The following is a 65,163-nucleotide window of genomic DNA, read 5'->3' on the forward strand; positions in this document are numbered from 1 at the left end:
TATTGCATGGATCTTTTATTGAATATCGTAACCATTGTGATTTGGCATAAGGAGTGGTGCTATTGATGCTTCGTTAATTGAGTTTTGAAATATTATGGTATGACGGTGATTGGAGTTTTGAGCTTCAATTATCATTGCTTATTGCAACTCAAAATGCTTTTTTCAACATTATTCCTCAATCTTTACTTTCATCTGCTGATGTTTATTTATTTAATAGAAGATTTACATACATACGACTCAATTCTGATGTATTTACATATCTAGCACTTACACTTCAACTTTAACATATATTGAACCTTACTCATGAGTTAAAATTGTATTTTGCTTTTTAAAAAGTTACAGTAGTTGTATTTTTTATGTGATATGAAAATTTTGGGTGGTATAAATGTAAATAAAAAAGTGTAGGTGTTAGATATGTAAATATTTAGGAAATCGGTGGGATGTGTGTAATTTTCCATTATTTATTTAGTTTTTTCCATTTTACACAACCCATGATACATATTTAAACTTTATAGAATATGTTTATATATCTTGAGGTACATAAATATGGTTCTAAGGTGCATATTTCTAGTTATTTAAGATTTTGTTTGCTTTTGAACTTTTTTGTAATATAGGTCTGCTGCATGGGATAAGAATGAATTCTACGATTATCTTGTTGAGTTCTAATGAGCACATTTTAACAAAAACAAACTTCTAATTTGTCTTGAATAAGATTTAAGTTGAGTAAAAATTTTCAGTTTAAGATTATTTTCCAGCTGATTGAAGCGCGTTTGTTGAATATTCTTCGTCATCATTATATTTGTCCTAGCTACAAAGACTATTGATGCACGTTAGAAGATTCACAACAGCAGAGTAATAGATTGTTTTAGTGTTGCACGAAGATTCAACACACAATCAGATAGAAGAAAAACAATTAGTAGAAACACTAGAATTTTTTTCTTGGAAAACTCAAAAAGTGAAAAAACCACGGAGTTTGGCTTAATTATAAAACTTCACTATAAGTTGATGATTATAAAGTCATCCCTTGTTCCGAATTACAACGTCGATGTGCGGATAAGCTTATTGCAAGGGACAAGCGGTAACCGATGGTGATTGGTGATAATCGACCAAAGATGGTCGGCGGCAGTTGACGACCTATGGTTGGCGATTGTCGGAGGTGATTGATGGGGGCGACGAGGTGATGTCATAGTTCAGCTCCTTTATCCAGTATCAAAGTCTCCTCCTCCCTCATGAGAGGGATGATGATCTATTTATAAAGTTCTGGGTGCAATGAATGTTTGAATATGAACCACTTTGATCGGATGGCTCAGAGAGCTTCCCTCGATTAGGCGTCGTTTGAAGTACATTTGAGTCGATGTTGAAATTGAGTGATTTTTGGCTCATTGGATTTGTCTCGTTGAGATATTTAATTTGACTATGAACTCGTCGTATTCAAATTTATTTAACCTTTCAAATGTGTCCGGAAAATTTCTGAAACATGATTTAATTGTTTGATTATGACTTGATTTGGTTTAGATTGGATCAATGTTCGTACCATTGGGTTCGTTTTATCGAGCCGGTTAGTTTGACTGTAAGTTTGTTGAAATCAGACCTATGGATGACTTTTTATCTATATTTGAATATTTCTTGTTCAAAGGAGTCTTGAGATCCGTGTCATGCCTTGAGATTCGTGCCGGATGATGAGGAATTGTTGGAGTCGGATCAACAATGAATTATTTGGCATTAATTATATTTAAGCACCCCATTGGGTTTTTACTCTAATGGATCAGTATTTCTGCAAAATGTTCAGTTATCTTTGGTTTATTCTTTTTCTATTACTTTCATGTTATCTATATGTTATCTTTATCACTGTGTTTCTCACGTTTATTTGACATGCCTAATTCGTAAGTTTATTTTGTCTTACCATCAATGCATAGTATTCTCATTTTCCTATACACCAGTTTATCACTCAATTTTTTTAGTTTTTTGCCCATCCTTATACTCATTAATGCCTAATTGTCTAACATCTTAAGTTTCATTTGGCATTAATGTCTCACGTTTTTTATTCTCAATGCTATATGGTACTATTTTGCGCTGAGTTATTGATAAAATCTTTGTTAAAAATGTTCTTTGAAGTGCTGTAAGAGTTGTGGGGGCAGCTTGTAAAAAATTGTTGGGCATTGTTATGAGTCAACAAAATGATTGAAATTGATATTTTATGAATCTTATATAATTTTAATATAATAGCCTATTCTTTGTTTATTATTAAATAAATCAAATAATGAATTAACAAATAAGGTAGAATGCTTAAAATTTGTAGAATGCCATCTTTTTCTGAAAACCAAGTAAACTATTATTATGAGAAATTTATACTTCCAATGTTTAAATTTGTGCAGTTGGATATTAAGGTGGTTTTGTGCGTGAGGCCAGGCTTAAGACTAAATTGTCTTATAAGTATGCCCCATTGTTATTAAATAAATCAAATAAAGAATTAAATAATAAGATAGAATGCTAAACATTTGTAGAATGGCGTGTTTTTTTGGAAACCATGTAAAATATGCTTATGAGAAATATATAATTCCAATGTTTAAATTTGCGTAATTAGGTATTACTGCAGTTTTGCTCGTGAGGCCAGCCTTAAGATTCAAGATTGTCTTAGGTGTAAGCCCCATTATTTACTAGAAGTCAAAATAAAGGGTAATATATATATATATATATATATATATATATGTTTGTGTGTGACGTTGGGAGGCTTGACTTGGGAGAGGGGAGCTCTTTTGTATGATAGTGTGACTTTATTTCATACTCGAACCATTTAATAAGGGAGAAAATATGAAGTGCGAGAGGTGCATTCCTCAGTGGAATTGAAGCGAGGGGTGCGTCAAGCAATGTGTGGCGTACACCTAGCCCAGATTGTTGCCTCAAAGCTCTTTTATTCAGAATTTTGCTATAGTGGGCTTCAAGTCATGCATCAAATTGCGCAATTTAGACCGTGTATAGTTAGACTAATTGTTGAACTTCTTCTCATTGTTGTTATGCCTTACATTTTAGAATTAACTCTAATGTCAAAGCTATGAGTGTAAACAAGCTGAACACGAGTGTGCCTAGACTCAGTTTGCGTTCGGCTTATTCGGCTTATTTATATTTCGAACACAAAAAATGTGTTCGTGTTCGAATTATTTGCTTAGCGAGCCGAACATGAGCTACTTGCGAACAAGCAGTTATTTTGACAACCCTAGTCACATAAGCGTAGATATATAGATTTATGAAAACATAATTTAAATATAATTTAATATATTACTATTCTATTCTTTTAATTAATAATTTTAATTGATTATATCTATATATAGATATATAGATATATGAGTAGTATTTTGAGCTAAAATGAGCTGAATACAAACAAACAAATCTTTGTTCTTGTTAGGCTCATTTGTAAATAAGCACAAAGATTTGTTTTTGTTAGGCTCATTTATAAATAAGGGCAAAAATAATGCTTGTGTTTGGTTCGGTAACTTAGCGAAGAATCAAACACGAGCTTCTTAACAAGCCTGACACTAGATGTTCGCGAACAAAGAGGTGTTTTGACAGCCCTAGTTAAAGCAAGTAAAACCAGGAAAAAATATTTTGGAGCCTTAGTTATCCACAGTTTATATGCATAAAGTATAATTATTCTAATTGCTGCTATGTGATATTTTTTTTCTTTAAATCCATTTAATATAAATCCATTAAAATTATGTAATCTACATAAAATTATGTATTTATTTCTCATTATTTTCTATAATAAATGCAATCTATATAAACCTTACACAGTTTGATATCACTCAATTTCATAATCATTAAAATTCTCCTAATGTAATTTATCTTCGTTCTATTACTTCTAAACCTTTATTTTGTGCTGTATCCTGCATTATTATAATTATTCTTCTACATTTTTTAATGTCCTAACTATTGGAAACATCAGTTCTAAGCTGACTTCGAATACTTTTTTTTTTTTTTTTGTAAACACTCAATGACCTTGCATGTGTATGAAATTCAATTTGGATCTATTCATGATCCTATTGTGAAACATTAAATTAATAAGAGCATGAAACCGAAACCCCATTTTGGACATTTTGCTAAAATATGCCTAAATCATTGTCATGTTGAATTTTGGAAATTTTGGAAGAGGAATCACCAGTTAAGAATATTTACTGCAGCCAGAGCAAAAAATGTTAGTTCAGTATATGAAAAACATTCTTGTTCTTCAGAGAACATCAACTTATTAATGTATGAAAACCAAAACAAACTCTTTTTTATTATTAAACAATGCAATATTAGATTAAAGACAATATTGAGCCATACAACTCTGATTTTCATGTCTGCTAATTCAGTAAATCCAATTTAAGCTTAGTGATAGGTTTGTTATATTTGAAATATTTTGATGTAAATCTCTACTTTGTAATTCTCTATTTTTAGTCCATTCAAATGGTAGATGTATCGCCTTTATAGTTAAATTTTATTGTTTTTCACCTTCTCATAGGCCCCTTTAAGATCAATGGTGTACCCCTTAGACGTGTAAACCAGGCTTACGTCATTGGCACGTCAACAAAGGTTGATATTTCTGGGATCAATGTCGACAAATTCACTGACAAGTTATTCAGCAAAGAAAAGGAAAGGAAGAAGAAGAAAACTGAGGGAGAATTCTTTGAAGCTGATAAAGAGGTATTTTTGTGAACTGATGACATACATACACATCACCCAATTCTTATATATTTACATATCTACCCCTAAACTTTGCTCTTCCTTGTTATCTAACTCTGTTTTATGTCGAAAATATAGGAGAAGAAATCTCTACCGCAAGACAGGAAAGATGATCAGAAAGCTGTGGACGAGCCATTGTTGAAAGCCATAGACGCAGTACCAGATCTTCGCTCTTATTTAGGTGCGAGATTTTCTCTTAAAGATGGCATGAAGCCTCATGAACTTAAGTTCTAGATTGAATTGTCAGTTTATTTTTGGCTGTACCTTTTCTTCTCTAGTGATGAAATCTTTTTCTGAACTTATTTTTTTAACTGCTGAGCTGAACTTTGTTTGGGACATGTTTTTCTATATTTGGATATCATTTTGTTTGTTTAGTGAACTTTGCATATTTATTCATGCGCAGTTTTTATTGAATTATTTTTTGAAGTGTGTTTTCTTCATGAGTGGTGATGGCATAGAATTAAGACTTGGGTCTGTTCAGGGATAAAATGTTCCATCCGGACACCGCATGTCCGTACGAGCCAACCATCGGCGACCACGCTGTCATATATGTCAGCGGTGGATGAAGTGACCCTGGCAGGCGACGTGGGCACCGGTGATTGGACGTCCGCACGTTCGGACAGATCATTTGTTTTTCAGAATGTAATAATAATTTTGTTTGGGAAATCATTTTTGTTCTTTCTTTTTATAAAGTTTTATGATGTGAATTATTTTGTAATCACATCTACTAGTGTTGATTTTAAAAAAAGGTTTTTTGTTTAATTAAAAAAAATAAAGATTTATAATTCTCATATATTTTTTAAATAAATTATTTTATTTAAAAGATTTAAGTGCTTCTCAAGATCCAAGTATCTCATCGCCGTGCAAAAAGACATGTTGGTTCACTTGGCATGGAAAAATTTGAAAAGCATGATGATGAACCTAAAACCCTCAACAGATTATTTAAGCTTTTTTTTTCTTTCAATCAATTGCCAAAAAATTTAAAATTCTTGCAATTGGTATATTATACTTATTTTACAGCTAAACGAACAGGCCCTTAAAATCTTATATTGATTTAGAGGTGATATAAGATACAATCAAAAAATATCTCTGGTTTAAGTATGTTATAGATAAATAAAATATTCTAATAAAAATTAAATCTTTCAATTGAAATAAGGCTGTCCTTTCTGCTGAAAAGTATAGGCCTAGTTTTGAATTATGATTAGCTCGTGAATCACGCCAAGGAATATAACGTGAGTGAGAGAGAGAGAGAGAGAGAGAGAGAGAGAGAGAGAGAGAGAGCAAACAATAATGAATAGTAATAGTTTGTCTTAATCATAAAATGATTCCTCTATGGTACAATATCATCATGTTATAATTTTGTCTCATCTTTTATGTGGCTTCTATTATGATTTTGTTGGTATTTTACATGTATGAGTCAATTGTCGTTAATCGGCTTTAGATCGACAATATCAACTCAATTGGTTGAGATCCTCTCGACTAGATTGGATCAGCTCAACAGGTTGATTTTGACATTTATGGGTTTGCCAGTTACCCACCTGTCAATCCTGTACTCCCTAATGAGGGATCTTTGGATGCCTCTGGGATGGTTGATGATGTTAGGGAACTAGATTTTCCTTGAATTGCTCTCTTGTGACTATTAACGTGAATGACCTTTTTGTCTAGTTTCTATCTAAGTCTCGTTCTTGTATCTTCCGAGCGTCTTCGGTCTGTCTGGTGGTTCGATCGGCTTTGGTCTACAACTTTTGGCTTAAACAGGTTCACTCAGTTGAACGATTGGACCTCATAGTTTTCTATAGATGAGCACTCCTTCGTCGTACTTTTTTCTTTTGTATCGTTAAATCTCTTGAGTATCAGCGCTGAAACATTTTTTATGTGCATATTTAAGCTCTTTGATCTTCTTCTTGAAAGCGATGTTGAGCTAAGAATAAGATAAGTTAATGCAAAAGCATATCACAATTAATGATTTAATAACTAAAACCATTGTTTTCTTCACCTCTGAATCTTATAAATAAGGAGTGAAGGGACTCTTCTCATTCCTTATTTGATACTTAAACCCACTCACTTGAATTGATTGGCTTCCTACTGTTATGATGAAAAACAAGTCAAATCTCCCAGGCGATATCCCAAGCGAAGATCAACTTCGTGTTGCTTCAAGAGATTGAATGCGTGGTACTGCCCAAAATGTGAAATCAAAAACAAAACCATCATTAAGAAAAGAAAACCAATTGCACTAGCAGATTAGTTGGGTTCGTCCGATTCTTGCCTCGACACTAAGTGGAGGAATGTTCAAGCTGCTGACATGACCATCGATTAGTCAGCTCAACCTTCTACTATGGCATAAGACCTATTGATCGAACGAGCCACACAAGAAGCTACTTGTGATATATCGCTGCATGGTGAGGGTTGTATGTCGATTTTAACATTTGAGCTAAATCGAATATTTGGTATGAGGAGCCTCGGTCTTACTTGTTAGATTTTGATTTTTTTTTAAGTACTTTTTCCTTTACGTTGTCTCTTGGTGTAGTTGGCGTGACTCTAAAAATTCTGGATGATGACTACCTCCGACGAACGCGGGCAAGAATCCAACCATGGTGTCAGCGATGGCTGCCCAGGCGCCAGCCGAGTGTGATTGCCTCTCGAGCAAGGATGGTTGGGTTGACCGCCCAGACAATCCTGTCGAGACTCGCAGGGAAGTAGCTAATGGGTGCCAGATCTCCCAGATCGTTGGCTAGCTGCCTAGACATGATCAAGAACTTCTTAGCATGGTTTGCAGGGATCTAATAAGGCGATGAGTGCGAGAGATACTGGCTCATGTGGAGAAAATGGGGAGAATGGAGAAAATGGTGGCTACTCTTTACCAAGAATTATCAGATGTTCAAGAGAGATTCTAGATACTCCGGACTAGATTTGGGTGTGTGTGGGCGGGGTTTGGCGTGGGCCGTGCTTATTTAGGCTTTGACTAGTCAAATCGGGCTCGGGTCGGGCTTGAGCCCGTATTCTATTTATAATTTCATAGTCAGAACTGCCCACTAAATGGTCGAGGCAGCTTGCAGGCCGCTATGGACTTTAAAAGAAAAGTGATTTTTTTCTACCAGAAAATAAATAAATAATAAAATCTTTAACATTTTCTCTAGAAACATGCTATTGATTTAAAATATTAAAAAAAAATTGTAATATGAACATTTGAAATACGAAATGATGTGCAGCAGAGATTTAAATTGATTTTATATGTACTATTTTTTCTTATATGTTTAAATGAATTTAATAGCAAATGCATACACAAAATACATAAGATTTTAAACTGAGAACATCTCAATATGTAATACGAAGGAATTAAGTAAAATACCACAAAAAAAAATTTACATACATACTACTCAATTTTTGTCAAATTACCTGGACTTCAATTTTTACATATTTGTCATCTTGTATATGGATGAAAATTGCATGTCATTTAAAAAAAAAATAAAAGTGATAATTTTTATGTGATATAATAGATTTTGTTGGTATTAATATAAAAATTAAAATTTGTGGTTAGATAAAGATGAGAAAGGATGAGGAAATTAATCGCCTAAAAAACTTGCAATCACGAAATATATTTATGAGCCCAGTCCATTGGGCGGGTCGGGCTTGGGGTATGGCCAAGCCTGCAAGTGTTATTTTTTTCATAGCCAAGCCCACAAAAGTTTAATTTTTTCATAGGCAATCACTAAACATACTTATGAGATCGAACCCGCAAAAATTTATTTTTTTTCATAATCAAGCCCGCCCATTCTAAGCGGGCTTATGGTCGTTGGGCTGCCATAAGCCCAATGCTCAGGTCTACTCCAAACTCAAGCCAAGACATACCAATTGAACCAGTTTAGTTAGCAGAGAATTTTGTATAAAGGCTGCTTCAGATGTATGTCTCGGTTGAAACAACGACCACCCCTCTTGTAAAGTATTTTATCTCGAGCTAGTTTTTTAGTGCTTTCTTTTTTGTAATTTTTAATATACCTTTTTGGAATAAAATTTATTTTTTATCTCATTTTCTATGTTGATTTACCCATGTACAACAGTTCATCTTCTTGTATTTCTCTATATATAAGGGGTGTGAGGTAGGTGATGTTACACTTTACTCTACATTTTTCTTCTCTCTTCTCTTAGTTCTCTCAACTTTTCTTTTTCTTTGTTCTGCTTGTTGACTCTGAAATATTCGCCAAAGGTCTTCGGGTCGGTCATAGCGAATGATTTTATCGTAGATGACTTTGAGGAAGGTGGATCGATTGCAGGAGACCTGTGTCTTTGATCCCACCCTTAGGCTTCAGATCCTTGTGTGATTTGAGCGAGTGTCTTCGCTTCAATCCACTTAGAGAAGTAATACATAATAACAAGCATAAATTTTTGCAACTTTGGAGCCGCAGTGGTGCATATTTTTTTATACTATTCACATCTTAAGAATCCCTTGGTATACTTTTAAAGTTTTCAACATTAATATCTCTGTCGTTCCACTCTGTGTGCCAAAGTTTTGTCCGAAGTGGCTCACGTACTCCCCTAAACGGACCTCCTAGAGGACATATTTTGCCTCGTCTTTTTTGGTACACCATAGATACAATGATGTGATTAATTTCCAGAAAAGTGTTCCCTTGATCAAAAGGTATTGGTCAACCTTGATTTTGATGTGTTTCATATCGGTTACTTCTTCTGAGACCTTCCCAGTCTCAAAATAGAAAATATACGGGTCCATCATACTCTTTAGCCCTTGTGCTCCCAGCTTCATCAATTGAGCTTCTTCAATGATTGGTCGAAAGAGCCTTTGGGGTGTCCCCTCTTCCAAGCGAATGCACTTGGATAGAAGGTCTGCAACTTGGTTGTTCACTTGAGAAATATGCTCTATTATGAAGCCTTCGAATTTCTCTATCTCTGTTTTAGCTTTACCGGGGTACTTGATCATCATTTCATCTATGGCTTTGAATTGCCAGTTCACTGATTCACCACCAATTGTAAATCATATTTCTTTGGAAGGAGTCAAAAGGACATCTCATAGTTGAACCGTAGCCTAGCAAGAAAAGCTTTGTACTCATCTCAGTTGTTGGTAAATTTGAATCCCACTTCTATCAAGTGGTGTGGATTCCAGTCAGATTGAAATCGAGACACGTTGTTGTTTGATTGGACACTTTGTTGATGTGTAGGTTGAAGGCATGGTTTTCGGTCGTCATTTCTATGCTCACCACACATTTTAGGATATTTAATCATAATTTGTCAATGAATCACACCCAAGAAATATAGCGTAAGAGAAGGAAAAGAGTGAGATGAGTGAGCCATAATGAATAGTAATAATTCATGTCATATTCATAAAATGATTCCCCTATTTATTTAGGAGAGAGTACAATATCACAAAGTTACATTTTTGCCCCCTATTTATTGAGGTTCGTACTATAATATTTATGATATTTTACATGTATGATTTTATCATTTATATGCTCTCTGGGTCGGCTGGTTAAGCTTAATTGGCTTTAGGCAAGATTCATTCAGCTAGATCGGATAACCTCGCTCAGTTGAGTTTGGTCGATATAGGTCAATCGATTAATATGGTCTGATCGTCGATCATGACCCCTGATAAGGGGCATCTGGATGTCTTTGAGATTGTTGAAGATGTAATGGAATCAAATCTTCCTTGGATCGACTATCCTGTGACAATTAGCTCAGATGTCCTTTCATTGTTTCTATCTTAATGACATATTTTTATATCATCTAGTCGTCTTTGATCAGTCTTTTGGTTAGTTTGGTCTTGATCTTATTAAATTTGGCTCTGACAACTTCACTCAGTAGGATAATTCAACCTCACAGCCTTTTGTTTGTGGATCTTCCTTCATCGTACTCTTTTCTTCTAGACTATTAGATCTCATTAGGATAAATATTGGCACATTTTTTTATGTGCAACTACATTTGATATTTAGCTATGATAACATTGTGTTAAGTGTTTCATAAGGACAAGATTAAGGTTGATAATGTGTTGAGTTTGTTTGAATCTCACTAGCCACTATATAATGTTGAAGTGGGGGTTTAAATTAAAATCACTAGAATTATCAAACAAAATAATATCTATTTTTAGTAGTATTGTATCAAATACACTTTGGTATAACTCATTCAAATGTTGTATCACTCTAATCTCATTTGAACTAATTTGGCTGTTTATGTGATTGGCATTAAGAATCAAAGTTTCATTGTTTGTGATCGTCTCTAGTTGTCGTTCAAATAGGTTTGATCGTGGTGGCCTATAAGACGACCCATCAAATTATTATTATTTATTCAAATGAGGGCCTATTATCAATCAGAATTAAGAATATTTAAAAATGATTTTTTAAGGATTTAATTACACATTAAAATAAATATGAAGAGAGCAATTTTCATTATTTTTATTTGTTAAACTCTATGAATTTGGAGCTATAGAAAATTCTAATAATTGTCCCCATCCAGCTTTGTATGCTGCTGGTTCCTGGCAGTTGCTTCCAGTTGTACATATATAATACTAATGCTTAAAAGTATTTACATACATGCCAACCCAATTCCTATCTGTTTACATATCTAACTCCTAAAGTTTACTTTTTTACATTCATACCATCCAAATCTGTCCCATAACATTAAAAATACCACCATTTAAACTTTTCAAAAGGTAAAATATACTTTTCATATGTAGATAAAGTGGCATATATATATAAAAATTGAAGTATAGGTGTTATATATGTAAATACATAGGAGTGTGGTATGCATATAAATATTCCAAGTATTAATTGCAATTGGTTACCTATAACTAATCACGGTTACTTATCAGCTGCAATTTAATTAATTCTTATGTCTAGTCAACAAACCCATCAATTAATTCTTATGTATACATACTACCTAATTTTATGTATTTACATATCTAGCTCCTAAACTTTGGATTTTTTATTTATACCGCCCAAAATTGTTATATTACATCAAAATATCATTATTTTAACTTTTAAAAAGGGAATCAAGCATTTAATGCGTAGAAAAGGTGATATAAAAATTTTTAAGTTTAGGTGTTCGATATATAATTACTTAAAAATTGAGCAATATGTATGTAAATATGGATAAAATGAGTAGAAAAATTAAAAAAATTGCTTTCGCATTTGTTGTTCGGATACAGCTTGAATACAGACTTCGAACTCATTGTCCGAATACAGCTTGAGCACGAACTCCAAACATAATATTTTTTGCTCGTTCAAAAGGTTAACAATTGCCAAGGATTAATGAGCAAATCAGAGAATAGCAGTTTTTCTTAACACCTAACTTACTTTAGCAAGCTGTCTCCAAACCAAAATAAGCAAAAAAAAAAAGGAAAATCGCCATAATCTTCCTATTTTCATGATTCCCCATGTAAAAAGCCACCATTAAACCTCAATCAAATCGCCTACAAAAGGATAAAAATGCAACATAAGACAAGCAGAAACAAATACTAATCTGTTTTCTTCATTGTTTTCTTACATAAGGAAAGACAACAAAAAAAAGAAAATCAGGGTAAATGAGGGAAAAGAGGAGCTTGATTATGGTGAATAGGGTCCGGGCCTGTCGGAACTTGCCTTGCTGACTCCCTGTCCGGGGATGAAATCCATGGCTATGTAAAATATCAAAAAATAATAAACTTCAATACAACGAAAATGTTCAGAATAATAAGAAAACAAACTCCATATTGCTTATCTACCTCATGTTTGCTCTGCTCTGAACACACCATGTCCTGTCTTCGCAAACCTGAAACATTAAACTTCCCACAGTGTAGCTTCAAACAGATAATAAATGATAAACAATAAAAATGGTAGTTTTGATTGAGCGCACCATGAGGAGAAGAAGAAGGAGAAGAAGAGAGGGAGAATAGAGTAAGCTGTAAAAAGGCCATTGTAACAGTGAGAATCGCCATTAAAAGCCACCAACTTCTCCCCATCAGAAGACGAAGAAGAAGAAGAAGTGTGGGTGCGTTTTCACTTTAGAGGCGCATGCTCGACGCAGGTGCTAGAAAGCTGACGGCGGTGTGTGTTGACACGTGGCAAGCGAAGGAGAATCCGTGAACCGTACACTTGTTTGCCGATTGTGCCATCAGGATAGTTGGGTAGCGAGTTGAGCTCATTTGAGCTTGAGCTGAAATTTTAAATCTATAAATTTGAGTCATTTCATAAGTCCATTAATAATGAAATCATAAATAGAATGATTAATTAAATATAAAGTATTAAGAAATTATTTAATATAAAATATAAATATTATTTTTAAAATATTTTTAATAGTTTAAAATTATGTTTTTAAATTTAATATACTGTGAGAATATTTTATATTAATATTTGTTTAAAATGAGCCAACTCATCAGCTAATGAGTCAGTCGGATCTAGCTTGAGCTTGGTTTTGTTAGCTCATTGAATTTAGTTGACGAGCCACTTATCGAGTCGAATTTGAACCAACTCATGAGTTGGCTTGACCCAGTTAGACATGTGAGTGATGGTGTTGTTGGCTATTTCGAAGTGGGATGAGATGCTTGTATCGGGATATTTTGGGAATTACGAGCACAATAAACCAGTTTTTCCTGAGAATGAAAATGGCTGTCAGGAACAGAAGCTCCAGAACAATAATGGGACATCTAAATTACTAAAAGGCCCTTCAGTAACCACGTGGCAATCCACCAACCGTGTGATCTGATAAGTTCATGTGTTTTTTTTTTCTGCTAATTTTATAAAATTATAAATGAGCCGCCATTATTATCTATTATATTAAATCCATAGAGTTATGTTCTTCAATGCCTTTTCATCATTTATAAAATGTGTGCTAAAGAATACCATTTGTATTTTGTAGCGATGTAAAACACCTCTATTTTCACGTTTTGAATCGCTGATTCGAGCTGGAATTTTAAACTGGCTTTGAGGACTATATTTAAATCAAGCCATTGTCCCCATCCTCTCACCGAAAGCAAAAATCCCCAAATATTATCTTTGCCACTCTCGCATGTTTTTGATAACCAGCTCTCGATACCATTAAAAGACTCATCATTAAAGTGAAAAATCTCGAGAAAGGAAAAAAATCTCAGTGCCACCGAATAATACAGAATTAAACCACTCAGATCCACTCTTTGTACCACTGGATCTTACAACAATTCACGCTTATTCCTTTCTTGATCCCATGAACATAATACACTCGCCGAAATCCAATATTGATTAGCTCTAGCAACTTCGCACCCATTACATATCGTCAAGAATACAACGTGCAAGAATATGATCCTTCATGAAATGATGGCTTAAATATGTAACTATGTGCAAACTGCTTATAGGATCGTAGCGCCACTCCCGGGCGTTGTCTTTCTGCTCGCTCCGGTTGAAGTCACAAAACTGTCTGGGTGCTGGAAATACAAGTTCTCGGTGTGCTGAAGGAAGATTGGCGCTAAGGCTGTAAATGAACCAATGCACTACATGAACAGCTTGAACTTGACTTGATTAAGGTTCGTTCATGTTCGTTCAAATTATTACATAAAACAAGCTTGAACAATTTTTAAATGCTCGAAGCTTAAACAAAATGAACATGAACATAGTAGAATTTGTTTGTTTATATTCACAAACAAGCTCGTTTATCGCTTAACAAGTATCTTATTAAATAATTGATTTTAAGCCCGATAATAGCTCGCATTATATATGTGATATATTATTTAAATTAAATTTAATTAGTTAATATTTATTTAATTATAGATTTAATAGTAATATATTCTATATCAATAATATTTTTAGTTTAATTATTAATTATATATATTTTTTATTAATAAGTGAATGATAGATGAGATATTTAAAATAAAGTGAGTGTTATAAAAATTTTTTTTTTGTAGAGTTTTCATAACTTTGAATATAATGAATTTATTTCTTATGATCATCACACTGCAATTACCAACAACATTAATGTGGATTGCCTTAATACTATTATTTTTTATTAATAAGATTAAGTAAATGATCATCTTTATAAATTTGAGGATCAATTTAGTTCTTTTACTTACAAAATTTGAACTAGTGTAGTCCTATCAATAAGAATTATGTAACTAACAACAAATTAATAACTACGCTCAAAATTGTAAAATTAGTTATTAAATTTTATATATGAAAAACTTGATTCTCGTTTGAATTTTTAGCCCGTTTAAATACTCACTCACTTGTCATAAATAAATCAAGTACAAATCAAGTTCAAACATTGAAAAAGTTAAACAAATCGAGCTTGAACAATGTATGAAAGCTCAAAGCGAGCTCAAGTCGAGCATGAACAACTTATAATTATATGGAACCAAGTACGAACAATGATGTACTCGACTCGGCTTGGCTCGATTACAACCCTAATGACGCCTGGGCACCCCATATGCCATAGGGGCGCTGCCCCCTTCGGATCCAGACATTGGGGCACCCACAACCCAAGCACAGAGGCATCCATTGTGAGGCTCAAGGGCCCCCATTCTACTAATGTTGGGCACTAGCGGGCAAGCTGACTCCACACTCAATAATCTACCACTTGGAGATTGATCCGTACGTCTGTACCAACTTCATAATCATGCACATGTAAAGTGGCTCACCTCACGTCTCAATCTTCTTGTACTCCAACTAAAGCCAAGCATAGATTTCGTTTCTTAATAGTCACTATCTTAGTCAACATATCTGTAGGATTTTGAAATTTGTGTATCTTCTCCAAGCATAATTGACATCTTCTAAAAGAGAACAAATAAAGTAATACCCAAGCTGAATATGTTTTGTCATAGCATGAAAAATGACATTTTTAGCTATATGAATAACACATATATTGTCACTATGAAGATTTTCAATCTCTTAGTTCTTCCCTAGCTCTACCATAACGCTCTGCGGCCAAATCAACTCTTTGTAGCCTTAGTGATAACAATGTATTCAACTTTCATGATTGAAAGTGCAACGATCTTCTGCAGTCTGAAAACTTAACTTATTGTTGTGTTTTCCAAACGAAGATATATTATGTTGTACATTTTCTACCAATTTTATCCTGCCCGATTTGAATCTATATTCTTTGTAGATTAATGCATGCAGTTCTGAAGCAAAGTGCTTTGTTAATTGTTCCCTTGAAATATTTAAGAATCCTCTTCGCTGCTTCTCAATGATGCTTGTGCGGATTGCATATGTACCTGTTGATTATATCTGGTCTCATAAATGTTATAAAATACATCAAACTTTCAATAGTTGAAGCATATGGAGTTCTTCTCATTTTTAATTGCTCTGCTTCAAACTTGGGTGATTGTTCCTTAAATAGCTTGAAGTGATTACCTAAGAGGGTGCAAAATGATTTTGCCTCACCCATGTTAAACATGTGTAAGATCTTCTTAAAACACTCTGCCTAAGGCAATTTTAGTGTACTTGCACTCCTATGCCCGCTAATTCTCATCCTGAGAATCTTCTTGGTCAGAGCAAAATCATTCTTCTCAAACTTTCTTAATAATTGGTCCTTTAAGTTTGTAATTTTTCCATATCTGCTTCTACGATTAGCATGTCATCTACTACAAAAGAAGCAATATATAACTTTTATTAAAAATTTTAATTAAGCAACAGTGTTCTATCTGATACTTCATGTACTTACTACTTGACATGAAACCATAAAACCTCTTGTACCACTATCTCGGGGTCTGCATTAAATTATAAAGGTTATTCAAAATTTTAATAAATTAAGAAAAAGATTTGCATACATGCTACTTTCGACACCTTCATTTATGTATCTCATATCTAAATCTTCCTGTTATTTATTTACATCACAACTACAAATACTTTTGTATACAAAATATTAGAATGGAGGGAAGCTCATTCGTAAGGAGCTGAGTTCACCTGTCAAAGCCACTTGCTAAAGTGGTTGAACTAAGCCCGCCAGCTGAAATGTCTGAACTAAGTCCAGCGAAGAGGGTGGTAAGAATGAAGCTACATCAACAAAGCCAACCATAAGAAGAAACCAGAATGACTGCTGTAGACACCTATAAATCTTTCATTAAAGACCTCGTCAGACAATTAGAACAAAAGTCTTTTGAAGGTGTAAGAGACCATATTTGACAACCTTCATTAAGGGTGTCGTCAAGCATTTAGAACCCAAGTATTTTCAAGGTGCCAGAGATGGTGTTTGTATGGTTTAATTATGATAGCTTGATGATTACGATGGCTGCGAATCTATTTCACATTAAAATTTTCACTAGAGAACACCAGGGAAAGGTGGGAACAAACGATATGACATCAATTATTTTTTTATGTGCGGGTTCCATGCATGAATGGAGTGGGACCTCTTTAGAAGGGGTCTCTCTCTCTCTCTCTCTCTCTCTCATCTCCTTTTGGCTCGCGAAGAACCTTTTTTTCTAAGGGGATGTTTGGTCGAGTGAATTAGCGGTATGCTGTAATTTTTTTTGCAGAGTTTTGAGAAAATTCTATATTTGGTATGCAAATTTACAAAAATGATGTAAAGTGTTAATGAATGTGATTTTTACACAGTAGCTCATTTTGGCTGAAGTTAAACTTCGACTGATTTGGCCAAATTTGAATTGCATTGTTCATATAAAATGTTATAGGCAAGTTGCCGCTAACGCCATCACCTGCCGGCGCCTCCGTCCGCCGACAGCTGCTCGCCCGCCTGCGGTTCGTTGTTGTTGTCCGCCACCACCGTGATCGTCCACTATCGCTGCCTGCCCGCCCGCCGCTGTCGTGTTGTTGCTATTTATCCCCTTTCTCCCAAGTAAATAAATTATTTTGAATCTACTTCAACCAAACAAAAAAAAATATAGTCCTACATTTATTTTACAGTTAACAAAACAACACAAAGTATTTCAAATGTATTGTAATCATAGTACTCTGCAAACCTTTTACATTGCATTATGTTTCATTTTTAGCAAACCAAAAGACCCCTAAAGATTGGTAATTAAACAAAAGCGGGGAAAATGTCATTCTTTTAGCAATCAGTGGTACAAGAATTACTCTGGGTCCATTTGGGGAAATTTCATCCATCTCCCTTTTCTCTCTTCCATCACCTCCTTTACCTTACGAGTTCTTTTTCGTATCGTATGTATCCACAAACAACATGGGACGCTACATCCCAAAAAGATTCAACAATTTTAGAAGCTTTAAAATATCACACAATTAATGTAGCCAATTGGTATAGATTTTAATAGCTTTAAAATGTCACACTATCAGCACTAATTCAATATTTTTTTAAAATAGAGCTAATTTCAAAATAAATTATTTATTTTATTTTAAAATAACATTTTCTCGAAAGTTTTACATGCATATCACTCAATTCTTACTTACATGCATACCAACTTATTTATGCATTAGAACTTAGAAGCTTTATTTCCCTTTTTAAAAATTATAATTGTGATATATTTGTGATATGAATGATTTGGGTGATATAAATATAAGAAAAAAATATAAATTTTAGATGTCAAATATGTAGAAACATAAGAATTGAGTTTTATGAACGTAAATACCCCTTTTTTCTATTAAGTATCCATACAAATTGTACTAAATTTAAATATTTTCACTCACGGTTCAGATCGGGCCTGACCACATATCCAGAAAGCTGACCCGTTGATCAAGCTCTACCAATTGCTCAATTAAGAAATATTATGTACGGATAATATTCATGATATTGAGATAATAATAATATTATTGTGATGTGATATTGTCTTGAATATAATGACAATATTATCACACCTTCATAAGATAACATGCCTCTGATGCCCACAGCGTTCGGAAGCCAACCGTTGACCATACCCATCAAGCATCAGCCCTCCGTGCTTCGAAAAAATATTACATTTTTATATATATAATTACGTGGAGAATCTAATAAAATTATGTCATTTATGTGAATGTGAGAAAAAAAATTGATTCGGTAACATAAAAAAATATTCCTCTCATGTTATTCAAAAGTTATCGCGCATTATTCAAGTGTTATTGATATATTATTATATTATTATAATATTAAGAATATTTTCAGAACACAATAATATATGAATAACATATGATAACATCTAAATAACACCTGAATTACTGTGTTATATTCTCACAAACTCAAATGAAATATTTTTTCCCTGCTTCGCGGAACACCTCCCCGCACCTCCCCGCACATCCCGCTCATCTACCGCTTCCCCTCCTCCCTCCTGATCCGGCACCTACTACCAAGAAATCCATTCACCTCCGCCATGACCGAAAGTCTCAACTTCGAAACCTCCGCTCGAAAAAGCTCGCCGGCTGAACCATCCGGCGAAGAAGACAGCGGAGGACACTCCCATCCCCTTTTGCAGCCGAGGCGCGAGCTTTTCGAGTACGGTCTCCTTCCCATTCCGAAGCTAATCTTTACAGATGGAATCGTAACCCTAATATACGTTAAGGAGAAGCTTCTCCAGCGTCATGCCACGGCTCTACACCGTGTCGACGCGCTTGGCCTCGCCGATGGTCTCCAGATCTCGCTTGTCGATGCTGGGATTGTTCTGGATACTCTCGTTTCTGTCCTTCCGTATGAGCCGGAGGATCTGAATTCCGTCGATGTTCGTGATCTCGTTCTGTTTTTATACATCCAGTCGTATAGAAGACTGGTATCCAAGACGCATAAGGATTCTGCAGCGGTTGCAGATGTTTGGCCGTCGACTTCTGCGTTTGATGGATACCTATCGGCTCTCACGCCTATTCAGGTTGGGGAATTTCTATGTCGTTGCAAATGTGATGTATTCGCGGATTGGAAAATGTTTTAGTTTGGAATGCAGAGTATATGGTTGAGATTATTGGTGGTTTGATTACGAATAAGATATTGTATTGATGCACTTCGGTGAGTATTTGTGAGCAAGCTACAGGTTTGGCTTTGGAGAGAATTTTGTAGAATTTTGAATAGATAGTTTTATTTTCATTACTCTGATTAACTGCTTACAAGAAACTGAAATTTTTGTTCGTTATGAGGATTGCTTTTTTGGTGTATTATTTTTTCACAGGCTTATGCTTGGTTTTTGTTGAATTGCAGCTCAAACGCTGTAGTAGTCGCCGATCTATGCCTTCGCCTGCTGATGAAGAAGCCCATCAGTTGTCATATCTTGAGAAGCACATGGAAAACATAGTTTCTGTTTTGGCTGACTCAGTTGAGGGCGAAGGGGCTGAATCACTGGTTAGTTTGGTTGCATTATGGTTTATTCTTTACCATTCATCGCTGAGTAACGTTTCATATTTATCTCTTTCGTTGGCTCAATTTATCATTTTTGCATCTTTGCCTTGTTCTTCATCATCTTTTCTTTCTTTATTCTGTCTCCCTTTTTTTTTTCATAGCTTGCTGCTGTCCATGGTGGACAAGATCTGGCATTATGTTTGTGTCTTACTCCTGTTAATGTTAACAGGTTTTAACTTTGGACAGTTTTCAGCGCCTTGGGCTTCTGATTCAATTCTTTGACGATGGCCACGAGGGAATACCGCTTAGCCAAGCTTGTCCTTTCTTTGCAAACTGTGATGACAATGCCTCTAATATTTCTGTGTCTGCTAGCAAAGTTCTTGACTGGCTTTTGCGAAGTGTAGCAATTTCTTTGGAGCACATTGTTGCTGCTGATAAATCACCTACAAGAGGAACTGGAATGGGGGGCATTAATGATGTGGATGTAACAATGATGGATGCCTCCGCAAACAAAGCAAAGCTGCAAAGCAGTGGTTTGCAGAGTGGATTATTTCAACCTAGTACTGTACAGTCGAGGAGTCAGACTATAGTAGACGGTATTTCTAAAGCTTCTGTAGTGAAGCAAGTTTCTGACACGATAAGACATCCTGTCAAGGTGAGGGCCTCTAAAAAATATTACTGGAGTTTTTGTACATTTAATTTAGTAATCTATAGCATGTGGATACGACTATTTCACTGATGGAATGGATTTCTTCACTTCAGGTTTTGAATTGCCATGATTCAGTGATATATATATTGGCTCCGCTGAGTTATGCCACTGTTTATGGTTGTTCTGATGCAACGGTTGTTGTTGGTGCTGTTGGCAAGGTACGCAGGATGCTATGATGATTTATTTTTGCTATCAAGTCTCATGAGTGACTGGTTTAATAGAGCTTATAAAATTGCTTTCTCCTTTAGTTTTTTGCTTAAATTTATAAATTATATATAAACTGCCTGGATTATATCTTATAAAAACGTAAATGCCAAATCCTTTTTGTTATAAAGTGTTGACCACATGAAGTATAAACTTCTTTAATCTTCTGATGCTGCAATTAATTCAAATTGCAAATCACTTGCTATTTCGCAACACGAAGAATTGGGTTTCAATCTACTTGTATTAAAAGAATTGTTTCATATCTTTTGATGGTGTGATTATGTTGCAAATTAATTGATATTTGGCAATATGGTGAACTTCTACATACTTGTATTAAAATAATTGTTCATATTGATCTAAGTAAATAGAGTTTGCTTGCATGACATTGTTGTTGAGAGAGTTTGCATACGTAGCACACAATTCTTATATATTTACATATCTTACACCTCAACTTTCCTATTTACGCACATAGAACTTTGGTGCTTTAAACCTATACATAAAAAGGTGTTTTCGACTTTTAAAAAATGGTAACAGTGTTATTTTTATGTGATATTAAAGATTGGAATGCAATGTGTGTAACTATGAAAGATTAGGTGTGAGATGGTAAATACATAAGAATTGTGTGTTATGTATGCAGATGTTCCTTTTTTTTTTAATTGCTCAAAAGGCTACTAGTAGTTGTTGTGAGCTGTTTTTGTGTTGTTGTTTATTTTAACATTTCATTTGGTATTCATTGGTGCATAGTTAGATCATATTGTTTGATTTAAGGTGATGAATGTAATGTCTTGTCAAATTTACAGGCTTTGAGAGTGGAGCATTGTGAGAGGGTGCAAATTATAGCTGCTGCAAAGCGCATATGCATTGTGAATTGCCGTGAATGTGTTTTTTACCTGGGGATTAATCATAGTCCCCTTGTACTGGGAGATAATCATAAACTACAAGTAAGCTTATGATTGTTTTATGTTTCATCTTTTGTGGATGGTAATCTACTCAAAGAGGAAATAAGAACCAGGACTTCATTTCTGTGATTTTATTCTATAGGTGGCCCCTTACAACACATTTTATCCCCAACTGTTGGAACACATGTCTCAAGTTGGTATAAATGCAATTATCAATAGATGGAATGAACCCATTGTGCTGGGAATGGTGGATCCTCATGACTCATTACCTCATCCTGCCGGGTTATCTGATACTCAGTCCGAGTCAGCAACATGTCTTGATCCTGACCAGTTTACTAACTTTTTGGTATACATTATTTTTTGAGGCGTGTATGATTTGCTGTTTTGTTTTTCCATGTAATATGGATGATATTTCCATGTCTTTCTGCCTCTCTCTGCTTTCCCATTTTCAGCTACATCGCTGTCACATGAATTTTGTTTTGAAAAACTTGACAAACTTGCCCATACTTGAAAGCAGTCTGTAAAAAAAAAAAAATGTTGGTGGCCATTTATTTCATATTTACTATTTATAGGTTATACCATTTTTGTTTCCTAATGACTGTGCTCAAGTTTTATAAACTGGAATAACACTTATGCAGGATTTCATGCATATCCAGCCAAGGAGAACTTGAAGCAATGAATTTGAATAAAGAGATTCAAAGCCATATAGGGTTTGTCTGGTAACAAATTTAGTAAATCCTGTAAATCCAGATTTATTAAATCCTGCCAACACCAGGATTTAGTAAATTCAGAATTTAAGACCTTGGAGGAAATGAGAAGAAACTGGATTTACTAAATCTAGGATTTAAAATTTACCCATTTATTTTTTTCTGGCATATTTAAGTTAAATCCTTTACCAGACGGCACCATAAACTTATCTTAATTATCTTGGGTTCAGAAAGAATACAAAAACAAATTCAATAAGCAGTAGCTAAAAAAAAACTCATTGTCTGATTAGTTTCTTCAGGCCTTTTGCACGCCCAACGTGGAATAGATAACTACTTTGGAATTTGCTCAAACTCGATTTTATATCTCTTTACAAAGAGGAAATCTTGCTGCTTCTCAAACAAGAAAACCATAAATAAAAGAAATATCTAAAATGTAAAATTAAATCAAATCTACATCATGTGAAAGAATATGCAGAAATAATTTGTTTTGAGAAGTTTTAAAGTTTGCCCCTTTTTCTTTAGGATCTCTTATGAATGTAGACGGATTATCATTTTTCTAATCCCTTTCCTTGCTTTCAATCTCAAAATATTAATACTGCTGTGACTTCACATCACTCTTTTCTACATTCTTCTTGTATGCAGATTCCCAAGTGGTATGGAGCTAATTTAGTAGAAAGTACAAAAGGTAACCCATTTCCATTGCCCGAGGCTTATGTTGCGGCGCAAAAGAAAACTGTATGATTCTAATAATTAATAATCTCAAATGCATGTCTACCCTGCTTTGGGCCTTACTCTATATCTTTTCATTTATGTTCATCTTTTTAAGTGTTCTGCATTTCATGGCTTCAATTTTTGAAAAACAATGGAGCTTTTTTCTGATTTTAATTTGTGGAAGGCCTTATACATTAAAAAATTATCTGGCAGCACTCTGTTCTGAATGAGATCCAGGAAACTATTAGGAGCGCGCAGCTTGATGAGAACAAGAAGCGTGATATTGCTTCTGCCCTTCATGCACATTTTAAAGATTGGCTATATGGTAAAGTTTATATTTGGTCCTTCTTCAACGAAATTGTTAGGAAATAGTAAGATTCTTTATAAATATCGAGAGCAAAAAGAACAAAAATGTAAAGAAGATCAGCGATATCATTTTGTAGATTTCGCTTTGAATTGATAGAAATTTATGTTATCCAAAAGAATACAACAAAAAATCCCAAAATTCTTTTAATAGAATTACTGTAAATATTAGATGACCGCTGGGTGCTCGCCTGTAATTTGGTCTGCATAATTTTTTTTTTTGTTTTCTTCATGTAACAAAATAGGCTCCACAATTTAACAGTGATATTTTGTTTTTAACCAATGAGTTATGTGTTTGAGATTCATAAATGGGTGAATTTTGGCTTACTATGAGCATAAAAATCAAGCATTTATTAGACTATAAGAAACCCAACTTCTTGTAGATGACCTTCATTTTACCAATATGCATCTTTCGTCCTCACGGGCTTATCTCGCATCTTTTCATTGGCTCATATGCTTTGAATGGGGCTCACTTGGCCAATAACAGTGAGCACTATTGTTTTATACTATGATTCTCTTGCTGAACTCTTCAATCTCTGCTATTATTTTGCAGCTTCAGGAAATATACGGCTACTATATTGCCTCTAAGGTGACTAAACTAATGGCGAATTTTAGTTGACGCTATCTGCGCCATTTTCTAAATATCTATTTTTCTGTGCTGGAGCCAATTTTCTTCAGTGTTCTCGCTCGTCTCGAATGCAAATCACAGATTTCTTCCTAACACGCAGCTGAGTGTATGGAGACTGGAAGATTACAGGAGTTTTTTTAGGATTTTTTTTTTTTTTGTAGATTTAATAGAGATGATTTTATTATTGTAAGTTTTATTTTTCACCCACCTATCTTTTAGCTGGCTGTGGTGGTGGTGATTCTTCTTTTGATACAGTTGTATTCTGTTTTCATTCGGAAACGGGAAATCTTATTCAGAATTTAATGTTTATAGAAAAATCATAGTGCAATCATTATTAATGTTATTATTGACTTCTGTGTGTGTGTGTGTGTGTGTAACCTTCTGCAAGGAATTGAAAGGATGGTAATGAATTTTTATTCTCTTTTTTTTTTAACATACAATCACATTCATGAATTCATTAGTTCATGCATTTTGCTTGAAAGATGAACTTGGGGAATGTGTAGGTGTTTCATTTTTTTTAGTGGTAAATTGAAGACAATTAATGGAGAGAATAATTTCACTAACGTGTAATGTGAGAATCATTCGCAGTATATTCAATGTTTTTGTGCTAGATATGCAGGGAGGTTGTGGCGGTTGATGGGAATCTCAAGATAAGGTATGGACATGGTTTGGCTCTTCATACTTGAGTGACATCACACCCTCTAGTATATGTGGTGGAAGAGAGACTAATCACCATCATCCCTATGTTAGTAAAATTGGTCAATAAATGTTTTTTTTTTCTCATAATAATTTGAACCAAGTTACTCACTGTTATAGTTATATTTCACTATTTTCTTATCTTTATTGACCATATAATGATGAATATTTTAGCCAAGGACCTCTATGATGCCTTTATGCTTCCTCGCCCTATATGGTCCTACATCCCTTCGCTGTTTTGATGATGTTTTGGGAGCAACTAGTGGTAAATTTCAAGTTATTTCATATAAATTAATGAAGCAATTAGCATAGGCTTATATGTGGTTTTTTTTTTTTTTTGGATATTTTAAGCATGTTTTTCTGGGCACCAAGGAGGAAAAATGCTTGAGAGAGAACAATAGCAGGACATCTTACTAGAATATAAAAATGCCTTTAAGCAAATACATAGAACATTGACAATACAAAGGATTGTGTCAATAACAAATTGGTTGTCGTGATGAACAATGAAAAGATCATCTAGACCAATCCTTGTATTAGTGAGAAACCAATGAAGTCAAACTTCTCTTTGTGCTGGCAATGGTATGTCTCATTGTTCTTCATACTTGGAAAGGACTCTTAGAACACCTGACTCGGAGTGGTCCCTCGATATAAAATCAAATTTTATATTATACCAAATAATGTCATTTAAGTATGCCTCAAATGAATTCTTACTCGAGGCGCTCTCTCTAGATTCTTTTTTTACTTTGTCATACACAAGCTCATCATGAGCTATTTGAACGCACTTCTAGATTTCACAGATTTATGTCTTATCTTTAAAGTCCTCCAAATTTTTCACTGATGTGGCTTTAATATTAACTTTGTTTTCATTCAGCTCCCCCTTCTTCTCTCCTAGATGATGTCATAGTACCATTCCTCCCTAGAGCATTATGAAATACTTTGTGTACTCGGAAATCCTAGCATGCGCCTCCACCAATTCATCATGCAATGATAGCTAATTTTATGTTGAATGAAAAAAAGGTTTGCATCTCCTGAATTCTCATCTCTTTCATATGCTTACATTCTTCCCACCAATATTTTATCCTTAAAAATTGGAATTTCGTCTCATCCATCATGATATCCTTCTCATCCCTAGCTCCCCATTAATTAAAATAGTAGGTTGAAATACTGATAATCTTTTTAAGACAATAAAGAGGAAATTGAGGAGTGAAGATTTATGAGTTTTTTCATCTATTGTTGGCTGAATGTAATACTTTAATTCACATTCCATCAAAATGATAATGTGTCAATAAATTTGAAGTTTAATTAAGTTGATTTGCATTCAAGCTAATTTGATTATGATTGTGTTTAGAAGAATCCTTTGAGCTAGAACCATTCAGCCTTTAGAAAATGCCAACTAAAAGGAGGTACTTTCAACAAGTCAAATATTTAGAAGACTTGCCGCCAAGTTTCAAACGATTGATTACTTCATAGACTGAATATTAACCAAATTATATCCTGGCATATATGTTGGTTTTTTCCTAAATTGCAGATCAAATTTTTGTAATCCTAAAAGACTTCATCTTTTTTGCCCTAGTATGTTAGTTGTTGCTACTTAAATTATCCACTCCAACAATACAATATGGCCAAATAAAATATGAAATAACAATCGTGTCATACCCTTTTGACACAAATCATGATGCCCTTGCTAGAAAATCATATTATTTAATAAGCCCATTTTGTGGGAGAATATCGACCCACTGCTTTTTAGCCATCAATAAGCCTTTGCTATGTTGGTCATATCAGTAGTTAATCATCCAATTATCAATTGGTACATGATGCTTGCTTGATTGCCTCTTATCTCACCATATGTGGACCATATTTCTAATCAGGCATACCCACACATTGCATTTCACCTCAACATTGTCTAATGCTTCAGATGTAAGTACTCCTTTTCTTACTTTTAGGATGGCCTTCTTGGCTTTTATTTGTTGAGAATGCATCTCTCATTATAATCAAGAAAGAATGAGAGTGAAGGGGCTCAGGGAGCATTTAATCTTTTTATTTTTCATACGATATATTAAATCCTTTTTTTTTTATTCTTTATAATTAATGTGGGTAAAGTGGATGAATGATTTTAAATTCTTATTTTGTCTATTTGATGCTAAATATGAAGGACATGACAAAATTTTACTTTTTTACAACAAATATATAATTTGTTAGTATGATAACAGTTTGAGATATTTTACATAATCTAAAAAATAAGTTTCACACTATATGCCAAACAATTCATTGAATTAAGATAATCATATAGATCATCATCAAGCCTTTCATTTCTTACATTTAGATCATTGTAAGCATGTATATTATTCAGTGGACTTGAGAGCCCATTTGGCGTGATTTTTTTTGGTTTTGTGGCGTGAAAACGTGAATTAATATGTTTGTTTTTCGCGTTGAAGTTGTGTTTAATTAAACACATTTTTATTTTTACGCTGTGGTCACTGACCTAGGGCCCACGGTTTCGCTCTGTTAAAATGACAGGTGTCTCTGTGAGAGTAATATTGAGCGCTCGAAAGTCTGTATTATATAAGATGCCCTAAAAATTTTTTTGAGGCAAGGGTTTGATTGATAGTGTTTTCCTTTATATTCCATCGATCTTAAATTTTTTTATTGTTCTAAATTTTCTTCTACCTCTACTTGTTTCTTTGTGGGTTTATTCATTGTGGGCTCTGTCTTTGTTAATTCATGAAGATTTGGTAAGATTCAATACATATGTCTATGCATTGTTGCTTAGAGTTAAAAGATGTTTGGAGGAATATATTTTTTGTTTAACTTGAGCATTGCTCTATTCTTTTGATTTCTTTTTTATGAGAAAGAGTTTGCATTGACACAGCGTATACTAGTTTGTTGGATTTCTGATGTTTATTTTATATTAAGCTGCTATCTATGGGTTTTACTTAAACTAAGTTGGTTATGTGTAAGTTTTTTTCATGCTGGAATATATGAATTTTGATCCTTTTTCATGTATAAGTGGTTTTAAGTTATGTGAGGGTTTTTTCAGGGACTGGTTTCAGCTGTGAAATTAGGAATGCTTGTGGGTTTTAAACCCTCTTCCTATATCTACATATTTCTTTGTGGGTTTGTTCTTTGTCCAATCTGTCTTTATCATCTTTGTCCTTGCAATCATTGTTTTTTTAAGATATAAGAAGGCATAAAAAAAATTCATCATTTGGTATGAATCTTGAGATAATTTTTTGAGCAATAAATGTTCACACTACAATCAAAAGTCATTTAGAACTCTGATTTTAACAAATTTATAGTCAAATTTGGTTGGTGTATCAAATTTGGGTTGTTGGGTCACTTTTGAGTTAATTTTTGGTTCAGAGGCCAACCCAAACCCCACCAAAAAAACTTTAAACAAATTAGGATTTTAGACTTAAATCTGACCAAAAAATTAAATGGTTCAAACCATCCCGAATTATTTAAGCTAGGTTTGAGTCAAGCTGGTGTCAGGTCAATTTTTTATAACCTTAATAGTAACATATAAAAAATTATTGGATCTAAGATTGTCTAATTGGATTGAGACTATATCTTAATGACTATATCATTAAGGAGTCTTAAGAGAATTAAACCAACCAATTTTTTTTTTTAATTTAGTCCAAAGAAAAATATCGTAGGGCTTGAATTCCATAAAACTAAAATGCGAACCAACAACTATCTGAACAAGACTAAACTATATGATTTATTTTCTAGTTTCTAGTATTTTTTTATAGCTATAGTGATAAAGAGTAGGAAGAAAGTTAATCTAACACTAATTAATAGCCAACATGTTGATATTTTGAATTAACTCTAACATTGTGCAGTCAATAATCCCAATAAGTATAGATTTACGTATGCTCGAACGATGTTAAGTTAAATGTTGGTTGATTGTGCTAGTAAGAAGACCTAAAAGGCATACTCCTAACCTAGATTCACAAGTTTAGTTTAAATGAGTCATATGGATTTTATTTCCCTAAACTAATGATGATTTATGATTGTCTAAACTGGGTTATATTAAATCTAAAAGTTTTCCATTTTCTAGGATTTTGATTACTAAGATCTAAAAGTTTTTCCTTTTATAGGGTTTAATAATTGCAATAGGAAAGGGAATATGAGAATTAAATCTAAAGTAGGTTTAATGACCAAGGTGTGCTTACTTGATTAACAATGATATAGTAAAATCAACAAACTCAAAGGATGGATCTATAGATGTCTAAGTAAGGCTAGAATAAATTGTATTGAGTTATACTGAGAAGAGGGCTTAAAAGACGATATTTCTTCAAATTTACTAATATGATCTACTAAAAAGGTTATATGGTGATTTAACCTTATTTAAGTTAACTCAAAAAATTAGTTCATTATATTAATTATGGCATAGTAAGACCAAATGATCGTGGCATAGTGAGATCAAGAGATCAAATGCCTGAAAGGAATATAAAGAAAATCCTAAATGAGAAATAAAGAAAATTTGAATTTAGAAAAAAAAAATTATGGAGTGTTATTTTTTTATTTATCCCTAAAGCTTATCAAATAATAATTATATAATAGGCAATTAAGTCATTGACCTTAACCAACAAAAAAATGATGTCCTCATTGCATAAAAAATAACACTAGTGTGCTATTAAATATATATGTAACAATACATTTGTCAATGGCTCTAATATTATTAAGACCAAAAAGTGCTATATTGTAGCAATATATTTTAATTAGGAAGCAAAAGTATGCTAATTTATTTATCATTATAGGCCATCCAAACCAATTATATCCATATGTGCCATCCATAAAGTAAAACATATTATAGGAAGATATTATAAACTCAAGAGCAAGTAAAAGGAAGTCATCCTTACAATACGCCTTACTCAAATTACAAAAGTGCCTCATGCTTGATGGAAATCTTACAGAATGCTAATCTTGACGTGTGATCATCTTAGTATTAAGCTAAACAAAATAATCTAGAAAATCACCCAAAAGCATTATCAAACATAAGTGTTAAGCTCAAAGGAAGATACCACAAGAGTTCATCGATGAGATATAGAATATTATTCTAAAATTTGTGTAAGGTTTCTTAGGACACATTTTCTGCACCATTGTCTGAAATTTTTTTGGTCTACAATGATACCAATCTAAAGGGAGTTAATAATGATGTGAATGAAGATATTAAATGCATGTGTTGGCATGACATACCTTATGCCTTGCTTGCACTGGGAATGTTGATGTGCCACAACCCATGACACTAGAAAGCATGCATAATTAACCAAGGATAGTAAACCATAATCAAAATGAGAGATAAAAAAAAATAAAAAAGTAGAGAGAAATAGAGATTTTTTTAGTATAACCAATGCTAAATCTCATATGAGCTACATAACTTGAACTCTATAATAAGCTTTCATTATAAAATAAAATATCAAATTCCTCAACTTGATCTAAGGTTGGCACTAGAAATGTATGCAACACTATAATGGAAATCAATATAATCAGGGTTAACTCATGTATTCCATTTATAGGTACGTGATGCATAAATACATTAGAATAAACATTATTGACATCAAACATTTGGGATGTAAGTGCACAATTAATTGGAGTTGGACTAGTCTAACATCAAATTTAACATTATAATCTAAAATATCAATAATGTGGTCTCATCAAGCAATATTTAATCTTGATGAATACCTCCATAAGGTATTGTATTAGTTTCCCACTACGGCACTTATGCTATATCCTCATCCTATGTATCTAAACTCATGTATCCTAGTGTAAGGTAAATCATATAATATGTGGGGATCTTGGCATCATGGTTTCTTGGTCCTTAATCTCATTCCGCTTGGCTTTTCTTCATCCATGGAGAGAAATAAGATGGATTTAAGACTTTCATCATTGGACCTTATGCATACAATTTAGAAGTGCAAAATGCTAACTATTCTTACCTTGATTTTGGTTTTGACATCATAGACAATCAAGGCATACAACTTTTTGCATCATCATATATGTTGACCTCATGTACATAGAAATAGTTTTATGAAAACAATTTCATCATAAATTACTGTATAAATATAGATTTTAAGGTAGTTTAATATATAATTAATAAATTAATTATAATGCATTGAAGTGTGTATAATGTTTAATTAATTATTTATTTAAATTTAAGTTGTCTTAAAATTAACTCGATGCAAAAGAAAAAATCAATATACCTTGGTCAAACATTGACAAGATGTGTTTTGAAGCTCTTGCATCAATTTTAAAATTAGCGTAATTTATAATTATTTATCTATTTCACTCATTCTGAAAATATATCTAGACGCTTTAGACTCATTTGACCAAAATATTGATAAGATATCCTAACATAATTTGTTTCTTTTCATAAATACATTAAATTATAGAAAAGTGTTGGGGACATGGGAGCAAAATATTTGTTCCATGTTCCCACTTGCTCACTCCCATCTTTAAAAATCATGATAAAGCTTTGTAGGTCATTTAGAAGTGTATTCATTCAGCCCTCTAATGTTCACTTTCAATGGGATTAAAATAACAATAGAATATTTTTTAAAATTTAATCATTATATGAATTATCCGATAAAATTATAAAAAAAAAATTAGTTGGGATATTTTTTATAGCAACATGTAATTATTTTTCAAAAGTGCATCTTTAATTTTTTTGCACACCTAATATAATTTAAAATACAATTAAGTTATTAGATGATATAATTAAATCATTAGATGCTTAATATTTTTATATAGTGATTTTAAGGGCTATTTGCATAAATATCACATAATTCTTATATATTTAACTATCTAACCCCTAAATTTTTTATTTTTGCATATATAACATTTAAATCTTTAACATCACATTAAAATTATCGGCATTACTTAAATTTTAAAAGTGAAATACATCACTTCATGAATATATTTATGACACTCAAATGTCATAATTATAAATATTACGAGTTAACCAATTTTAAATTATTTACATTTTTAACTTCTAAATTTTAATTATTGCATTTATGTCATCTAAATCTTGTAGATCATATAAATAATATCATTATTTTAATTTTTAAAAAGTGAAATATATAATTCCATGCATAGAAAATGTGGCATGTATGTAAATTTGAAGTTAAAGTGTTGGAAATGCAAATAGAGAAGATATAAAGGAGCTGTATAACAAAGAATGAGATTTAAGTTAGTAGGATTTAGTAAATATGTGAAAGAGGGTTAAATCTTAAAATTTGTTTGGCAATTTGTTTAATAAATCCTATTAAATTTTATGAAACTGTTTAACAACTTCTATTAGGATTTAAAAATTTGTTATGGTTGTTGGACCTTAACAATAAATCATAATAGGATTTAGTAAATCATGTAAATTCTATTTCTTAAAATATTCCAAAATAACCAAAATAGCTTTTTAAATTCAATTAATATTTTATTTCAAAATATGATAATTAATAAATATATATTTACTAACCTAATTAATTTTTAATAAATTTTTATTAAATTAATTGTTAAATAGAAGTTTAACATTTATAAAAGAATAAATAATTAGTTAATACTTATATTTATTAATAATTTGTTATAAATTTATTGAATGAATAAATAAATTATATTTGTTTTTTATTAGATAATAATTAATTAATAAATAAATATAGTTAAGCGTAATTAATCTGATAATATTTTAACTAATTATTAATAATCAAGCAATTAAATTAATAAATCAACTTAAATACAATTAAATTAAGAAAATTAACTTCAATAAAATTAATAAGAACGACTGCATTGCTTTCTCCTCTCTACACGAAACCCTCGCCTACACTGCTCAACCAAAAACACTCGCGTGTCCATCCCACCCCTCTGTGTCGTCCTAAACCATCGCCTTTAGTTACCGAAACCTCGCGATACAGTCGCAATTGGAGCTAGTTGGGAACTCAAAGACGGGGTCCCGGATTACAGAGACCCGAAACTCCGATTCTTTTCCTCCTTCTGTTCTTCTCCTACCCGAAACCATTGGGAAGGTAATTTCACGTTTTTTTTCGAGCGAAAGCGCCCATCTCGGATTTGCTAAATCCTCCGATGCACGGGATTTAAGGCTGAAATCCGTGAAATGCGGATTTATCAAATCCGAGGCTTTGTTTTGTCCAAAATGACGGTCTGGCAAGATTTAGGTTAAATCCAGCTTAAATTCTGCTCTAAATCCGTTACCAGACAGGCCCTAAGTGGAATGCATCAATAAATGAAGTTTACTGCGCTGACGTGAGGGCAAGGGATTTCGCCGGAGAACGAGAACAAGAAAGCGCTCCGTTAATTCATCTTGAGCAATGAGCGACGGTCATTTCTTCAACAATATCCTCCTCGGAGGCCGCGGCGGATCCGTAATCCTCGTCTTTACCCATCTCCCAACTCTCAAATTAGGGTTTATTTATGAATTTGTCGTTTTTGCAGAACCCTGGGCAGCTTAGGGTTTATTCTGGTGGAATCGCATGGAGAAAGCTGGGCGGTGGGAAGGTTGTCGAGGTGGACAAGGCTGATATAGCTGGTGTGAGTTGGATGAAGGTTCCCAGGGCTTATCAGTTCGGAGTCCGGGTTAAAGATGGGTTGTCTTACAAGTTCACTGGATTTCGTGAACAGGTGTGTATTTTCTTGTTTTGCTAGTTTTAATAGTATTATTGAACAAGATTGGATGGCGATTACATGTTCGTTTTGTTTGGTTAAACATATTCGATGCCATGTTTGTACCGCATGCAATTTTTATTGATTCTTTCCATGTTCTTTGTTGAGTTGGAAAACTTGTGATACTTGTGATTTTGGTCAACTGTTGAATATCGTTTGGGATGAACTATAGTGTTTGCTTTGCATACACTTGAAATGATAAGTTTATAAAAGTTACAAATTAGTAACCTTAGTATTGTGATTTTTTATGTTTTTAAATATTGCATCCCATTCTACTTCACATTAGAAATCCAAGTCCCTTCATTGTTTATATCAAATTGGTATCAAACTTATGTTTGTTTTAGCATGTCGCTTATAAGTGGGTAAAATTATTAGTATCAGTTGATAGATGATCATATGGAAGATGTTCTACAAAACTTGTTAAAAGAATTGTTAACTATACAAGATCAACGAATCACCTGATTGTCTAGATTCATGATGAATTCATTGTTAGCCATTGATTGACATTCTTTGGTTTTTTCTTTCTTGCCTATTTCTTGACTTCCAATGTTTCTCTATGATAATAAGTACGGCACTCTCTGACCTTTGTGTCCCTTGTTCATCTGTACTTTGTACCATGGTTTAATGCTTTGATACCAACTTTGTAGATCAACTTTGCTTAATTTAATTTAATTTAATTTTTGTTTTAATAAGATTTTCCATTTTCGTTTTGTTTGAAAAAACAAATACGAGTATTTTTCTTTAGGGGTGTTAGGAAAACACTTGATTTGTAACAACAACAACACAAGTAGAGCAGGAAGAATCACAGCACAAAAACTATTAGAAAACACATAGAAGCTAGGCAATGCAAGAAAGCAACAACTACAAAGTGGGTGAAGAACAAAAATATGATACACACATAGAGGATTATTGGTTATTGACAAAAAAACTATAATATGTGAATCCAAAACTTGATGGGCCGAGGAAAACACATAGAAGGAGATGAAAAGGAAATCATTATTTGAGGTTTTAATCAATTTCTTCAGAATTTCAACTCTTTAAATTGGAAATTACAATAGGATTTTTTATTCCACTTTTTTAACAATTTCCACAAAGAAAGGAGAACATTTTCCACACACAATTAATTAGGTCAATTTAAATTAAATGATAATTCTACAAGAATTATCGATATTTGAGTTTAATACTCAATAAAATAAGTTAAAAATGCAAATTCATCTTTATTTTTTTTGTAATTGGAAAGTTGAGTTGCTGGAGTACGTTAGATTGGCACCTAAGGACAAATTTATTTTTTATTAACCTATAGGTAATTTAGTCTTTTGTTATTTATTATGGTTTAGTGTAAATAAGGCTGATATGTTTAGGGTTAGGGTTATGCGTGAGATTATAGCTGTGAGTCTTAGGTTATGGGTTTGAGAAAAATTTCCTATCTCTCAAATTATAGGAATTGGGAGAGATCGCTCATCTTTCGAATTGTAGGAGTTTATCCTATAATTTATTTGTTCGTGGTTGTATTATTATTTTGAGAGAAATAAAATATTTGTTTTGCTCTTCTTTTTACGGAGAATCCAAACAAATTGATATCAAAGCAGGATTTGTGGGAAACAAGACATCTCAGCACAGTACAAGATGTGGGATCATCATATAGTCGCGATTAAAGCTTCCGGAGAAGCAACAACAAGATTGCGGCTTACAAAGACCCGAAACTTCTTTCTTTGTAGAGAAGGCAACTACGAGATCATGTTGCTTGATTTGGCAGGGAAGGAATGACAAGATCACTTCTTAGGAAAACCCGAAGCTGCTATGCAGAGAAGGCAACTACCAAATCTTGCTACATGATTTTGCGAAGAAGGCAATGATGGAATCATGACTTATATAGGCTCAAAACTTTCTTCTTTCTCCTCCTTCCGCTCTGTGATTGTTATCTAGTTGAATAGAGCTAGTTGCGAAGCAACAGGGACATCGTGACATACAGGGCAAAGGTTCGTGGTTGTGTACAAACACATAGTCACTATTTTTTCTTTGTTGGGATGCCAACAACGAGATTGCAAGGTATAAACACACTTAGGGAAGTGAACGATTGCGCGATATTGGAGTTATCGTTCTTGATCGAAAATAGAGATCGGGATCACGACGCAACGTGTCTTCTGCGCTGCTCGCACAATCAAGATTTGTTGCGGGCTGGAATTTTGATTGAGAGAGACATCAGGATCACTATGTCCAGAGTCTCACGCCGAAACTACGTACATAAATGTCAAACCTTGCGATTTCAGCGTAAAGGAGTTTCAAAGTTGTACAAGGAGTAATGGGGGCCCCAAAAGTAGATTCCTTTGAGAAAGAAATGTGGAAAGAGATTGGTTAAATCAGATTTGGAATGGATGAACATTTCTTGGCTATGTAGGAGAGGTTCACAACTCTAGAAGAAATGATAAAGAAGATTGTCGAGTCTCATTGAAATCTCTGCCGCATGCCACAGGATTGAGCGAAAGAATTAGAAGCGCACTCGAACAATAACACTTGGAAGGAATAACGCGATATCCGGACGGCTGTAACAAGTGTCAGCAGGCGGAATGTCAGTAGGCGGAATGGGACGATGTGCGATTCAGGGCTAGAGAAGATTGATTTGAAGGATTATGGCCTTAAACACGACCCAAGGTGGATAGGACCTCGACCCAGGGTTACATCTAGCAAGGTCAATGCCTTTTGTTACAACGCCTTTTTGGGTGGAAGGAGATTCAAGAGCTTATGAAGGAGAGCGAGCTAATTTTGGCGCTAGCCATACTTATGGAATAAGAGAAATCAATTTGGGTTGAGAAAGGGAACCCAATTTATGCTTTATGGGTGGATTGAACTTTGGTTAAGAAAATTGGGGAGGAGACACACTTATAAGGAAGTTGAAGATACTGATCTATAAACGAGATCATGCTTACGTTTGGGTCTATCGGGGGGAGAGATACTTTGTTGTTAATGGATTGACAGAGGAAGAAAAATTGATGACGGTGACCCTGTGTGTGGAAGATAAGGCTCTAACATGGTATTAATGGAGAAAATATCAACCAATTAGAACTTTTAAGGATCGCTAATTAGAACATTTCCGAGCCATTTATGAAGGAGACTTACACGAGCAATTCTTTGCATTGACTCAAGAGGAAACTATTATGAAGTATATGAAGGGATTCGAGCTTTTGTCGAGACAACTAAGAGGGATTTCTGAAGCAGTATTTAAGGGGAACTTTATGAAGAGTACCCACAAACATGCAACACTTTGTCCGTTGGGACCACGAGAGTTAGGAGAAACTATGGAATTAGGGCGGTTGGTTGAAGACCATAATACAATAGAACGGGCTAATAAGAGCAGCACAAGTAGTGCGCTTTACCAAATTGCAATAACCACAATGACACCAAAAGCTCGAATAGTAGAATTCTGCACAGGACAAGAATCACGGGCTGCAATCGGGGGCCACAATCAAAGCTCCTTACGAGACAAAGATCTAGGAGAAGCGAGCCCCAGTAAACCATTGCAAAAATCAATTCTTACCGGTTTTCACAATATATGACAAGGAGGCAGGGGATGAAAAAACAAAGATGTGGTGGAGGAAGAACATCATTATTTTTTTCCACCTTGAGGAGAAGATGTCTTTTTGGGAAGGGAGTAATGTTAGATCAGCACCTAAGGACAAATTTGTTTTTATTAGCTTACGAGGGCAATTTAGTCTTTTATCATTTAGTATTGTTTATTATAAATCGGGTTAATTTGCTTTAAAATTGGGTTGTGCATGAGATTATTGTTGTGAGTCTTAGGTTTAGGGTTTGGGAAATATTTCCCGCCTCTCATAGTATAGGAACTGGGAGAGATCGCCTACCTCTCGAATAATAGGTGTTTGTTTATCCTTATTTTATTTGTTTGAGAGAAAGAAAACATTTGTTTTGACCTGATTTCTATGGAAAATCTTAACAGGGTCATGTTCTTCTTCATATTTTGTCTGATAGACTATCCAATGACACCTATGGAGCCCTGACGACTTCCTCTTTGATCTCAATAGTTTATTTGAGAATCGCTGTCAACAATTTTTATGGAGAAATCAGATTGTTAATACTTCAATGAACTTCGGTATCTTCTATCTTATACAATACAATTCCCAAATTGCAGACAATCTGCATGATCCTTTACAAGATCTGATCTTTGTTTTAGTTCAAATTATATTAAAAGATGCAACAATAGTGATAGTAGCATATATAAGCAAACCACTCAATTTTGAAAGAGTTATGGGTAGTTTGTAGTATGTGATAACCTCGTGAACGTGGTGTGAGTGAAGTACGCTTTTGTTAACATTACTTGTGTTAAACTTATGATTAAGCATGTGCTAAAAAGGGCGTAAATTGTTAAATTATTAGATTTACATAGGTTACTTTAACATTTGGACACATCCGCAACCCATGAAAACATTTTTCAAGACCTTTGTTCTTATAATCCTTTAGTATTCATGTTGTATTTCTTCTAAAATTAGAAGTAATATGAGAGTTATGTGCATATTGATGTGATGCCTATATGCACATCTTCTACTGCAAAACACAGTAAATTCAAACTTTTCTTGAATTTTCTTTTGATATTTCTTATAATACTGCTACATAAGAAGTTTTGTGTTTTTAAATTTTATTTTAATTTTTCTTTGACTACTCACAAAATTTTTGCTTATGGTGCAACTCTTTGAAATTTCTTTCTTCTCTTGCAGCTGGAGTTATAGAAGTTGTTGACTGAATATTATCTTTTAACATGTATCTATTTTGTTGGGGTGCCATTATACTAAATTCAATCGATCTGTGATGTATTCTAAAAAATGGAAGTGCAGTTATTCCTGCTTAAATTGTTACTTTTGTGTTATTTTTGACCATTTGGCATAAATTGCTACTGTCTCAGCATGGACTTAGTTGAGTAATAACGAGACCTTGCTGATAGGAACGTGTTTCTGCTAAAATAGAAGCGCTCATATATGTAGACATAATTAATTTTTTGAGCTTCTTTGGTTAGTATTGTTGTTTAATGAGTTGAAATGACTAGTTCACTAGCTTTAGTCATGTAGCAAAACAAATTGTGCTTGCAATATGACATGATGGGAGTTTCCACTCGATTCTACTCATTTTTGCATTGTATATGAGTTTGTAATTTATTGCTTTTAAATGCTACAATTATTATTGGTGTATTTAACATCCTTAACCTTAGTTAATTTATATACTATTTGTTCTACAGGATGTTAGTAATTTGACAACCTTCATAGAGAAAAATATTGGGGTAAAGCCAGAAGAGAAGCAGCTTTCAGTCAGTGGCCGGAATTGGGGAGAAGTTGAAATAGATGGTACAAAGGCTTCTTTTGCGAATGAGGAAATTTTAACAAAAAAATATTGTAATTAACATTTCATGTTTCATGTTGATATAATTTGTTTATTTACAAGCATGGCTTATAAACTTAGGTTCCTCTCTTTAGTCTGTTAGCGAATGCATTATAAAAATAAATTTTGGCTGTGTGGTTTTTTTTTCGACTCACCATCATCATTCATGGCCTTTTTCTCCCCCGTTCATATTTCCTTCACGAACATGCCACAAGATCACATGGTTCATACCAACAAATCAACTATTTGTTGTTAAAAACATTTAGGTGTGCTTTTTTGCATATTCTTGTTGCTATGTTTTTAGATGGCTAATGCAATTTGAAAATTTCTTGTTCTAGATTGTGTTGAACAAAATGTAGAATAATCGAACTATTAAGCTTTAAGTGCAGTCCTTTTTGAAATTTTATTCTACCTAAAATGGTAATATTTTGATTGTTTTTAGTTTTTTCTTCTCAATTTCTGACTTCACTACATATTGATATCCTTTATTTAGACGATAGTTATTTCATGATGTGCCGGTTGTACTTTTTTTTTCTTTTATTTGGCATTTCTATTCAATAAATTTAGAATATATATCTCTGGGTATATTTTTCTTCCTGTGCATTTTTCTTTTCAAAATAAAACGTCTGGCTTTTTTGTACACTTCATGTCATCTTTATGTGATCATATCTTTACCCAGGCAAAATTTTTCTTAAGGCTCCTTTATTTATAGCACTTTAATTAGCTCAGTGTTGCTGCCTTCCGCTCATTCTTATCACGTCCTTGGATATTTGTGATGGATGTTTTTTTTTTCTATTTGTATGTACGTTCTTGTTTATCTGGAACTTTGTTTATGCTTTTCGAACGTAAATCTATGCTGACTTGTTTTCACTTGTTGCAGGAAACATGCTTACATTTCTAGTTGGTTCTAAGCAAGCATTTGAAATTTCACTTGCTGACGTTGCTCAATCACATATGCAAGGGAAAAATGATGTTTACTTGGAGTTTCATGTGGATGACACAACTGGTGCAAACGAGGTAATTTATTAAAATATTTGACAGGCAGCATGCCTGCAGTCATTCTGTGTCATGCCATTTTTGTTTACTTATTATGTCATTTTTTTGCTGTAAATTTCCTTGTTTACAAGCATATTATCATATAGCCAAGGGGGCGTGTTTTACATTCATCAGTATGAACTGCAATAATCACTGTCACTTTCTGACAAAATCATTTGCCTATAAAAACTAGGTAAGTATCTGAATAAGAGTTGTAAGCTTACAGAGATTTGAATCAAGACATTTCTTTTCTAATTCTATAGATATGCATGTGAGAGACAAAAGGATTAGCCCTAACCAAATATTAGTGTATTTCCTTTGTCATGTTTGTTTTTCGTTTTTTGCTAGAATTAGCATTAAATTTGCTTAAATGTGACCTATGTATTTCTTGGTGATTTATAGTTGGGTCATGAAGCAAAGTTGGTTACACCAGCACTCTTCTCCAGGCTTTAAGTGGGGTGAATTTGACTTTGACCCTACTTGACTATGGACCTGATTATAACTGTATTATGTAATAGATTCGATGAATGTATATTCAAGATCTTATAAGTTTAGTGATTCATGCCATGTTGGTTGAGCAAGATATGTAGATGGGCGGCCGTGCACCCATGTTCTCTTTGACCTCTTCTTTGAAGATAATGGGCGGGGTTAAACAACCTTCTAGCTTGGCTGGGTTGCATAGAATAAAGAGGATGCCCTGTTCTTATGTTAAAAGGGAATGCTGGTTGTGGTAGAGGGTTAGATCAGTTAATGGGACAATTTTGCGTACTTGAGAAGAAAATATATCGGAATCCCTCTTCTCCAGCTCTGTTTAGTGGTTCTGGGTGTATTGCTTCTGTTAACTTATTCAGTTTGACCACGGTGATTGACCATGTTTGGCTTGGGCTTGAATTAGTATATGTCCAATTTGATTCAACCGTGATTGTCTCATAAATTTATATATTCTAGAAATTGTTGGATTTGATTCAAATGGTCACATGAAAAGACAAAAAATGTGAGCCATGCATATATCTATTTCTGAACTTGTCTTTAGGGGTGTAAACGAACCGAACACGAACGAACAAAGCTTGTGTTCGTGTAAAATTTAGTTTGTTTGAAATAAGCTCGTGTTCGTTTCTTAACGAACGAGCCGAACACGAACCGGACACGAGCTGTTCGCGAACGACGAGCCAGTTTGACATCCCTAATATTAATATATAAAAATAATATTATATATTAATTATATAACTTATATTATATAAATATACAATATCTATATTAGTATATTACTACTATAATATATTAACATATTATTATTATTAATTTATTATATATTATAATTTATAAAATTTAATGTTTTAAAATATAATAAATTAATGTTTTAAAATATCACAAATTATATATATATAATTATTTTAAATTATTTTATATTTCAAACAATAACGATTCGAACACGAACGAACGCATCACTGTTCGTGTTTGGTTCGTTTAACAAACCGTACGAAAAAAATTTGTTCGCGTTCATCTCGTTTACTTATCGAACGAATTGAACACGAACTCATTGACGAACCGAACACGAATTGTTCGCGAACAACGAGCTTTTTTGACAGCCCTACTTGTCTTTGTTGAAATCCACTTCATAGCTCTCCTGCTGCCCAACAGTTAATTATCTTTCTCTTCCTTAGAGCAGTCGTATATGCCACCCTTAGCCCCAATTCATGTGTTAGTTTTTCATTAGGCTCTAACTATCATCATAGTACTCTCCTTTTTTCCTTAGGTGTCACTTATGCCTTTGATGTTGAACACCATTTCGTTTATCCATGCTTAATTCAATCTCCACTATGACATCCATTCCTCAAATTCAATGATAAAAAGGATACTGGCACATGCATCCTATTAAATGAATTCAATATATGCATGATTCTTTAATTCATTGATCCACATTCAATCCAACAATGCTTTTTTTATCTTGAAGGGGTTCTGTTTGGCGAGATTACAGTTTTTTATTGGTGTGGAGAAAATGTCTTTTTTGACAATTGCTATAGGCATTATACCTTTTTTGTTTTTAATTTGTTAGTAGCTTTTTGATATCGATCACATATTAGCTGATCTAGTTGTACAATGTAGCTTTCCGCTATAGAAATTTTTATTAAGCATAATAAAACTTGCCAACGGAGGTTTGACGATATTCTGAAAACCAAAGTAGTGAAAAAAAAAAAAAAAATTCATTACACCTAACTAGAGAAGTAAGATAGATGGAATTTATCATTTCATAAAGACACTTATAAAATAGAAATGAATGGGACAATTTAAAATACAATGCTTCATCCAATCTCACAATTATGCTTGTGAGGCTAAATGATTTTATATGCATAACAATGGAAGGCTTCAATTTGTCATTCTTCTCCCGACCCACCCCACTAAATATATTTAATGTATGCCTATACGTTGTAGTGTATAATATTGTAGAATGTTCAAATATAAGAACAACAATATTTTCGCCTTACATGCCTTAATCTTGTGAAATTTACATATTGGGAAGAGGTGCTTATAATTAGAAAGTTACATTATGAACAGAGGTGAATCACATAAATGATTCAATGAGATGATTAATAAAGACAACATGATCTTATAGTTCACTGAAACCTTTGATCGGTCTCTTAAATTCTTGCAAAGGCATAAGGGCCTATTTGAAGGACCACATGTTACATGTTTCATTCTTCTATGTGAGGTAGTAGACATTCAAAAGAAAATGAGAATGCCTAGCATGGGTTAAACAGAGCCTTGTGTGAACAGCTTTTTTAGAATTTTGGTACTTATATTTTACCAATTGGAGAATTAGAAAAAGGCCCTAGAAAGCGTACCTACGATGTAGTGATAAGGAATATCATCCCTGAAGTCTAGATTTAAGAATGAGAACCACCACTAGTGCATAACTCAAACTTAAATGTAATGAATGAAAGGGACTTATAGTTTGAAATCTCACCAAAGGTTAATTAAGCACCGTTCTTGGTGTTACAATCCTGCCTATAAAAGACTACTAGTTAAATCTACTTAGGGTCTGTTTGGGGCAGCAGCAACAACATCAGCAAGAAGCAGCTGCGGATAAATTGATTGTTTGCTTGTTTTTTGTTGTTTGAAAATAGATATGCGCTGCAGCTAATTATGGACAAATAACCATCCTGCCCCCTTATAGTACCGTTATTTGCAACAGAACTGCTCATACTAGTACATTCTATACTTTAAAAGCAATTTTTCAATATAGAACATTATAAAATAAAGATAGACACCACACTAAACAGTGAGTACCCAAAATTAAAAAAAAATGATTATTAAAATAACAATTAATAATATGATAATATTATTTTAAAATCCAGACAACGTATATCACGAGCTAAGACGTCCTCCAGGGATAGCCTTCATGCCCGATTACTCTTGGTAGTGGAATCTTCCAGCCGTCTACCCACTAAAAATAGTCAAAGTTTTCTGTAATTCTCTGTAGGCACCTGTAAAATTGTCTTTTGTAGCTATGTGACCGACGTTATGTGAGCAGGGAACATTGAAGTCCGCAATAGCAGTGTAATCCTCCGGAGGTACTCATTCTTCGAGCTCATCTTTCCTGAATGCTTAAAAAAACATATTTAGAGATAACGTTAGTAAAAATTGATAATAGAAATAATTAATTAAAGTTTTATGCGCTCTGAGGTTTCAAAAAACTCAATGTATAAACCAAGGAATCTATCACTGTAAGAAGACAATATACTTTATAAAGAAAATGTTTTTTGTTGTCTTTAACTCACGCATTACCAAACTCGTGTGTCATATATGCATATCACCAAAAAATGTAATCCAGAATAACCCCAAAAACTGGAGCACAAAAAAAAGAAGAAATTTTGTTGCCTTCATTAAGATTTCATATTTAACAATAACCAATAGTTGACACACATACTATCCAGGAGAACCCATAAAGTCAAATGTCTCATCATAATCCTCAAAAACCCACAAAAAGATATAAAAAAAATATAAAAGGAAAAAAAGCACATACAACTTGTATAAAAAACCGAAACAGTTAATATGAAATGCATAAGGAAGAAAAAATAAACATGAACTGTAAATCGTGAATATCTTCAACAAACATTACAATTAACAGAAATAAAAACTGACATTCCCTTCAATCACCTTCCAACTATTGCATATTTAATTCATTCTCTCAACTTCGTCCACCACTTCTCGAAAGCATCAATCATTTTCTTTACTGGATCTCACCCCAAGCTCGTTGATTGTCACTTCATCTTCTTACAGATTTTTCGATCCTTCTTTAATTGATCCCACTTGTTTTTAACTTTGAATGTCATGCTATCATACTCTCTATTTGTACTTCCTTGAATTTTTTGATAATATTTTGTCAGTTTTTCTTGTTGAAAGAAGTTGTCCACTTATTTCTCAGTTTTACTTTCTTGAGGTAAATGTCACAAATTATTATTTTTATATCCTTATCCCACATCGCATATGAACCAACCTCTTTGGTTTTAACCATTATGTATACTGGCTTGAAACAAACTAATCAACATAAATGAGATGCCATAAAAAATATTTATCTCTGCTCCGAGAAAAATAGGAGTGCCACAAGAGCATCACCACTGCCCTCCACATCCGCACGCAAACACATCCACCAACACAAACACATCCACACACAAGCACCTCTATACACCAACACATCAAGAGACCAACATCTCTACACATCCACCAACAAATCCACTATCACAAACATGACCACACAACTCCACATCACCTACACATCACCACTGCCCCTCATAAACATCACTACCACCACCTTCACACTTCCACCAACACAAACACAACCACACGCCTCCAACACCATCTACACATCACCACTGCCCCTCCACTACATCCACAACCACTACATACACAAATAAATACATCCACCAAGAACAACCCATTTATATTTCCAAATGATTGCACGTGCAATTAACACATCCACCCAACTAAAGTATTCACAATTAAACAAAGGAAAGCCAGAGCAAAATCACAAAATGAAAAAGCTGTTAGGTATTTAAATATCATACAATGAAGAATGACAATGCATAGCACAGGTTCTGTTCAATGCAAAGCCCACAAATCGCCAACCGAGCCCAACAAAAACCGAGCCCAACAAAAGGGCAAAAACATGGCCACTTCTTAACCAAAACGAGTCTAACAGAGGGGGCCAAATATAGAACAAATTTCCAAAGTAAAACCTAACCCGGAAAAGAACCGAACCAAATCAAATTCCAGGTGAAACCGAACCTGATCTCAGGCAAAAAACGAACCCAACATAAGTGTTAAATCGAACCCAGCAAAAGCACCATTCCAAGCCAAATAGAGCAGAATTCAGTATTACCGAGCCTACCAAATGGGTTAAAACAGAAAGAGAACATTCCATGGAAAATTTAGCTTAGTAAAAGAGCCAAATCGAGCCCAGCAAAGGGGCATACCAAGCCAAATCTCATGCAAAACCAGACCAAATCTCAGGCCAAAACTGAGACTCTCAAAAAGAACAAAAAAAAAAGAGCCATGACAGGTAAACCGAGCCCGATAAGAGGGGAAAAAATAGAACAATATTCAAGCCAAAAATGCAACTCGAAAAGAGCTAAATCGAGCCCAATAAATGGGCCAGAAGAGAGCTATAAAACTCGGATCTTGTAAAGCCTCCCAGCATATGCTTCGAATAAGAACATGTAATAGAGAAAAAAAAACAAATAAGTATAAATGAATTCCTAAAGCCAACGTGTCTCAGCATTGAAACGAATTCCATTATTTGCTTGAACAAGAATAAAGAGTTTCAACATTTCATTTATAGCATTTGTTCCAAATAGTCAAATATCATCGAAGAACAACAACTAAAGCTTCCAAACTTCCATTTATCATGCATTTCATATTTTTGCACATCAACCATTCTAAGATTTCAGATTTTGCAAAAATACAACCAATAGAATTCAGATTTTGCAAATAAACCATTCAAAGATTTCATATTTTGCAAATACGCCACACAAATGTTTCAGATTTTGCAAATAGACTAAATGCTAGAAATATCGCATTATAAGAATAAGATTGTTTGCCAAAAAAAACTGTTGAATTGTCTACATATGGAGATGTTATGCCAACATTTTCCATCTTTAGTACTTGATTCGTGGAAAGATTAGCAAGCCAGGTAAGAGCCTTCTTTGCTTTAGGATCAAGTAACATAAGATGGTCATTTAGAACACTTAAAAAAAAAAAAAAAAAGACATTTTCTTCCTTCTCTGTTTTGTTTCCTTTGGTATATAAAAAAATGTAAATATGTAATTTTCTTTTTGCAATCCCAAAATTCTTCAGGAAAAACACAACTTTGATGGGATGGATCAATATTCATGCTACAAAACCATGCCTGGGATTTAATGGGATGAGAATAACACATTCATGTACATGCACTTCCCAAATGTACGTTCTCTAAGTCATTAAAGTGAAAGACATCCACGTGAAATAAATATTTAGGGTAGCATAACCACAATTAAAACGCTTATACCTCAGTCAAACACGCAGTCTAGCAAGAGTATCGAGGAACCTAACAAGAATGCCCAACAAATCAGCAAGAATACCGAGCCCCAAGCAAGAATGCCGCCGAGCAGCCAGCAAGAGTGTCGAATAGGACAAAGTTTGGCAGCACCTTTTTTCAGATTTTTGGTCACCTTTAAAAACCTCCCCAAGGTGAGGTTTTATAGGCAAAAGAGAGAGGAGCAGCCACCTACCAGCCCTAATGGTGGCCGAATAGGGTGGTGGGAGAGGAAGAGAAACATTTAGAGAGAAAGAAAAGTAGGCTTAGGGGAAAGGAAGGGTCGGTCAGGTGGAGTTTCGCCGTTGGAGAGCCGCTCGGTCGAGCGGGGATCCAGAGGGCGATCCGCGAGTGAGAGAAGAGGAGGGCAAGCCATCTCGTGTAGACGAGGGTGAGCCTGTTCGCGTATGGCAGAGGAGATGCGGGAGCTAAGGCTTCGCGCGGCCTTAGGTGTGGCCGATCACGGGAGTTAGGGCACGAGAGGGGCGAGCAGACTTCAATCGAACCGTGACTGGGAAGAAGGGATTAAGTGGGGTTATAAATATTATTATATTAATATAAAATATTTAATATTTCAAAAATAAATTTTGATTTGTACATTTTTATTCGTGCGTCAAATCATAGCAAAATGAATATCCTTTTTAGGTAATTCTGACGTTCCAGACGCGTTAGCGTGGTCCGTTTTGTCGTCGGAGGTCGTCTTGACGAATTCATCGATTTGCATGCAATTTTCTCGTGTGCAGAATCATAGCAATATGAATTTCTTTCCTAGCTAAAATTGATGTCCCGGACGCGCTGACACATTCCATTTCGTCATTGGAGGTCGTCCGGAGAAGTTCACATTTTCGTCCATCCTTTAAGCTCAACTTTTGTCCGATCTTGTGCAACTTAGTGAATTTTGTTCATTTTGTGTGTGTGTGTGATGATAATATCCTGAAGAAGTTTTCCTAGGGCTTGATATTCTATTGGGAACTTCTCCCTGAGTCTCCACATGATAGTCCTTTACCACTCGACCATACGACGATGGTTTTGAAATCGTTTTGAAATCATCGACGATGGTTTTGAAATCATCAATGTAAGACATTACAAGAGAAATAGGAAGTGACTGGAATTTCAAAGGGAATGGATTCCAATACTAATTTTCTAAGATAGTCAATAGGAAAGTCCTATGGCTAGATTGTAGGATCCTAAGGAAAAGAGTAATGACCTCAAAATGAGGTCAACAGTCACTAAGTACAGGACGAAGACTTCAAGTGGTATTCCAGAGTTTAAATTTGAATCAAAGATAAGAGATTCTGCAGTAACTCTTGAACTCTCTGGCCTTATCATAAATCATAAACTCAAGGGTATTTTTCTTGAGTATGCCTCTACAAGAAAAGGCTATAAGTGCTATTCTCCTGTTATTAGAAAATACTACAACTTCAAGGGTGTCACGGTTTTTAAAAATAATCATATCATACCAAATTTGACGATCAGGGGAAGAGTACAAATGAACATCAATTTTGGGATGCACTGGATGACATCTTCACAACAAACTCATTTACTACTCTTACAACCGACTCTCCTGCTCTTTTTGAGGATATATAACGAACCCTATTTGAAGTCTACAACAAAGAACTTACTGTGTATGCTAGGAGGAAGAAAAATTTCGAGTAGGTGGAAGATAACTTGCAAAGACAAAACTGCTCCAACAAAAACCTGATTCCACATTTACCTAAAATTTTGGTGCGGAGCCCATTACTTATGAGTTATCCCCTTCCTCTTCTGGTGTTGACAAAGAAAGTTGGACAAGATACCCAATTCAAGAGTGTAGGTTATGGAAAATTTAGAATGGAGAAAATCGGTGGAAGAAGAGCTTCGAGCATTGAAGCATAATGACACGTGGACTCTTACCAAACTCCTTAGGATAAGAAGCTGTTGGTTGCAAATAGGCGTTCAACATAAAATATAAAGATGATGGGAGTGTTGAGATATTCAAAGTCAAACTTGTTGCTAAATTTTTCACAGAAGCTTATAGAGTTTACTATTAGGAAACCTTTGCATTAGTTGTCAAACTGAATACTATCAGAGGTTTTCTTTTAGCAGCAGTTAACAAGGAATAGAAACTGCTCCAACTTGCATAAAAAATGTTTTCCTGGATGGGGATCTAAAAGATGTGTAAAATGAAGATACCACTTGGATTTGAGAATGATTCTAATAAACATATTGCATGCAAACTATGAAGTCTCGCTATGGGCTTAAACAATCATAACGGGTGTGGTTTGAAAGATTTGCTAAAACTATGAAATCCAGTGGATATTCTCAAAGTCAAGTTGATCGCACATTCATAAAACACACTTAATGAGATAAGATTGATGGCATTGATTGTATATGTAGATGACCTGATTCTTATTGTTGATGGTGAAAGAGAAATTCTTAAAATTAAAGAACTGCTAAGTTTGAAATTAAGACTTAGAAAACATGAGATATTTTCTATGCATGGAGGTAGCAAGGTCCAAGAAAAGGGTTATATCACAGAGGAAATACATCCTAGATATGCTAAATGAAACAGGGATGATTGGATGCAAACTTATTAATATTTCAAGAGAACCTAATAAGAAGTCTAATAGGAAAGATGAAATTATGTCTACAGATAAGTGGAAGATACTAAATATTGGTAGGAAAACTTTTCTACCTATCACATACTAGGCTAGATATTGCATGTATGCTATGTAGCACTGACACTTTTAAAAGTATGTTGTACCCGCATTAGACACGTATCAGACACCAACACTTGTCCGATGTGTCCCGACACTACAAAATATGTCTGAATTTTTTTCATACTCGAATACGTTTGGGACACACCTCATCACCGCATCAGATGTGAGCTTAACATGATTTTGAGAAAATGAGATACGAGAATTAGAAAATTATAACTATAAGTATATAACCTAAATTGTACCTCATAGTTAAAATGGCTCCATCTCTCGTCATGTTGAAGCTCTTAACATTCTTCAAAATCTAGCATTGAAGTTACATCCAATATTCGTTAAAGCCGGTATTAGTTATTCTCTCTTTATAATTATAGGATTATTTAAATTTTAGTAGATAGGTTGAATTATAAGTTGGATGAATTCTTTTGAAACATATTGTATCTAATTTAAAAAATTAATTTTCACAAGCATGAGGTTTTATAATATAAGTTAAACTTTATTCTTGCTAGCTTATGTCATGATATTTTCAATAAATAATAATGAACAAACATATATTTTATATTAATAATTAATTAAATATTAAAAGGTACCCATGACGTGCCATATTCAATTTTTTTCAATTATTGTGTCTCTATATTATGTCGTGTCGTGTTTGTGTCCCCGTGTTTGTGCGTCATAGATATTATGTCAGTATTATGAGTCAACACATGAATTGCCCAAATAAAGAACATTTGGAGATGCTTTATATGATTTTGAGGTTTCTTTAGAAGTCTCTTGGTTATAGATTAATTTTTGAAAAATTCAGAAACGGAGAATCGAAAGTCTACTACATTGATGCTAGGTGGGCAAGATAACTCACTGACAAAAGATCTACCATAAGTTATTGCTCATTTATGGGGAAATTTGATACTCAGAGAAGTAGTGCAAAATCAGTTGTTCTTAGAAGCAGTGCAAAATTAAAATATATGCACTTGTCTTTGGGATCTGTGAAGGGATCTGGATTCATAAATTGTTAAGAGAATTGTGATGTTCTTCCAATAGGCCTATACAAATGTTATGTGACAATCAATTAACTATGAATATTGCAAGAATCATGTGCATTTCATGATGGGATCAAAAATATTTAAGTTGATAGACACTTCTTCTTTGAAAAGGTCAATAAGGGAGTTATACAACTATGCTACTTCTCGACACACCACCAAGTTGCTAATGTCTTTACCGAAGCTCTTCCTTTCAACATTTTCTTATAATTCAATGCCAAGCTCGATCTCTATAACATTTTCGAGTCATCTTGAGGGAAAAAAATTGAGTACGTCAATCGTACACAGGAGTTACGTACGTAAAAGGGTACACGGGGGTTACATGGGGATTACAAGGGGTTATAACCCCGTTGTACCTCCCGTGTAACTCTCGTGTAACCCCGTTGTAATATTGTAATCCCAATGAATAAAATAAAAGCGCGGGTTACAGGTGAGTTACACGAAAGTTACAAGAAAGTTATAACACGCTTGTAAGCCCCATGTAACCCCCGTATAACGCACGTGTACCCTATTATGTACACATCTCTGCATACGATTGACGTACGCAATTTTTTTCCCATCTTGAGGGGGGAGTGTGGAAATCTGAGAAATTTTGGTCCTTTCTATATTTCTCTCATGTGGGATGGGCCCCACCTCCAATGGATCTGATTGAGATATGTTAGGAAACTTTTGATTAGTTTATTCCCTTCCTATTAACCGTGCCCTAGCCTTTCTTTCTCTCGGTCAAACAACAATGCTTCTTCTGATTTCTCTGGTCTTTCCCTTCCCCTTCGGCGATGGCTTACCTTCTCCTCCGGTCATAGCTGCCGGTTACTTTCTTGTGACGGTCTCTCCCGCTCATGAGTCTCATTTTTGGATTCACGTGGGCCCTCCTTGCCGTGAGCTCCTTCCCCTTTGCTCTTTTTTTTATTCATAATTGTTTCCTTTACTAATTTAGGTGAAATATGTTTGGTAAGTATGTAAATAAGGAGAGATTGGTTTCCCATATTCTATTTGTGAATCATGAATTAAGTAATTTCCTCCCCAAGTAATTTCTTGAGCATTTTTTTTTTTATTTCTTTCGGTTGACATTCTGATCGTATTTTATGGATGTGCTGTTAAGGAAACACTGCATGTATCCTTCTAACTACAACTTTTCTGATCACAGAAAGACTCGTTGATGGATCTATGTTTTCATATACCCAATTCAAATACTCAGTTTGTTGGAGATGAGAACCATCCTCCAGCTCAGGTATTCAAATGCTGACTATACGATTAAAACTTGATAATTATATAGTAACCACCACTGATTCATTGGCATTTGGTTCTGAAGGTTTTCTTAGACAAAATATTAGCTAAGGCAGATGTTGGATCTTCTAGTGAAGACGCAGTTGTTACATTTGATGGTATTGCAATCCTAACGCCAAGGTATGAGAAATATGCTTTGGTAATAATGTATTTTGTCAGCAATCAGTATCTTTTTCCAGTAATTATTTTTTCTTTCTTTAAATATCTCTTCTCTACAGCGATCCTTTCCATCCGTCAAACTTTTCTGAATATTTTTTGCAGAGGTCGTTATAGCATTGAACTTCATCTTTCATTCATGAGGCTCCAAGGGCAGGCTAATGATTTCAAAATTCAGTACAGCAGTGTAGTTAGAATTTTTCGATTGCCTAAGGTTCTCAAACCCTCCCATGAATGAATTTGTTGTTGATGTCATGTTACCCAGTAATTCTTTGATGCTTAATATCTTTCCAGTGAAAATTTCTAAATGCATTTGATATGAAGTAGCACTGTTTTCATGTGATAAGTCACGAATTACTTTTGGTTTTGTGTGCCTTTTGCAGTCCAATCAGCCTCATACCTTTGTCGTTGTTACCCTTGATCCACCAATCCGTAAAGGGCAAACTTTGTATCCGCATATTGTCATCCAGGTAAACCTTTGATTTTCTTTTCTTCCCCGTTTTATAAAATAAACTTTATAAAACTATAGAAGTTGGCTCATTATTTCCCCTAACATTTCATTAATGCTACATTTTTTTGTTTGACCGTGCTTCTAAAGTTCGAGACAGAAAGTGTTGTTGAAGGTACCTTGTCGATCAGTGAGGAACTTTTGGCAACAAAATTTAAGGGAAAATTAACAGAGATGCAATATAAGGTAATTATTTATCCATGGCTCATGAATATTACATGTTACTGAACTCTTTTACCATTCTGACATTTCTTTTTGAAGTCAAGGCTTGTGGTGTTATCTTCTGTAAATGATTGGGCATGGGACATAATATTGTGTATATATCTATAATAAAGTTGATGTTTAATAATCGTATAGAATATTTGTTAATTGAGTTTAATACTGAAATTTGATTTCCATACCTGTTGAGAGGGAAGTTGTTAAAAGTATAAATGTACTGATCTTGTAGAATGGAACTAAGGGACCATTTTGAGCCATTGCAGTGTGTTAAGCGGTAGGCTAGATAGATTATTTTGTCTTGTTCAATTCACTTAGAAAGATTTGGCTCAACTAAATTGACTTGGGCAGCCTTTAACATGCATATATAAATGGTCACAATATGCTCATGTGAGATTTTACACACAATTAGCATATTATACTTCTTTTCACGCTCTTATTGTTACAAGAGGAGTCATGTTCTTTGGTGAACTTGTTTGCATGTAGGAATTGACAAGATAAAAATATTTAGTGGCTTAATTGGTGATTTAGTTAATGGTTTAAAAGGTGTATTATTGGGAAAAGGTTTATCCTGTCAATATTTGGCAATGGCTTGGCATTGAGACCATATGGTGGATAATTTTGTACAAGTAAAATCTACCATTCATATGGGTATTCATGCCTAGTTTAATGGCACGAGTAGGCTACCTTTGAGGTGTTCAGAGATATTGACGTGTGTCTGTTTTGGCGTGACTTTGACACAAAAATAGTTTGCCTTCTAATAAAAATGACCTCATACTTTTTGTCTGAAAACTTTGTTGTTGTTGTCTGACTGACATTGGAGCGGAGAATTTGTGAAATTCATTGATGAAACCTAAGCTCAAGGACAAGAATTAAAATTACACAATTGGTACCGAGGCATTTTTTTGTTCATAAGACAAGACTTAAGACTCAAATTTTAAAAATTATGTAAATTAATAAATATTGTATAATCTATAAAGTAAAAAACTAACATATTAATATTCTAACATGTCAACGTATTAAAAGTAATATGACAATACACTAAGTAAGAAGTAACAAATTGCACAGAGTTTAAATTACACGGTAATAATCTAGCATCAAATTATGAAATAAGATAAGTTAGGTAAACGTTAACCTATTAAAGTAAGCTAAAATATAAAAACAAAATAATAAAACATCAAAACATAAAAATCAAGTTCAATATAAGTCTGTCTCTTTCTATCATACTGCTCCCGAGTTTAACAGAAATATGGTAAGTAATAAACAATTGAATTTTTAAATTAAAAGTCCCTAATATTCTCATCGCCCGATTTTCTTTATTAGAATCGTTGACATAATGATTTATTTATCTTGCATCTTATCATTAATCAAATCTATATTCTTCTATTTCTCATTATCTTTAATCTCAGTTATCATCTACGTTTAAAAATATTACTTAAAATAATAATTATATTGATAGTCGGAACTTTTTCTACTTAAATTTCTGTTGGCACATTTTTTATTTTTTTCTTGCAATTTAGTATGTGTGAGGTGTGAGGGCAAATAGCTGAGGCATATTGATATTACTTTTAGTTCTGTTAAAAATGGTGTATTGTCTCAAATATTTGAGGCAAATGAGGTGTAAGCCTCGTAAAAATTTTTTGTAAGAAGCATTGATGAGGGCCTTAAGTTGCATGTTTTAGAGCTCCATAGGAGAGAATTTTCTATTTTGACCGTGTAACTTAATGTTTTTGAGGTGCTATGCTCTTTGCTCATGGAAATCTATGCAGCCCTCAATTTCCCTTGTATGATGGATTTCTGCCATTGGATTCAGCAAAGGAGGTTGATGGCGGCCTTTTGGATGTTGTTTGTCCCCGGAGAAGGTTTGTGAGAGGAAAAAAAATATTGGAAGAGGAACAACAACTCAATATTTAGGGACTCTATTGAAGGGTGAAACTTGATTGCTTTTTTCCTTGCTCTAGCAGGCGCTTAAATAAACTTTTAAGTATCCAAGTAAGGGAACAAGCAAAAAGAAAATAATAAGAAAAGATGTGTTAAAGGAAACAAATCCTAATTCTTAGAGTAAATAAATAAATAACAAAGACCCTTATTTCAAGGATTATAAATTTGGTAAATTGGAAGCTAAGTTACACATGGAAGGCTTGTTTGACCTGCTTGTTTCTATAGCACAAGGATAAATATTATTTTTGACAGAAAATTTCACCATAAATTACCAACATTTTTATTGGAAATTAGATTTTCAACGAAAGTTGTCTTCAGGTTGAATCCTTGCCAAAACAGTTCCTAGTGGTACAAAAATATTATTGTTGTTCTTACTGCTGTCGCAGGTTAGTCTAAATGTTGGGGGTACCTTGTGGTCAGCTGTGAGCCAGACTTAAAATTTTTTGGGTCCGATTCCTACTTCACCAATATCTTGAAGTAACGCTGCAATAGCAATCTAACTAGTTGGCTTTTCCTCATCAGTGGGTCTCAACTCTGGTTGAAGTTACAAAAATTGGTATTGCTATGCCCTCTGGTTTCACAGTGCTAGTAGAAACGGATATTGTTAACTTCTAGGCATGTTTCCTTCTCATTATTTTTAATTCTTTGCCCATTTATTTTTTCCTTTTCATCGGGTTGTTCTTCCTTGTTTTTTCGCCCTCTTCGATAGGCAGTCACCTCCGCATACATAACCTCAAACAATTAATAATAGAAGCAAATATCTAAGAGAAATAAATAATATATCTAGGAATAAAGAAACAAATGAGAAAGCTCCTTTTCTAAAGGATTGTAAATCCTATTACTTTAAAAACAAATCCTCGGTATAGTTGATCGGTTCCTGGCTTGATGGTTTTTTGGCGAGATCTCCTCCCACATCAGTTTAATTGTTTGAATCACTGCTTTTCTTTTCGATTTGTTCTGTCTTATAGTAATACTTTATGTGGATAATTCAGAAAGGTAATTCTAAACCCTTTCTTTACACTTTTAGGGGCTGATTCATGAGGAGTTCACCAGAATACTGAATGCTTTATCTGGTGCCAAGGTCACTAAACCAGGAACCTTCCGAAGCTGTCAAGATGGCTATGCTGTGAAGTCATCTCTTAAAGCTGAAGATGGATTGCTATATCCACTTGAAAAGGGATTTTTCTTTTTGCCTAAACCTCCAACTCTCATTTTACATGACGAGGTATCAGCTCTATAAAGATTCCTGTGCGTGATACATCATCTTAAAATAGAATTTTGGTTTAGTTGATTTTGTTTCTTATGCCAATCTTTGCAGATCGAATATGTTGAATTCGAGCGACATGGTGCTGGAGGCTCTAGTGTTTCATCACACTACTTTGATCTTCTAATAAAACTAAAAAATGACCAAGAACATTTATTTGGAAATATCCAAAGAAATGAATATCACAGCCTTTTTGACTTTATCAGGTTGGTCAATTTATTCTTTAAATACAACATTTTAATGTGCTTAGATTATCATGCAGCGTTTCACTTATTACAGTGCTAAAGGATTGAAGATCTTGAACCTTGGTGTTGAAGGGGTTACCACTGGTGTTGCTGCAGTTCTTCATAATGATGATGATGATGCTGTTGACCCACATCTTGAGCGGATTAAAAATGCCGCTGGTGATGAGGAAAGTGATGATGAGGCGAGTGCTCGATAATCCCTAATTTGGAACTTTTTTATGTTTACTCCGGTCAACTTCGCCGCACATGCATTTGTAGTCTTTTTTTTGTGGTGTTTACATACATACCACTCAATTCCGATTTATTTACATATTTAACACCTGAACTTTACTTTTACATTTATACCACCCAAATCATTCGTCAAAATGGTTGAAATTTAAAAAGTGAAATACACCTTTTCATGGATACACGAGGTGGTAAAATTGAAGTTTTGGTGCTGGATATTTAAATACATAGGAATTGAGTGGTATGTATGTAAATCTTCCTTTCTTTTTAAACGTGGGTTTGCCATACTTTTCTGATTGCCTCTTTGCTTGCAGGATGAAGATTTTATTGCTGATAAAGATGATGGTGGATCTCCAACTGATGCTTCTGAAGAGGAGGAATCAGATGCTGCTGAAAGTGGGGGCGAGAAAGAAGTAAATCATATCATTCTTGTTGAAACTATCTTTTTTCTTAATTAAATCTTTTGACTACTTTCTATATTGAGGATAGTTATTTCTCAAAATCTGGTGCTTTTCAGAAACCTTCTAAGAAAGAAATTAGAAAGGAAGCTGCAAGTAAAGCATCATCCTCAAAGAGGAAGTCGAAAGATGGAGATGATGATTCAAAGAAGAGAAAGCCGAAGAAGAAAAAAGATCCATACGCACCAAAAAGAGCAATGTCTGGCTTTGTGTTCTTTTCAAATGCTGAAAGAGAGGTTAGTCAGGAATGTGGTGCTCTGGAATTCAAAATCGGCCGTTTAATATTTTCTTCCCTTCGCAAAATTTTCAATGAATTTGCAAACACCCTTTTTTAAAATTTTTGTTTCAGAATCTGAAGAAAGCTAATCCTGGAATGTCATTTACTGATATGGGAAGAGCTCTTGGGGAGAAATGGAAGAAGATGACCGGTGATTTGAAATTATTTTATTTACAAGACTCAATTTTTTTGGGAAGATTTACATGCGACACAATTCTTATGAATTTGTATATCTAACGTCTAAAATTTAATATTTACATTTATACTCTATTTGTGTTATAAACCTATGCGTAAAAAAAGATGCATTTGACATTTAAAAAGTTAGTAAAGTTGTATGTGTATTAAAGATTGGAGTATTATGAATGTAAATATGAAAGTTTAGGTTTTAGATATTTAGATACATAAGAAATATGTGGTATGCATGTAAATGTCTTTTTTTTGGAAAGTCTCGATCAATTTCTTCTGCATCTTGGCTTAAGTCTGTATGCTCACTTTGTGATCAATTTTCATTTTTATGCAGCGGAGGAGAAAGAGCCTTTTGAAGCCATGGCTCGTGCTGATGCGAAGCGTTACAAGGAAGCCATGGCCGGCTACAAGAGCGGAGGACCCACCATTAATGTGGATTCTGGCAACGAAAGTGGCAGTGACTAATTTGTTTTTATCTGCTCTGAACTTCTATCTCTGAAGCCACCAGTTCTCTAAAGAGATGGTGATTTACAAGATGAACTGACGCCGTTAAGATTTGTAAACCGGTCAGCTATTTAATTAGGTTAAGAAATACCGTATGTTGAACTCATTGCTCTAAGTATGGAAAGAGGGCACCTTTTTAATTGGGTTAAGAAACACTGAATGTTAAACTCATTGCTCTGAGAATTTACCGGCCAAATGTTGACTGCTAAAACAAAAAAAATAATAAAAATAATAATAATATAAATTAAGGCGCGTTTGGGGCGGTTGTTGTTTTTCCAAGAAATAATTGTAAAGTGGTTTCATGGAGAAACAACTTTTGAGGAACTATCAGAGCGCTGTTAGGGATAAGTAGTAGTTTATTTAGGAGATGTTTATGATGAGAATTCTATTTTGCCATTGTATATGTAATATGTTCAAATTATTGTATTTTCCAGAATAATTATAATAGAATAATAAAAAGAGGCCTTGCTAGTGAAAAAACAGTAGTATCGTGTAAAATATTCTAATACACAAAAAAGTAATCAATTGTTTAAAGCATGTAAGTACAATAAGGAGGATAACAATAATAACCAACAAGTTTAGAATGATGATCGCCTTCATGTCATGATAATCAAATTTTTGGGGTTTTCTTCTCTTCGTTGGACAACTCAAAATTAAATATTTAAGTGTGTTTGCTTGTTCTGAGGTCATGAGCACTCTCAATGGGACATCCTACTTGGTTAATTACATCCCATTGATTATCAAGAATGCTCTTAATTAAATGAGTTGTTTTGCATTTAAAGTAACGACTAGCAAGGGTTGTCAAAAGGAATGATTATCTCATAGGAGCTTCTTGATGTTTTCTGAGCTCTCGTTAAGCCATAGGGCAGAGAGTGAATCTCTCACGGTCTTAATGGATAGCAGCTCATTTGCGACCTGGGCCTATGAAATAAACAGGTTGTTTGGTAGGGAACATCCCACCGCCTCGAAGTCGAATTAAGCTGTAAGTAGAAGGCAAATCGTCGTATCTCAAATCGTCAGTGAACTGTCAACTAAGTGAGGCACGCCAAACGACAACAACTAAAGGGGCAAAGGAGCGACAGAGCTCAACGACGGTAGTCAAACGAGGAAGAAGTAATATCTAAACAGTTATAGGTTGTTGGTTCAGAGTACTAAGAAGTCGTCATTTCAAACACTAGGACGTTAAGTCTTTCTGTTCATGAAGGTAGGCAACCCAACAAGTTGAGAGATTCCCAGTTAGCAATCTATGAACTATGTCGTTCGCGGGGGCCTCGGTAGCCCTATGGTCGAAGAATCAAAACTCAATTATATGATTATAAGGAGAAGCTTCAAGTGGTTAGACTTATACCCGACAAAGTGGCAAGGATGTCGCTGGAAAGGATGAGAAAGAAGATTCAGCTATAAAGTTGGAAAACGCTCCAAATAAAGGACTTATCACCCTTCTAGGTTGGGGAAGCCTCTAACACCTTAAACGTACTAAACAAGCACCTCAGTATAAAATTTATGTTTGGCTCGTCAGGTTGAAGAAGCACGAGAGCTTCTCCTCGAGACATGCAAAATGATGCAGGTATTTATTCAAGTCTTAAGCGTTGATGCCCTATTAGTTATGACTGAGTGAAGGTCATGCTATGCAACCCATTTAAAATCTGGTCCGAAGGCCACGTAGAAAGTAAAAACGGATTTTGAAAATCTTAAATCTTTTAATCCTATTTTTAATTAGCCTTGAAATTCTTATAAGGATTTTGTAGAAATAGTTTATAACTTTAGGTCCTTAGAGAGTTTAAGTTATATTGTGTTATTCCTAGACAAACCACAAAGCAAAAATGAGCGAAGTTAATCCTGGCATACAAGCATGCAAAGTACAAAAAAATAAAACAATCCAGGTATAAAATAATAAAAGACCGATGTCGTTGGGTCTGCAACATATCCCAGAAAAGAAAAAGACAATCTAACATCACATGAGTACACTCCTAGTCCTAATTTCATACATCAATGAGATTTAAAACTAAGATACGAGATATGAGCCTGCAGCTTCTGTTCCTTGTTGCGTGGTTCCGCCTGTCTGGTGCCTCGGAACCCATACACATAACTTATTTCTAATACGAACTCTTCTAGAGACTCTAAAAGGTACATAAGAAAAATAAAAAAAAGGTACTTGACATGCATGGAACAATATTAGCAGCAAAACCAACTACATGCAACACATATGAGTCATGCCTGGCGGGACGAGCTGAGTTGCCCCTGCAAAAAAAAGTTAGTATCTAAATCATTACATTGCTCCTCTCTGTTACACGTGTGAGTGTGTGTTTTAGATATGACTCCCTGTAAGAAAAACAACCTAATATACTACCATACATTTCAAAATAGGTAAACATGCAAGCACACCAAAAGCACAAAAGGTGATGTCTGACTAGGGCAACCAAACCAGCAGAGAACTATAGCCAGGATATTGAAAATACTATCTAGCATCTTAGTCCTTATCTTAGCACACAACCAAACGTAAGTGTCTTAACCAGTATCTAAGTGTGTCCTGGTGCGGGCAAAAAGACTATTATATGTCTTGATATGGCCCTTTCTTAAGGATTCAAGGATGCTAAGTGGTGCCCCTGGATGCAGGTTTTATAAGTGCGAGGCTTTTTTTTTTTTAAAAAAATGACCTTATGTATGGTCTAAGGTAGGGATGTAAATAGTTTCAAAATAGGTTTGAAAATATGATGCATATATAAATAAAATATAATTTTTCATATATTGTAAAATAAGTCATAAGTGACACCTATTAGCCTCCCTTGAAACCTTAGCATGGCATACACGTGCCAATCATGGCGTGGTAGCTAGCTTTGCCCCGTCAAGACATTTTCGTAGGCAATACTCACTACCTCATCACGACTAGCGGAGGGTCACTAAGCTAACGAGCCAGCTTCATCATAGAGACAGTCAAAGAATGTACATGCAAATGCAACACGAGGGAAGGTGAGTGTGTCGAAGAGGCAGTGAACCAGAGGGTGGGTGTGCCATGGAGGCAGTGACCCGGCAGGTGGGTGTGCCACGGAGGCAGTGACCCAGCGGGTGGGTGTGCCTTGGAGTTAGTGACCTGTAGGGTGGGTGTGTCGCAGAGGCAGTGACCTGGAAGGTGACCTACGACAGTCTGATGTGGTGTCATAAGAAGAGAAGGTTAGGTAATTCTCGTTGGAGAGAACTACACACCAAACACCCTTGGTGGCAAGCTATCCACTCACATGATCTGCGAATGTGTGGGATAAGTGTGTGAGAACAAAAATTCCAAATTCACATAACTTCAAACAAACAATTCATGAACATGCAAGGTGCTTTGTAAGCCAACACATGAGAATGCATAAATGTAAGTGCTGGCATATGGGATGTGGTGCATGATGAAATAGAGATGTCAGGAGAGACACTAAGTGATATGCCAAAGTGAGGGCAGAGAAGTCCACTAAGAGCATATGTGGGCATATGCTCATAGATACGTAACAGGGTGCAGAGTGCAAATGTGTTCATGCAAGCAATATAAGACAAGCATGTGATGATACAACATTCAAATAGAGTCAATGATAGACCAGTGGAGGTCAATCGTTTGAGTTGAGGAAAGTAGTCGATTAGGTCGACATGGGCGGCCAATCGATGAAGATGGGACGGTCGAGCTAATCAGACCGGCAACGGTCAATCAGTCGATTCGACAAAAAGAATCGAATTAATCAGGCTGATAGCGGTCGGTCATTCAAATCAACAGAAGTGATTGATCAGACTGATGTGGACGACTGATTGACAAAAAAGAATCAGTAGGACTAATCGGACCGGTGGCGGTCGATCTGTCGAGCCGACAAAAAGGGTCGATCGAATTGATTGGACTAGTGGCGACCGATCGTTCCAGTCGACGAAAGTGATCAATCTGACCGATGTGAATGTTCAATTGATGAAAAATAATTGGTCTAATCGATCAAATCGGTGGCTATCGATTGCTCGAGCCGATGTTGGCTGATTGTTTGTCAACAAAAGTGATCGATCAGACTGATATGAGCAGTTGATCAACGAAAGATAGTCGATTCAATGTGATCGAACTAGTGACGGTCAATGGAATCGATGAGCAAATGTACAATGAATCAAATATGAATGCAAAAATATGATTTTTCGATGCAATTTTAAAATTCATACAATGCACTCAATGCAAATATGAACACATGCAAAAAAATGGAGATCTAATCATTCTTGGCTACAAAGCCAGCTCGCCTTAATCTCACGGGTAAACCTTAGGGGTAATTGATGGAACAAAGCGTGCGTTGTTATAAAACGACGAGTGGCTGCCTCCGTTTGCCCGACACAAAGAAATTCCACAGGAAAAGTCCTCGCGACTTATAGAATGTCAAAGTCATGGGACATACTGTTCTCTACACTTAAAAGATGGATTTCATTCCCCTCCCTCTTGGGAACAAAATCATCGGCTCAAACGCGGGGATACAATGACCCCGGGCGTTGGGATTTTATGCTATAACAACAATATGGCTTTTACTCGTAGGATTAGCGGGGGAAACACAAAGCACCTATCCTATAAGATTTCATATAGGAATACCAAATAGATTCTATAACATCCAAACCTAGGTTCCATAATAAAGGAAAGAATGAAAGTTTAAGGAGTCTCACCGTCGTGGTGGTTGATCGAAGTCAGGCGTTCATTTTGGAAGAAGCTCTCCTAGTGGTAGGAGAGATGAAGAAGTCAGATTCCTTTTACCAAGAGGTGAAGAAGCTTTCCTCGCCAGAGAGACCGCAAAATCTGCCAGATTTCTCCTTCTCCAACGTAGGATGACGCTCTCCTTGCACAGAGAGATCATGAGCTAGTCAGAGTCCTCCTTTTCCCAAGCCAGGATGAAGCTGTCCTAGCCGTGCTTCTCGAAAAGTTTGCCGGAGATGGAAGAAGTGACTGGAGAAGGAGAAGAAAGATGTAGAAGAAGAAGAAGTTGGAAGAAGACCAACCCTCTTGGCTTCTCCTTAAGGAAGATGAAGAGTTCTTCTCCTTTTTCCTTGCTCCAAGAAAATCCTAAGCTCCTTGAGGAAGAAGATGGAGTTCTCCCTCTAACACTATTAAGCTCTCACCAATAGCCCAAGTCTGAAAATGAGTGTTGTTTCTGAGAAAATGAGATAAGACCAACTCCCTAAAATCCCCCCCTATTTTGCCAAAAATCTCAAAAGAGGTATCATGACCATCTTTTTGCATGCCTAAGGAAAATCCCCACATAGCCCAAGGAGATCCACCTTTTCTATTGCCAAGGGGGGTACACTGAGGTCAAGACGACCCCCAAAACGAGAAAATTTATTTTCTAAAACAGACTAGACCCTACTCTCCATTGGTTCGGGAAATGGCCATTTTGAGGTGTTTTCGGGCGTCTAGAAGGCTAGGCTTGGCTCCTAGCCTAGGCGCCTGGGCACCTAGGCACCAGCAGGCTGGCTCTTACTTTCTAAGAGCTATGTTTTCAGGCTCTAGAGGTGGTTTTGGGTGCTTAAGCACCTAGGGCTGGCACCTAGGCACCGATGTGGCTTGAAAATCTTGATTTTCGCGTAGATGACCCGACAGAGAGTTTCTTTAATCTGTAAGATACGAGGGACCAAGAAAGGATGAAATATCTTCCTGTAGCTTCAAAAATGTGTATTCTTTATCAGTCATTTACTAAGGGATTTGTCGCTAACGGTCGCCCCAGACCACAGCTCAGATAGGGCATTCCAAAACCAAATTTTTTTTGTAGCTTGCATAGGAGGGCTCCATTCCCTTGACCACAGGAGGCTCCAATAGTAGACTCTGGTCCCTTGACCACAGGAGGCTCCAAAGTGATCTCTGGTCACCAAAATTAACATTGAACATGTCTCAGGAATTCACCTAATAGTAGACTCTCCAGGGCAAGGTCGAAGCATTAAGAACCCTAGCTTTGTGCCCCGAACAAGTGCCAAAAAGTCTAAGATGAGTGTCTTGAGTTGAAGGACACTACGAACGAGAAGTGGACCACTCCGAGTCGTTCAATTGGATTTTTTACGTACGTGACATCAAAAAAATAATGTCAACGCTATCTTCACCTATGTTTTGAAGAACTATGTTGGTATATCTCATAGTATGACCCACTTCTTCTTCAATACATTGAATGCTCTGTCAATGACACTTCACAATGAAGAGTGTATTTTATTGAAGAGTTTATTCATCCCTTTAATCACTTGGTTGGAAGATCAGAAAGGTAATAACTGTTGTCGAGAAATGGTTTCAAGAAAGTCTATTGCAATGGATGTCTCGAATCAACTAGGTAATATTTTTCTAAATAATGACATCTTTAGTGCACTTCCTAAAATAAAAAAAAAGATTCTTGTGATGTCTAAAATTACTAACCTTGGGGAGGCATTGAAAATTTTTATCCACGCCACTGGGTTGTAAATTTGAAAATTCTGTTATCGTGAGCACTTTCTGTCCAACTAGCCACTATGAATGTAAAACACATGTTGAAATCACATACTATTAAAATATTTTGTGAAGCAGACCCACATCTTTCGATATATGCAATCTTCTCTATATTGCCAACACGTGTGTCGACATGCGTGTTCTCAATTGCTCCAATGCAATTCTTTTTTAAAAAACTTGTTTGACCATTATTACTAATTTTTTTTTAAATTTTACTAATGTTTGAATATATAGATATCAAAATACATTGAAGAACGACATATATCTCGTATCACTACGAATTTCTCACGTTGTTTGTGAAAAAAACAGGTTCTAAGGGTTTCAAAACGTTGTTGGACATTTTCACCAAAGTGTTAACCCCGATCTCGTAGTACCTGCATATTGTGTCTGTAGAGTGTTGGAAACACTCAGAAGCAGCACAGATAAACTCATTGTGTGATAGAATAAAAAACATGTTAGCTAGAACTTCTCTGGATGTGAAGCGAGAAGATTTATGCAAATCATATTTGGACAACAATTCATTGAGCAAACAATAGTAAATTTGTTTTGATGTTCGAAACATCCTATGAATTCTGTTTGGATGAGCTTCTAATAGTTCACCAACCCATTCATCACCCACAAATGGTGTTGACACGCTATGGGTCTTACACGAATTTTTTTGGCAATACTCATTCATAAGACAAGTTGAGGTTAGCATCGTTATTTTCTCAATAATTTCTATAATTTTCTCTTCCTTCGAGAGATACATATGTTCAAAAGATGTGTGTTAGAGTTTAATATTAAGAACATGTTATTATAGAAGTGCATGTAAGTGCTAAAAACAGTAAAAATAAAAGTACTGCAAACACTTATAACATAAATATTGAAAAGCCACGTAGATAACACAATCTATAGCTTATCATAGAAGTGTGAATTATTATTACAAACAGAAAATCCCTAATAGTAGTGACAACAAAAAGTAATACAATTAGGTAGTCAGCATCTCTATAAAATATTGGAGATAAGGAATCCTCTGTTCCGATATCGAGGTAAGGAAATGTTCCCGCTTATTTCGGTCCTCAAGAAGTTTTACAACAAATAAGTAAAGTAATGTGTCATAAAAAAATCTCTGGAATAGATTCCATCAACTTCACAACATCTGTCATAGTCGGGTTTGAATCGGCTTGAAATCAACAAAAAATGGCCGATTTGACCCCTAACTGGAAATTGTAGTTTTTTATATTTATAGATGTCGGCACTATTTTTGGTGTGGAGTTTGTCCG

At 34.6% G+C, this 65,163-nt stretch overlaps 3 protein-coding genes across 8 annotated transcripts in view; all 3 read left to right on the plus strand.

The window, feature by feature from the left end:
• The window catches only part of LOC110038393 (60S ribosomal protein L6-3-like), a 6,115-nt gene extending 1,048 nt beyond the window's left edge, over nt 1-5,067 (plus strand). The window contains exons 3-4 of the mRNA XM_020743226.1: nt 4,499-4,680; nt 4,798-5,067. Coding sequence (XP_020598885.1) covers nt 4,499-4,680; nt 4,798-4,953 — 338 coding nt within the window. The 3' untranslated portion in view covers nt 4,954-5,067. The remainder of the gene's footprint in view (nt 1-4,498; nt 4,681-4,797) is intronic.
• A 13,726-nt stretch (nt 5,068-18,793) lies between these two features.
• LOC110038402 (TBCC domain-containing protein 1) lies at nt 18,794-24,439 on the plus strand. Of its 4 annotated transcripts, none has more exons than XM_020743238.1 (10): nt 18,794-19,411; nt 19,735-19,875; nt 20,102-20,527; nt 20,635-20,739; nt 21,586-21,726; nt 21,827-22,030; nt 23,034-23,126; nt 23,316-23,427; nt 24,019-24,054; nt 24,130-24,439. In XM_020743238.1, the coding sequence occupies exons 1-9, from the start codon at nt 18,923-18,925 to the stop codon at nt 24,051-24,053; spliced, it is 1,746 nt and encodes a 581-aa protein (XP_020598897.1). In that variant the 5' UTR covers nt 18,794-18,922; the 3' UTR covers nt 24,054; nt 24,130-24,439. The 4 variants fall into 4 exon arrangements, with proteins under 4 accessions (XP_020598897.1, XP_020598898.1, XP_020598899.1 ...); XM_020743239.1 differs by having other exon boundaries at nt 24,144-24,439; XM_020743240.1 differs by lacking the exons at nt 24,019-24,054; nt 24,130-24,439 and having other exon boundaries at nt 23,034-23,076; nt 23,316-23,416.
• An 8,127-nt stretch (nt 24,440-32,566) lies between these two features.
• Nucleotides 32,567-57,678, plus strand: LOC110038391 (FACT complex subunit SSRP1). 3 transcript variants are annotated; one of them, XM_020743216.1, is made up of 17 exons: nt 32,567-32,804; nt 32,966-33,161; nt 33,232-33,417; nt 38,705-38,810; nt 39,725-39,861; nt 51,331-51,414; nt 51,496-51,590; nt 51,732-51,840; nt 52,010-52,096; nt 52,225-52,320; nt 55,319-55,516; nt 55,610-55,761; nt 55,835-55,982; nt 56,340-56,438; nt 56,543-56,719; nt 56,833-56,911; nt 57,281-57,678. In XM_020743216.1, exons 2-17 carry the CDS (start codon nt 33,108-33,110, stop codon nt 57,409-57,411), a joined length of 1,938 nt encoding a protein of 645 aa, XP_020598875.1. In that variant the 5' UTR covers nt 32,567-32,804; nt 32,966-33,107; the 3' UTR covers nt 57,412-57,678. The 3 variants fall into 3 exon arrangements, with proteins under 3 accessions (XP_020598875.1, XP_020598876.1, XP_020598877.1); XM_020743217.1 differs by having other exon boundaries at nt 32,995-33,161; XM_020743218.1 differs by having other exon boundaries at nt 32,999-33,161.
• Nucleotides 57,679-65,163: the final 7,485 nt, after the last annotated feature.

The sequence above is a fragment of the Phalaenopsis equestris genome, unplaced genomic scaffold (assembly GCF_001263595.1).
Source record: "Phalaenopsis equestris unplaced genomic scaffold, ASM126359v1 Scaffold232764, whole genome shotgun sequence".
In the NCBI taxonomy this organism is placed as follows: Eukaryota; Viridiplantae; Streptophyta; class Magnoliopsida; order Asparagales; family Orchidaceae; genus Phalaenopsis; species Phalaenopsis equestris.

Excerpts from the sequence above, each read along its gene's own strand:
- LOC110038402 (XM_020743238.1), top strand. The coding sequence starts at position 18,923 with ATGACCGAAAGTCTCAACTTCGAAACCTCCGCTCGAAAAAGCTCGCCG. Across the intron at positions 20,528-20,634 it reads CGATAAGACATCCTGTCAAG|GTTTTGAATTGCCATGATTC; the intron begins GTGAGGGCCTCT and ends TCTTCACTTCAG. Across the intron at positions 23,127-23,315 it reads TTGCGGCGCAAAAGAAAACT|CACTCTGTTCTGAATGAGAT; the intron begins GTATGATTCTAA and ends ATTATCTGGCAG.
- LOC110038391 (XM_020743216.1), top strand. The coding sequence starts at position 33,108 with ATGAGCGACGGTCATTTCTTCAACAATATCCTCCTCGGAGGCCGCGGC. Across the intron at positions 51,841-52,009 it reads GAATTTTTCGATTGCCTAAG|TCCAATCAGCCTCATACCTT; the intron begins GTTCTCAAACCC and ends TGCCTTTTGCAG. Across the intron at positions 55,762-55,834 it reads AGCCTTTTTGACTTTATCAG|TGCTAAAGGATTGAAGATCT; the intron begins GTTGGTCAATTT and ends CACTTATTACAG.